This window comes from Eumetopias jubatus, unplaced genomic scaffold (assembly GCF_037043125.1).
Source record: "Eumetopias jubatus isolate StellerSeaLion01/CBP00866 unplaced genomic scaffold, mEumJub1_p1.0 scaffold_11, whole genome shotgun sequence".
Classification (NCBI taxonomy): Eukaryota; Metazoa; Chordata; class Mammalia; order Carnivora; family Otariidae; genus Eumetopias; species Eumetopias jubatus.
Genome location: NW_028274817.1, coordinates 34,343,233 through 34,415,321, shown reverse-complemented (window position 1 = coordinate 34,415,321; position 72,089 = coordinate 34,343,233). Strand labels below are relative to the sequence as shown.

Below are 72,089 nucleotides of genomic sequence, written 5' to 3'. Positions count from 1 at the left end.
AAGTTTTAGGATTATTTGTTCCATTTCTTTGAAAAAAGTTGATGGTATTTTGATAGGGATTGCATTGAACGTGTAGACTGCTCTGGATAACATGATAGTCTATGTTGAAAACCCAAAAGACCACCTCAAAATTGCTAGAACTATTACAGGAATTGAGCAAAGTGGCAGGATATAAAATCAATACACAGAAATCAGTTGCATATCTATACACTAACAATGAGATAGAAGAAAGAGAAATTAAGGAATCGGTCCCATTTACAATTGCACCGGAAACCATAAGACACCTAGGAATAAACCTAACCGAAGAGGTAAAGGATCTGTACTCTGAAAACTATAGAATACTTATGAAAGAAATCGAGGAAGACACAAAGAAGTGGAAAAACATTCCATGCTCATGGCCTAGAAGAACAAATATTGTTAAAATGTGTGGAACACTTTCTGAAGGGAACAAGAAACTGGCTAAGGGCAAATACAGAAGTTCCCAGCTGAAATTGAAGCCTCTGAAGGTGTAGTGGCACCAATTTATTCATCTTTCTCTAGGAACCACAACAGCTTAGATACAGGAGTGGAGAATGTAGTTTGCTGGTTTGAAAAAAAAAAAAAGTTAGTGAGCAATTACATTTTTTGTTTTTAAGTAGGCTTCACAGCCAATGCAGTGGTGGGTGTGGGGTTCAAACTCACAACCTTGAGATCAAGAGTCAAATGCTCAACCAACTGAGCTACCCAGGCACCCCAGTGAGCACCTACTTTTTAATCAGGCACTATTCTAGGCTCTAAGGGTATAATAATGAGCAAAAATAGGGTCATTTACAATATTAAAATAGGGCGTGTAAGCATGTTCTCATTCACTCCCTGGGAAATCATGCAAAGGTAACAAGGAGAACAAAAGAAACCTTACAAGCTTCATCTATCCACTAAGACAGATATATACGGGCTCAGAAATAAAATTACAGCTTCCAAAAGTATCTGAGATAGGAGAGGCATAGGAAGAAGGGATGGGAAGTGAAGAACTGAGCATGTAGCAAGCATATAGCAGATCTTAGGAAGCTTCAACAAAAATATACTTCCTGTAACTGACTGGTACAATCCTGAGTTGTAAAAGCTGTGTCCCTAGTTTGCCGCAACAGGTCCAGGCACTGGGATGAGTAGAGCCGGGGCAGATGTCTTCCTGAACTAGGTTTGGCTCAGAGAGACTGATGACCTGGGACAAGCCAAAGAACCACACAGAGGAGCCACATTTGCAGTAAGATATCTGCCTCTCTGCCTGCAGGGGATAGAGCTTTTGGATAGTGAAGCATGGAAGGCCACTTTGGCCCATTTTCCATAGTCGGAATCTTCTGCAAATAGCTGAGACCAGATAATCCACATCATTCAAGGATGGGTAATAAAAAAGGAACTGACACAGTATTGACAAAAGTATACTATCTTTTAAAAAGTGGAAAAGTGCGACAAAAACAAAACACCATAAAAAATTATACCACCGAGTAGATGAAAATTGTATGCAAACGTTCCTCCATAAAATTAAATAGTGAGGTAGTCAACCCGTTGACAATACAAAGCAGACATGAAGAAATTGGAAGAGATGGTGATACAACAGAAGGCTAAACCAGCAGAACTCAGTGGGATCATCAGATTCTGGATATACTTTGAAGGTGGAACTGATGAGATTTGCTGATGGATTGGCTATGGGATGTGAATTGCATGGGCCCATTCCAATGCCGTGGGAGGCTCTCTGCTGTGATCGTTAACTCTGTGTGCCAAGTTCACTAGGCTATGGTGCCCAATTGTTTGGCAAATGCCACTGGAGGTGTTGTTATGAAGATATTTTTTAGATGCAATTAACATTTAAATCAGTAGACTGTACAAAGCAGATTACCCTTCATAATATGGATGGGCCCCATCCAGTTAGTTGAATGCTTTAACAGCAAAGACTGAGGTTTCCCAGAGTAAAAGCAATTCTGCCTCAATATTTTGGACTTACCAGTTTCTCTCTCTCTCTCTCTCTCTACATATACATTTACATATACATATATATATACATATACATATACATATACATATATGTATACTGTTGTCATTTCTCTGGAGAACCCCAATATAACTGCTGTCTCTTTCCACCTGATTTCCATCCATTACATTCTCTCTCATCTTTGAGATCTAACAAAGGGGAAGTTCAGTTGGAGATAGATTTAGTTTGTGTTCAGTGACATGTATTTATGTAGTTTGCAGTCAGTCCTGTGTAGAGATATATCATTGCTAAACCATCCTGGTAAAAGAATAGCATCCAGAAATACCCACAACTGCTCATTCTGCTGACCTATCCAGCATGGTAATACAAAGGTGCAAAACCAGAGGTCTTATCACTATATGAATGTGTCTTATGGTCCTTGACACTGAAAATATGTGGGCACTGAAGTAAGGTTTGAAATGTATGGATTCAGAATCTGATCCATGGAAAATGCCTTTGATCACAAGGGATGCAGGGTATTCAGGTCTCGCTAATGTATAAAGACAGAGGGAGTTTTCTTCTGTTAGGAATATACTCAATAATGTATTGTATACAGCTATGCATAGTACTTTTATTCATTCTGTGATGGGAATTGCGTACAATACAAATTATGGAAACAGCCAAAGTGTCCATCAACCAATGAATAGATAAAGAAGAGGGGGTATATATACACAGTGGAACATTACTCAGCTGTCAAAAGAATGAAACGATGCAAGGATGTGGATGCAACCAGAGGTTATTATGCTAAATGAAGTAAGTCAGTCAGAGAAAGACAAATACCATATGATTTCACTTATATGTGGAATTTAAGAAACAGAACAAACGACCATAGGGGGAAAGACAGACAAACCAAGAAACAGACTCTTAACTCTAGGGAACAAACTGATGGTCACCGGAGGGGAGGTAGGAGGGGGTATGGGTGAAACAGGTGGTGAGGATGAAGGAGGGCGCTTATTGTGATGACCACTGGGTGTTGTATGGAAGTGTTGAATCGCGAAATTCTACACCTGAAACGAATATCACACTCTGTTAACTAACTGGAATTTAAATAAAAACTTTTAAAAAATGTGTGGTTTTTCTTATTTATTATCATGTTTGTGATATTTGCCAGCCTTTAAAAATTATAATTAGCTGTGATTTCTCTTCCTAAATAAATACTTTAGTATCTAGTGTATGCATAACTTTTTAAGGTCCTTTTTTATGAAGAGGGTCTTCCAAATTGTCTAAACTTCAAGAATCACAAGATTAGATCTCACCCCTGGGCATGAGAGAAAGAAAAGAGTTTTAAAAAATACATGCTTTTAATTTTTTGGATCTTTTAACTTTGCTCATTGGAAAGAATACATGTTTCTTTTAGATTTTTTAAATTTATTTATTTGAGAGAGAGAGAGATAGCGAGAGAGGGCACAAATGGCGGGGCAGAGGGAGAAGCAGACTCCCCGCTGAGCAGAGAGCCCAATGTGGGGCTCGATCCCAGGACCCTGAGATCATGACCTGAGCCTAAGGCAGACACTCATCCACTGAGCCACCCAGGTGCCCCAGAAGAATGCATATTTTATGTGTTTGTTGTGCAGCTAGTTTCTAACACCCAACGGGTTACAAAAAAAGCTATTTCCCTTTCCCCTTTCCCTAGCCCCACTTAGTCCTACGGGTGTAATGGTGGCTCAGCAACTGTCATTGTTTTCTTGGCCATCTATTGCAACATGACACACGCCTTGATTACTTCCCTTCTACCCTCCCTTGCTTGTGCCACCCAGTCTCCTACAACTGGATAAATGCAAATTACCATTGACTCATGGCTTAAAAGAAATGTAAACCACCCTGCTTTCCACCTGTTTTGATCTCAGATTTTCCTGGGAAATTTATTCTTGTGGACATGTCTTCTTTGGAAAATGAGAGGCCTAGTATGAGAATGGAGTAGGTATAGCCAAGACTGAATAAAATGTCAAGCGTGGGCACAACCAGTGGGGGAAAAAATCGAAGCTTGGTGAATAGACCTTAGGCCTGTAGAATATTTTCAGTATATTCAGATTTTAAAATGTCTTTTATCTGTGCCGCACAGCCAATTTTGGATGCATGTGAAAGAATTTATGACCTCAGAGGTAGTATTTAGTCTCATGGAATCAGGAATGTAAGAGCCAGAAGGGACATTAGAGATCATAATCCTGTGACCTCATATTACAGAACAGTCATTGGGGCTAAATGAGCTGGCCAAGATGACAAATATGGTCGTGGTTGTTTCAAAGACTATACACCATGTAAACCCATAACAAAAGTAACCAACAACATGTCTTGTCTGATCAGAGCAGTAAATCCACCTACTAAGAGTCATATCTGGGGAGAAAAGACAGCCATTTTGCCATCAGTATTAAGGGTGAATGAAGAAAATAAAATGGCTGCCGATTAAAGTAAGGTTATGTGTGATAGTTAATGTCCAAGCTGGACTTACTCATTTAACTATGTGCAGTTGGGTGTCAATTATGTAGCAGGGGGACTGAAGAGGGGAAGGGAAGTAAGATATGCCAGGAAATTCTCAGCCAGTGTTTGTCCAAGTATGTAGTCTCTGGATGAGCTACGTCAAAATCTCCCAGGAAGCTTGTTACAATGTAAATTCCAGGGGCTTATCCTAGAACTACAGGGTAAACTGCTCTGGGGGTAAGACCACGGGGTGTGCAGTGAATAAACACTTGACGTGAGTCCAATACAGATGGTTTGGAGATGGCTTCAAGAAGTACTGTTTTAGGTTAACATCAGAGAAAATAATGACATCACGACAGTAGTGTCCTGTAAGCATGAGAACAGAAGATACTCAGAACAAAGCATGATGATGATCCTGCTGGAATAAGAGTCCAAGATACCTGGGTTTTAGTTTTAAATCCGTCAACAGTGAAACTTTGGGTTAGTTGTTTTACCTTTTGCGGCCCCATTTTATTCACTTTGCAATGAGAAACTTTCAAAAGATTTTAAGCAGGAGAATGACATGATATGAATATTTGCTGCTGAATAAATATAAACACAAATACAAGTATAAATATAAATATTTGTTGCTAAATAAATATAATAAAGTAGTAGAACAAAAGTGGACATGGCAAATAAGTTAGTATGCTACTAAAATAGGCTAGGTGTGGGATGCCTGGGTGGCCCAGTCAGTTAAGTGTCTGCCTTTGGCTCAGGTCATGATCTCAGGGTCCTGGGATCAAACCCCACATCCCACATCGGGCCTCCTGCTCAGCGGGGAGTCTGCTTCTCCCTCTACCTTTGCCCCTCCCCTGGCCCATTGTCTCTCTCTCTCTCAAATAAATAAATGAATCGATCTTAAAAAAAAAAAAGAAAGAAAGAAAAGAGGGCGCCTGGGTGGCTCAGTTGGTTGAGCAACTGCCTTCGGCTCAGGTCATGATCCTGGAGTCCCGGGATCGAGTCCCGCATCGGGCTCCCCGCTCAGCGGGGAGTCTGCTTCTCCCCCTGAACCTCCCCCGCTCTCATGCTCTCTCTCTATCTCATTCTCTCTCTCAAATAAATAAATAAAATCTTTAAAAAAAAGAAAAGAAATAGGCTAGGTAAAAGATGATGGTAGCTTAAAATAGATTGTTGACTATAATTGGCTAGTGGATGGATTTTGTTCATTTTGTTAGGATTAGTGATAGATTGGATATCAGCCATGAGGAAGAGAGAGGAGTCAAGGATGACCCATGAGGTTCTGGCTTGCAGTGAATGGTTGAGATTCTAAGGGCTACGTATGAATTGAGGGTTCAGGTGATTGAACATGAAGTCCAGATTAAGGTTGGGGCCAAAAGCCTGGGAAGAGATGGGGACATCAAATGATTTCAGATCTCTTGGAAGTGAAAGGGCAGATAGAGTCAGAATAGGAGAGCCGGGAGGAGAGGAGCCAGTGGACAGAGAGTGGGGTACTGGTGTATGTAATTTCCATGGTGGATCAGTTCTACTTGATGACCAGGTCTGGGTTAGGCCTGAGCACAGCAGGCTGAGGTGGAGGAGATGTGGAGGTCAGTGGAGTTGGAAAAGACAGTGAGCTAATAGGGCCAGGATGCTCATTGGGGAGTTTGGACCTGGAGAGGACAACTATGACTTAGGGGCCAAAATCATCAGTGAGCTTGGGATAGTGACCAAATCAGTAGATGATGATAAATAAGGAACAGGTGGATGACAGGGACTTTAACGAAGCTGGAGCTTTTTATATGAGTGGAGGAAAAATAATAGCTTAGAACCTGCACTGGGGAGCCTTTAAAAAATCTATATTCCCCTTTGATATTTGGACTGTGGGAGAATGAACCCCTCCATTTTTAAGAAAGTAGGTTTTGGGGTAAGGCAGGAGTTGTGAGATCAAACAAAGAAGTTTTCTCAGTGCCAAAACACAAGTGTGCTATCGTCTTGTTTGGTTATATATTTTGGTTCCAGGAGTAGCACTTTACACTTTTCATCATCAAAAATTTCATTTTTATGCATCCTGAAATATTTATGGATGCAACGCTATGTCGTCTGGGATGTGCTTCAAAATAATACAGGGCTGATGGGCACGGGTGATAAATGAAGCAAGTTTCACCATGCATTGATAACGCTAAAGCCCAGTAATGGACACATGGAGCTGCCTTGTCCTATCTGTTTTGTGTATGTTTGAATTTTTCTTTAATAAAAAGTTACAGAAACCTCATCCTTATAGATTCGGCCCATTGTTTTTGACTGGCACTTTTATGTTCTCATTTTATGAAGCTCTCTTATTCCTTCTCCATGAGGTCCACAAGGACAGATAACTTATCCCCATTTTACTGATAACCCTCTCTGATCCTGTTAAGGGACTTATCCAAAGGTAAATAACTGTTTAGCTGCAGATTTAGGACTAGAACTCCCATGTTATTTTTGACTACTGGACCAGTACATTCTACCACCTAATCGAGGGAGCTTGTAAGTTTCCATCAAGAGGTGTTAAAATTCGGAGAAATTCCCTCGGGCCTTTGATCTTGGAAACAGTGGTCTTCATTTGATTGCAGGTCCACCAAAGGGACATTGCCTTTGCACATGCCATTCCTTCTGCATGGAATATTCATCCCCATCCCCTAGTTCACCAGGTTAACGCCAATACATCCCTCAAAGCTCAACTTAGTCCTCCCCGCCCCCCACACATATACTCTGTGCCATCCCATCAATCATTCTGTACATCATGTACAACTCGTACATGCCTGAAACCACTGGTAGAGGCATTCAGGAAACGAAAAAAAACACGGGAGACTGAATAAATACTCTGAATTTGGCCAGCTCGCGCATCTGAGGAGTATTTGTGACCTGGTATGAAATTTTGGTGTCATTTTCTTTTGGGAAACTAAGTCCTGTCCCCCGGGGGTCTTCACTCAAGTATCAGGGTGATTGCCAAGCAAGGTAGAAAGTATTCTAAAACTAAATCACACACTTTTTTCCTCCCATAAAGACCTCCCTGCAGGAGAAGAGGGAGATGAAGAAGGTGGGAAGCAGCAGGTGGTTTTTTTTTTTTTTTCTGCAACTGTGTAACTCATATAGACTGTGAATAGAGTCACAGTAGGGGAGGCCCACAGCAAGGGGAGATGAAGTGCTCACACAGATGATCAGATCGGTTATAATACCCGCTAATAGCTACAAAGCTCCTATAAGGCAATCTCAATCACTTTTGAAGGAACACTGTTTTTTTTCTCCCTATAAATGACTGTTCTATTAAGAACTGGGCACAATACACAATATACTTCTGAAAGAAATGCTTCGCAGAGCTTTGTAAGGTGTGGTTGAGGGCGCCTGGGTGGCTCAGTCGGTTAAGCGTCTGCCTTCGGCTCAGGTCGTGATCCCAGGGTCCTGGGATGGAGCCCCGCATCGGGCTCCCTGCTCGGCGGGGAGCCTGCTTCTCCCTCTCCCCCCGCCCCTCTCTCTCAAATAAATAAATAAATAAAATCTTAAGAAAAGCTGTGGTTGACTTAATACCATCTTCGTCCTGAAAAAGAGAGGAGTGGGCTTTCATACCTAGTGTGAGTTTCCAACACACTCATCATACATATGGAGGGAATGTAGGTCGACTTCATCATAACAAATCAAACTTAGAGTTTAATGAATTCTATCTCTTCTTCCTGTCCATTTTGCAACACCCATCCAGCCAATTTCACTGTAAAAAGTGTCATTTCAAAGCCCGTGGGGGGCTCTTACCCTCCCCAGTTAGGGTGGGACCCAGTGGTAAACGGGAGGTGCAGGGAGGGCAGTGTAAAGGCAGCTTTAACATTTTCGGTGAAAAAAAGCCAACTTGTTTGCGGTTTTGATTTGCTTTTAATAACAAGCTCCTTCAACCAAAACTGATGAATTGGCATAAGAACAAGGGTACAAAAGAAACATCAAGGGGGCCTTCCAAATTGCTAACTAAAAGATGAATTCTCTGCTTTGGGTGGCCATCATTTTATCCCTCGGAAACAGGAGATAAAAAGATGCAAAGCTTTTAATATATGCTGCCTGAATATAGAAAGGAACCAATTAGAGCATGTGGCCTGTGGTGTTGTCTTAATACTTTATAATCACATTCCATACTTGAAGCAAATGCAAATTGTGTTGCGCGCGCTGCCCTTGAAAGGCAATTTCACTGCCTACTAAATTCGAAGTAATCACCGATACAGTGTAAATAAAGCCTCTGTTGGGTAAACACCAAAGCATTTTCCACGCGGCACTGCATTTTAAAATAGCTAACTTTATTGTCAGTGAAAAGATAGGCACAAAGTGGATTCAAACCTGCTTAACTTTATTGGAACTAGCTCAGTCGATTACAGAATGGGGTCTCAATCATTACGGAGCCACATACATTCCAAACCGAAGGTGCTTCTTCTCTAGCCATCTGCCAACGCCAGCTATCCGTTTTATAAACACATGCCATTAATCACAAGGGAGGCCAGAAGGAGGTTTGATGATTGCATGTAACCCATAGATGCTACTGGGAAAAAATAAACAAACCCCCACCACTTGTCCTACTGATGATGACTGAACTTGGGAGATCTCTTTCCAAGAATCATGGCGGGCTGAAATGGATGGCAATTAGCCCATAGCTGATGCCTTCCTTTGAAAATATGTTCAGGAAGAATGCACACATTTGAAGTAACCCATTCCATATGTGAAATGAGCAACTGAGATAACAGGAGATTGTATGGCTAACAGACATGAGAATATCATTTATAAATGTTAGTCCATATGTATGCACTTTAAGCTGCCGCATTATGAGCGTTTAGGCTGTTCATAGAAAGTAGTCTGCACAGTCAGTTTGTTCGTTTTCCAATTGTTGTACCCACCCAACTGCGTAACAAGAGAACACTTGGTGTTTCCTATGGCAGATGATGGCAGATATTTCAGGTTCCCGCTATCCTGTCATCCTGAAGCTCGAAAGCAGCATGGAAAATAAATCCTTCATCGAAACAACAATCCAGATACATGATTTTAAAAGAATAATCAAGCTACTTTTATTTAATAAAAAAATCGTTAATAGGAGTTTTATATCAAGTAAAGTTCGTTCTAATGAAGTTTTTCTGTACATGGGACATTGGGCTACAACGGACTTAAAAGGTCCCCAGAAACCACCAGGCAGTACATGTTTAAGACAACAAGGTCACCCTCCTGTCCTGAGGTGCTGGTAAAATGCATAGATAAGTGGGAGTCCAGAAAGATCCCCCAAATGTTACATATCCACACAACTGTGGGAAGGTGACTAACTTGACGTTCCTCCTATAAACCTGAAATTTTAAAAGGACACCTAGTAGAGATTTTCTGAAAAGGCTGAATCTACCTTCTTCGTAAACATAATACACTGACATGGACTTCTTCCATCCCTTAGATGTACGATGTTACTTTAGCAAATTACCTGGGAGTAAAAACTGAGCCAAAAAGGACTGCCTCTGGTGTGAGGGGGCAGAGATGCGGCAGAAAAGTTCAAGGTAGCACTCAGCCAAGAACTTCCTCCTTTCCCAAAAATACATGAGTCTAAAGAGATGGCTGCCACACAGTGTGGAATGTATGACATTTGTCACCTTACAGAATGTGATGAAAATCATGGCTCCCAGAGCTAGTAAAAATTCTGGCAATGTGTTATAACCACAAAAGGAGTAGATGAAAGGTTTAAATTTATTTGGATTTATTTATTTGGCTAGAAAGTAGCAGTCCCGAAGTTCGCTACTTGTGGCTCCTACTAGTTCAGGACTTTCCCCCTTATGACTAAACGGTAGTATGAATGAGGATTAACACAACTGCGCTTTTAATTTCTATTTGGGATTCACTTGACGACCAAGGACTAATGCATAGGATGATCACTTCATTACTGAAATGGCAAGACTGGCTGAAAATCACATCACTCTCCCTCTTGTCTCTCCCTCTGCCACACAGAATGATTCCTCTGGAAGAGAATTAGGAATGGCGCAAAAATACTGTTAAATAGGCCGCCATTCCTGTGGTCACAGAGGAACCCTGTAAGGTGATCTGAGGCAGCCAATCCCATAGCAACACAAGAAGAGAGGTTGATTTCTTCGGGGGGGGGGGGGTTTCATGTGACTCAGTGTTGAAATGAGGACCAGGACAGGGAAGACCTTGCAAAAGGCACTGCAGGAGAGGCAAGGTAGGAAATCAGAACCCTGGACAAACTATTACTCAAGCCAGGGACATTTTAGGAAATACGTATGCCCTGGTCCTTGAAGATGCTTTTCCTTAAAATGAGGTTTCCTGAAAGAAGCATGGTAATTCGGCAAAATGGAAAGCTGTGTTCTGTGATCTTGAAAAAGTCCTGTAACCTCTCCGGGTCTCAGACGCCTCATCACTCAACTGAGGGGGTAGGGCTCTACTGCTACAGTTCCTTCCAGCCACTATGCCTCACGACGTAATATAGCAGGCCTACTCTTCTATTAATCTGGTTTCTAACTAACACATCCCCAAACTTCTACCCCCCACCCTTACCTAACACCCCCCCCACTCCCCTCACCCTCCCATACCCCTGAAACCTGATCTTAATGACATTGTCTGTGGATCTGTCACCTTAATGAAGGGCAGAGAGGTGACACAGAGCAGGGACCCGTGGCAAAAAGCAGTCCTTTTGTGTCCCTGGAGGCAGCCCCATGGCAAAGCTTGGAGCCTTGGCCTCCTTGGTCCCTGTCCACATGCACATTTCCTGCTGCTCTCCAAAGGTATTCCGAGATGGAGTCACTGGCAGCGAGAAGGGGTAGCTAAGGGTACACCTGCAGCCCACCTCTCCCCCCGCCCCCCGCTGCAGCATAGTACTTTGGGCTTCTGATGCTATTCCCTTGGAGGTGATAGTCAACGATGCCTTTTAAGACGTATGCTAAGAATTGGGGAAAACAAAAGGAGTTATTTCCAAGTAGCCACCAGAAAGTCAAAGCATTCGGCCCATCACCGAAAATGCTTCCTCGTTTTGCCAACGGTTGGAAATTTGAGGCTGGTGACACAGCCAGTGAGTTTGTGCTGGAGAAGAAATAAGCACTAAGCAGATTGGTCTCAGGAAAGGCAAGCGAGCTGTGTTCATGGCCACACACAGCACCTCATGCAACTCTCCGTCAAGGCCTCTGATGGTCTAACTCCCTAAGAAAGAGGAAGTTGTCCATCACACAGCTAATTTACTCTCCTAGCATCTGAAAGCAATATATTAATTATCCAAATGCATAAATTACTCCAGAGTATATATATGAATGTATGAACCTCCACGAGGGAACCAAAAGAATCCACTTCCAAAGCACCACTGAAATGAAGATAAACACAATCTCCTGGCACAGGGCAGCTGGGAAATTGGGAAGGAAAATTAGCTCCAGCACCCTTCCACACCCCAATATTCCCCGCCTTTTCTCCAGCTTACACAGCTCCCGAAACTATTCCCTTTCGCGAGCCCGAGACGAGAGCTCTCTCTCTCTGGACGCTGTCTAGATGGTAAGTATACAAAACTGCACACGTGCAAATTCTCTCGGGCCTCCCACTTCTGAACTACATGTTACACACTGTCTACCAAACGTACTGTGCTCTTCAATCAAAATGATCTGGAATATGGAAATGCGAAATAGAATTACGCACGTTGAAAACATTCATGTATATCCAGCTATCGACAGTCCAAGGATTTGTATAAATCCACACAATAAACTTTAGAGCACATTCTGATTAAGCGGTCTTTAGAGGTACTCTCTAAGTGTGTACCAGAGTAGACTGGAGTTTGTATGGTATTACTTAAGTACTACATCATTTCAATAAAAAGTCCCTTTAAAAAACATCCCCCCCAACCCTTGTCCTCACCCTCAAAATAAGAACAAACAAAAGGGAAAAATGATTAAAAGCACTCTCGCTGATAAACTGCAGCTCTCGAACACGCCATTTAGATGAGATATTCCACCATCTCTGCATCAGGCTCTTGTCCCAGGATCTGAATGGGAGCTTTTCTTTCCAGAGTATTGGAGTGGAAAACAGGGCCATCTAAATGGAAACAGGGGGTTAGAAAAGACTCAGGCACAAGGTAAAGACGCAGATTCCTAGAAATCGACAGCTTGGGAGCCATGAGGCCAATGGCGGATCGAGACTTGCCCGCCCGCCACCCCCTCCCCTTGTTCACCTGAGCATTTACTTCTACTGGAAGAATGGCCTTGGCTCATCCCTGTTCCCATCCTGGTGTCCCAAGAAGCCATTGACAGACTCTGCCCTTGTGTCTTGTGATGGCTCCCCTTTAGCACACGGACAACTCTGGCCAAATGACCAACAGTGTCTACGCAGCAGGGTGCCAACAAACAACCTGTAATTGAGGGCAGAGCCCAAAGCTGCCCCGGCATGGAGACTCATTACCTGTCTTATCCGGACTGCAGGTCAAACTTGGTACAGACAAACGACGCGACCCAGAACCGGCAGCTGGACTTGCAGAAGCCTCAGCCGGAGCTGGAGCCGGAGCCGGAGCCAGAGCCGGAGCCGGAGCTGGAGCTGGAGGAGCAGCCACAGCCGGAGCTGGACTTGGCGCTTGAGTCTGAGCCGGAGCAGAAGCCTGAGACGCTGTCGGAGCCGGAGCCGGAGCCGGAGCCGGAGCCGGAGCCGGAGCAGCTGGAGCAACCTGAACAGCCGCGGCGGGAGCAACAGCAGCCGCCGCCGCGGCAACGGCAGAGGCGGCGGCTGGAAGCTGAGCAGTGGCGGCTGGGGAGACGGCAGCCGCGAGAGCAGCAGCAGCAGCAGCAGTTGCCGGAGATGGGGCGGCGGCGGCGGCGGCGGCTGGAGCGGCGGCTCCCATGGTGGTGCTGTTGGTGGCAGCGGCGGCGCTGCTGGCGGCAGCGTTGGCAGTGATGGCGGCGGCAGCGGCCGGCGCGGGAACCGAGACTGGAGCGACAGCTGCGGTTTTGTTCGGTTCGGTTCCCCGGTCCGTCTGGGTGCTGCAGTCTCGGCTGCCTGTCTTGGAGTGAGCCGAGAGCAGGGGAGTGGACGGCGGCACCGGCGACGGTGTGGAAGGGACAGACTCAGCGCGGTAGTCTCCACCCAGGAGAATACCTACGAGGGAAAGCGGGAAAAGAGGTCAGAGAGGTGCAGGCTCTTCAAACGCAGACCTCTGGTTGCCTCTTCTTCCTTGCAGGAGGTTCGGGAGAAACTTCCCCTGTGCCTCCAGAGAGCCCAGGAATCGGTTGGGCAGGCACCGTCCCTCCTGGTGCTCGTTCTCTACCCCAGCACAAGGTATGAAACCTTGAAGTGTCCTGCGAATCTCTTGTGACTCCTGCTTCCGATGGTGACTGACCTCCAAGGAGCTTTCAGAATGCTTCTACTCAGTTCCACTTATTGCCAACATCATCCGCTACCGGATGGCTGGAAAGGATTGGGGGAAGAAGTCTGTGGTCACCGATGAGTGTCATGGTAATTGTGCAACCTAAGGTTCTAATCAGGACCGTGATCCCCAGAATACCTCCTCTACCCAAAGGACGCTGCAAGTCTCAGAGGGCCAAGAAAGGTATTCGAAGCAACAAAAAGACCTAAAATTAAAATACAAAGGGGGCTCTCGTAGGCTCTAAAAAGGTGCCTCGGGATAGCCACGATATTTCTGGGCTTTTGATCCGAGGGGAAGGAATGCACAGGAATGGAATGAAAAAGTACACTCAGTTCTCATCTCAGAACACTCTGGTAACAAAACCCTGCCACCCAGCTCCATTCAGCTCAACTAGAACTCTGAGTCCTCCTATTCTGTGGGGGCAAAGAACAGAGAAAAATCTGGAAGTCTGACATTTTGACCGACGTGGAGGTCACGTGGGCTCTGGACAAAGACAAAAGGTCTCACGTGGCAAGGCCAGATCTGAGAATTTTTTTAAAGGAAACTGAAGTTGTCTTCCTTCCCACCCAAACAGAACTCAGAATTCTTATCTTCTGAGGCCTTGGCTTCAACCGGTGTTCTCTCAGTGAGACGTCAAGAGTGTGGAGGAGCTCCTCTCAGGAGGACAGAAACCCAACCTGGTATATCATCCTCTCTCTAGATTCCGGACCCTCACTCCTTTTCCTTGCTGAGTGGGCACATATCTAAGTCGGGGCTCCCTTTAAACACGTCACTTGCGTTTTCTATTTACCGTCACTTGCATTCTTTATTTACTGTCATTACCTAGGCTCCCCTTCCAGTTCTTGTCATCTCGCTTCTCCTCCATGATGGGGGTGCCGGTCAGGGTGGAAGAATGTGAGAGCAAGCCTGACCCGGCGTTGGAAATGGACATCAGAGACTTTGCGGGTCGCATGGATGACAGCTGCTCTGTCTTACTCGGCTCCTTCCGGGAACGCTGCTGGAGTACTTTGATCATGGCATCCTTCTCAATGATCTGGGCATGGAGGGTCTTAATCCTAGGAGCCAAAGACAGAGAGCGTATAAAAACATTGTCGCCACCTCCATGTTCTGGTCTCACGGCCTGCTTGGACTTGAGCTTCCAGTATCTTTTTGACTGAGGAGTGGTTTAGTTATTTCTGGGGTGTAAAGCAAGGGGCAGTGTGCTACGTTTCTTAAAATGCCTTTCTCCACGCCCAAATGAGTAGAGCAGAGCATCCAGGAGTTGTTGCTTAAACCTCAGGAGGCCAAAGGTAGGTCATGGTGGAAAAGAAGGCTGTAGATGAGAGAGTAGACTGATGTAGTGGGTGCCGAAGTGAGGAATCAGAGTCAATGGAACGATGTATTTAGTGAGAAGATGAGAACTGCGAATGGGCCACAACTGCAGCTAATAAGTAAATAATCATGAGTTTATAAGAGGTATCAGGGGCCCTACATCCAAGTTGGAATGGATATTCTCTTACTGTGTACTCTGCTGTATCACAGGGTTGAAGTCCAATGCTAGAAAGAATACCCCAGAGTGCAAATGCCAGCAATACAGTTCTGGCAGAGGGAAGATGGAAAGCAATTACCAAGGCCAATGGGGAAAGCAAGGTAAAGGTCATTGCATTTCAAATCCCAAGTAACAGGCTGGTAGGGGTGCAGGGGTCGGGGGAAGCTGCATTATCGGGTTTCCCGGTTGTGAATGAAGATGCCGCCTGTCCTTCCCTTCTGACCTATCTGGTCTCGATACCTTCTTCTCAGATCTACCAGGGTCCAGATCAGTATTTTACCTGCCCTCCATGTCGAGGCAGCGCTTGTTGGCCATCAAGATTTCTTCCTCCTCTTTCTGGATGCGAGCTTCCAGGGCCGTGTCATAGCTGGTGTTGGGAGAGTGGCTGATAACTGTTGTGTCCCTGGAAGGAAGATGGCAGTGATGATGACAAGGCAGTCAAACCAACGAATCCTATCGTCTCCCTCCCAAGTCAAAGGTATTGCTGGAAAACAGTCAAACTCATTAGGAATGGTTGGTTTCTGGACAACTTATTGAAAAGAACCTCCAAGAGGTGCCTGGTTGGCTCAGTCGTTAGGCGTCTGCCTTCGGCTCCGGTCATGATCCCAGGGTCCTGGGATCGAGCCCCGCATCGGGCTCCCTGCTCAGCCGGAAACCTGCTTCTCCCTCTCCCCCTGCTTGTGTTCCCTCTCTCATTGTCTCTGTCTCTGTCAAATAAATAAATGAAATCTTAAAAAAAAAAAAAGAACCTCCAAGATGGGAAGGTGCAGCTTTCAGAGCTAGAAGAGGTTTTTGGCATGAGTACAATTGCAAAAGTCAACAAGGCATTCTACGAGATGTGCACAGGCTTGCCTTCAGAACTAGACAGACGGCCTCCCAAAGCCTTCCGGCAGAGTCCCTTCAAGGTTTTCAATCATGGCAAGGTAATAGGAAGATATTTATATTTCCACTTTATATTATTATTTATATTACACATAAGATAGTATCGATTTCCACTTTATTCTCATGACAGTTATAAATGGGAAAAGGCTAGACTTTGCTGAAAGACAGAGAATGTACTACTAGACAGCTCTTGCTATAGATGTGGAACAACAACTACCCTGAGTGCTAGAAACAAACTATAGACACGTCAACAGCGAAGGTCAGCTAGAGCATGCGAGCTGAGTGAGAAGCAGGGCCTTTGAATCAGTGCCACTTCATTCCTACCTGACCTACATCAGAAACATTCTAGTGCCAAATCGAGAAGTCTCTTCCCCAACTACACGACTGTTCTCTTGCCAGAGTCCCAACTGCACGAGGCACCATCCTGTTTCATTTGAAAGTGTCTCAGGCCATTGACTCAAAGACTAATTAATAAGTGGTAAAGTGTGTGTGTGTGTGTGTGTGAGAGAGAGAGAGAGAGAGAGAGAGAGAGAGAGAGCGAGAAGGAGGACGTGGTGCTGGGGAGAGGGTCTAGCCCATGGGTGGCTGATGTCTAAACAGCACAAGTCAAAGATATATGGGAATCCTATATTGTCCTGATAAATGAGGTCACGCATCTTTCTTTAGTTTATTTAGAACTAGTGGTAGAAGAAAAGAAGGAAAGGAATGAAGAAAACTGGATCTTCTTTGAATCACTTGGAGGGAAAAAAAAGGGATTGGGAAGAATATTGATGTAATTATATGGGTCTTCAAGGAAAGCCAACAATAGACCAAGAAAACAATGAACTGGCACAGCTTCCTTATACTTCCTTTGAGAACGAGGATCTGTGGGAGAATTTTCTGCTGGCAGCTAGCTGTGTTCTCTTAGCTTAGAGATTGTGACCAGTGCAGATGGGAAGGAAAGGGCAGGGGAACGAAGAGGCAGAGAATTGGTATTAAAGTTAGGGACTTTGGGTGAGGTTCTACAAAACTACTGTCTCCCCAAATGTTTGTACTTTTATATGCAAGGCTGAACCGATGTATTTGAGTGGCGAAATAACTGGGAGAGGAAGAAGGATGAGGAGCACTACAGTGGCTCGCATCCGTTGCTAAATTCGAAATATTTTAGCATCTCAGAATTCCACACTTGGCTCTGGTGAGTTCACCCGCTTCCGGTCCTACCAGGAATGGCTCTTGCGTTCCAAGGTACCCAAGGGGAAATGGCATTGTGTAATGTGGGGAGCACAGGCTCTGACGATAGACCACACCAGGGTCAAATCCCACTTTCCCAAGTACTCTGCCACTAACAAATGCTATGAGCTCAGGAAATCAGTTAACTCCTCTAAAGCTCAGTCTCCTCATATGCAAGATAGAAATCATCATCATAACCTGTATCTCGTGGCATTCTGGGGGGATGACGTCAAAGTATGCACGTAAAAGACACAGTGCCAGGCACTGGCACTGTAAAAACACTCAACAAAGTTACCTCTTATTTAAGAGAGAAAAGTACCTAGGTAGGAGGAGGGTAATAAACAAGAGAGGATGACTTTAGAGAATTCCAGCTCCGGGATTATATCGTGGAGCCAATTCCTGCAGCACACAGTTCCAATCGGATGGCTGCTTCAGAGCCAGGCCTCTCTAAATAGAGTGCACAGTGTCTATGGACACTGGGGACATGAGCGTACCGTTTGTCACTGGGGGAGCCAGGCCACTTTCGTTGCATAAAAGACCATTTCGGGGACTCAGAGCCCTGCCAGCTAATTGATATGGACACTGTGAGCTCCTAAGGAATGGAGCCTGAAAATGTGGGGCACTTAGTGAATTCCAACAGAGCTGCCAGGACGGCCTTTAACATCAATCTTCCTTCTAGAAGACTGGGGCTACTAAGCCAATGGCTCAGGCAAAAGCAAGCAAGCACAGTGTTGGAAGGAGCAGCTCGACCTAACTTCCAATACTCCGAGATGACCCTTAGGCACATCGGGAGTGAGCTGCTGGCTTGAAAACACCACCTGTATACTCCAAAATGTAGATCCCTGAATTTGACATCCTACATCTAAATTCTTAAGTAAAGGGGTTTCTGACAACTCTCCCCCTCTGGTCATCTCTCTCCTTCCTTTGTCTGATGAAGTTATCCCCATCATGTTGCTTACGTTGTTTTCTCGAATGTCACCCCTGATTTCCTCATTAAAACATCTAGTGTTTTAAACTTTTAAACTTCAAATCCATCTTTTCCTATCGGTAGCATCTGTTTGTTTATTTAATATGTGAACTCGACCGTTGAGTGGAGCACTGTGTTTGAAGTTACTGTGATGCTAAAAAGTGGCTAGACATGCATAAAACTAGTCCCTGACGGCAGGAGACTTGCAAGGCGAGGCAAAAAAAAAAAAAAAAAAAAGTAAATAATTAATTATTACAGAAGCGAGTCTGAATTTTATTCCAATAGGCACTGAAAATCATTAGAGCTTTTTGAGGGGAGTGAAATGATCCAAGTTGTGCTTTAGAAAGACAGCATTATCTCTGGCCGAAATACGATGGGGGGGTGCAGGGAGAATACACTGGACTTGGGCAAACCAGTCAGAATGGTTATTGTAATAATCCCAGCCAGAGATACTGAAATCATGAACCGATGCAACAGCAGGGGGAATGGAACAGGCCATAGGAGGCATAGTTGCTACAACTTGGAGACTGTTTAAACGTGGCTGTTGGAGAGAGGGGAGAATGCATGAGAACTTTGTTGTTTCTAAGTCAAATGACTAGAAAAGATGGCACACCACTCATTTTCTGTGCTAGGAAAGTAAGGAGAGATCTTTGGGAAAGCATTATAATGGGTCTTGATTTTAGTTACATCGGAGTTAACATGTCTTATGAATAGCCATATGACAATATCCAACAAGTTGTTGACAAGTCTAACTTTAATCTAAGGGATGCCAGACTTACTATTTGAAGCTGTAACAGAGAACAAGATAACTAAGACAGAGGGTAGAACGAAGAGACAGCTGAGGATGGAAACTGAGGAAAGCCTACCGAGAAGGAACAGGTAGGCATGTATAATGTGTGTGAGCAGCTTCTTACTTCTGCTTTCCCCTTCCTTCCTTCTTTCCCAGATTTACATCACGTTTGAAGAAGACGTGAAGAAGAGGTGTCAAAATGTCATTTTCAATCCCAGTTCTTCTTAGACTACAAAACATTGCACGTTTGAAGAAGGTTAACAACCTACTTCGGGAAATGCAAACTTGTAAATGGCATGGCTGATCGGGTTTGTTATCTTTTTATATCCTTTTGCTGCTATTCAGAAATATATTCACCATTTGTGAACTTCAATCTGCATTGACAAATCCGTTCTGCTAGGATGAACTACTCGGTAATAATTTCCCTCATCTATATTAAGCATCTAGAGAATCTCTAGGAGCACAGCACCATGGAGTTATAATCTGGGCCATATTATTGTGATTATTTATAGTATTTTTTATTTTTATTTATTTATTTGAGAAAGAGAGAGACAGAGAGAATGAGAGAGAGAGAGAGAGAGAGCATGAGAGAGGGGAGGGTCAGAGGGAGAAGCAGACTCCCCGAGGAGCAGGAAGCCCGATGTGGGACTCGATCCCAGGACTCCAGGATCATGACCTGAGCTGAAGGCAGTCGCTTAACCAATTGAGCCACCCAGGCACCCCTATTTATAGTATGTTTAAGTGACTAAATAATAAGCCTCAAATAGTAACTCTTGAACAGTTCACAATCCCTATATTGCACCATCTTGAAATCTTCATATCTGGGAAGCAGCAGATAAGCAGTGGTGGAGGTGTCAAAATGTCATTTTCAATCCCAGTTCTTCTTAGTAACTGTGTGTGATCTTGGACAAATTATTTAACCTGTCTTTGCTTCAGTTTCCTCATCTGTACAATAGATAATAATACTTATCTCAAAGAATTATTGTGAGGATAAGCAATAATTGTAAAGTACTTAGCACAGCACCTTATATAGAAAAGACTACATGTGGGCACCTGGGTGGCTCAGTTGGTTAAGCGACTGCCCTCGGCTCAGGTCATGATCGCGGAGTCCCGGGATCGAGTCCTGCATCGGGATCCCTGCTCGGTGGGGACTCCACTTCTCCCTCTGACCCTACCCCCTCTTGTGCTCTCTCTCTCAAATAAATAAATAAAATCTTTAAAAAAAAAAAAAGACTACATGCGATTTCTTGCACTGACCACTTTCCCTTTGACAAGGGGTGCTTTGTAGAATCCAAGTGCTAACAGGGGTATAAATTGATCACCTAATAGGTTTTCTCACCTGAGAAAAGACAGTTGTCTGTTATTATATTCAAATCTGTATTTTATTATTCATAATGGCCAAAAAAGGGAAACAATCCAAATATCCATCATCAAGTGAATGGATAAGCACCTGTGTGGTATGACCCAAACTATGGAACACTACTCAGCAGCGAAAAGAAATAAAATACTGATACATGCATCTGCTTATACGAATCTCAAAATAATGATGCCAGGTGAAGGAAATCAAACATAAAGAGTATACACTATATGAGTCCTCTTATACAACATTCTAGAAAAGGTAAAACTATAATGACCAAAAAACAGATGAACTGTTGTCTGGGGCCAGGTTGGGGAGGAAGGGATCAAGTTGAAGGGGCGCAAGAGCACTTTAGAATGTGTCCTCTATCTTGACCGCGGTGGCGGCTCCATTACTGTATACACCTGCCAACGTGCATCAAACCATACACTTGAACTAGGCGTTTTCTTGATATGTAAATAATACCTTAATTGAAAGGATTCTACAACTACCACTGATTCCACCCAAGCAACATCTCCTAAATGTGCAACCTATTATCTCCCTATGAGCTATTACACTGGGAATATATTAAAGTTTGAGATACTAGTGGAATACACAGGGAACCAAGCAGGTCATTAAAATGTGGCACTAGATTCAGGGACTTTGTTATAGAGTAAGCAATCACTTCCCTCTCTTTCACTTCTTCTTTTCTCCTTCCTTCCTTTTTACTTCTTTCTCTCCTTCCTTACTCAAATACATGTTCCTTCCTTTCTACTTCTTTCTCTCCTTCCTTACTCAAATACATGTTGAGCACATTCTATCTGCAGCCAATACCCTAGGCCCTTAAAAATTATTTAGAAAGAAAACAATGTAAAGCTTCTACCACAGAAAGGGGCAAAGAGCAGAACCTTGGTCAAAGTTTTAGGGCTGAGAGGAGACAGAATGGACAGAAAAGGAATGGCAGGACATGTTGGAAGGGAAGGTGGAAGAGCTCACAGGTTCTGAAAGAAAGTTTTCTGAATGCTCCCTTCCAAATTTGAAATCTCACTGAGGAAGGAGGAGAAGGAAACTAGTCTCTGTGGCCAAGCATAAGAGGCATTATCTTCGAAAAAAAAATAGTATAATCCTGGAAATAGAAGGTTCTGGAAGAATTGCCTAGTCCAATTTTCTCATTTTGCAGGAATTTGAACACAATCTCTCAGTTTCTCCTGTGGGTTGGATTAATAGGCATGCAAAAAGTATACAGTCCAGATACACGATGCTTGCCTGAGGAACTAACATAAGGTATTTCTACTAGATGGAAACTGGCTGCTTTTTATCAAATGAAATGATAAGCACGCACATTTTACTAAAAACAGTGATTCCATGGAAACTTTCTACCTGGTGATTTAAAAGAATTTGACTTAAATCTACCTTACAGAAGGCAACAGATGCTGGAAAGAAATCTGTCTGAAAGGGGTTTTCTCCCAATACTCAAAACTTTCCAAGGGGGAGGGAAGGGGGGGCTGTTTCTCTATACAAGGACCCTGGGGACAATGTTCTAGCTTTCCTGCCTTTCCTGACCTGAAGTCTATTCTGGAGTCAGTTTTAGCATCGAACGTCCCAGCACCGAGAACCTTGGCTGTCCAACATTTTCTCACACGGCACACCTTCACGAGTGGTATCTGTCTCGGCTTCTGTGCAATGATAATAGAAATCATCCTGCATCTCCTTTACAGATTTAGGGTTGCCTGAATAACCTTTGTGAAATAAGCACAGGCCACAGGTGTTTTTCTTGGGAGGTAGCAGCCAAAATGACACTTAATTGTGCTTCTAATCTGCCTACAAACTTCCCGACCATCTGCACACTCTGCTACCGCCCTGGCATGTACTGAGCACACCGTTTGTAGAAAACAAAGACAGGTAAGCTTAAGCCCATGAGGACCTCAAAATCGGGGCAGAGGCGATTCCAATCCATTTAAGGTTTATAGAGGATACCTGGAGACAGGTGGAGTGTGTTAGAGAAACGTAAGATGTCTTCCTGGAGAACTGGGAGTAGGTTTTCAAACCACCAGCCCAGCTCTTCAGCACTGCCTTCCCTCTGATTTGGCATGAGAAGGAATCACAGATAAAATGTATTCGCCACCCCCTCCGCACAGCACACACATCCCAGCCTGAACTCTGGCAAGCGTTTCCAGATTCCTCCAGCTTACCATGTTTAGGAGAACATTAAAAACAGCACCGTGGTTCTTAATAACTTTCTGGGTAGAGACTCTATGGGTGCAATGCACTCTGGCCTCTCTCAGATACCCAACTGCAGACCCAGGCTCTGTCCATCTCTCCAACGAGCCAGGCCATCTCCTGATTCAAATTTAGTTTTTGCTGTTGTTTCTTTCTTTCTTTTCCAACTCGCGATTCTGAACAGCAGCAAGACAGCCAGACAAGGTAAGAGCACAGTTTCCTCCAAAGACCAGTGTTTAATGTTTTCATGTGAAAGGGGCAAAGAAAAGAGGTAAAAAAATAAAAAAATAAAAAAAATCCTCCTGCCACTTTCTCTCCCTGACCAAATGGAATGTGACTGTTTCCATGTGATGCACTCATGGCCGCAGAGAACGTGTCCTTCAAATATAGACCTGCTCAAAGGGCAGGGATGGATCCATGTTGAGCACAGCCTTTGGCACACCTGGGGCGAGCCAGAGCTATCGAATGGTGGCACCACTCCTGAGTGACATTTAATTTCTGAGTGGCATTTCTCTGGCGAGGCCTCCACTCCAGTCCTGGGGCTCAACAAAGAAAGCTAGACACGTGGCTGCAAGAAGCCGTGGCTCTGGTGGAAAGAGGTATGCGAACATTCGTTGATCCCACCTGCAATGTTTCTGGCTCCCGAGGAAAGCCGAGCTAGGATTCCGGTAAGTTCATAAGTCAACATTAATTTTCAAATTTGTGACCCTCTGCCCTCACAGTCCCTGCTTCACCAGATGAAAGAAAACACATTTAAGCAGAAATTGGGGAGCAGGGGGGGCGGGGAAGAGCATTACAGGAAAAACAAGAAAAAACACTGAAAAATCCTTTCATCAGTCACCTTTCTGTTCTGCCCCCCCCGCGCCCCTCCCCCACCCCCTGGGCCCTTCAAGCAGTGACTCTGGCCGCCAGCTCCTTACCTCTGAGCAGCTACGGTTGCGGCAGCATCTAGAGCGAAATGTCTCATCACGTTCTCCTCCAAATACTTCTGCTCCCACTTAGTCATATCGGCTTCCAGGGCCAGGATCCTCTCCTCCTTCTCACGGAGGAGCTCCATCAACGCCGTGGCATTGTATTCGGAAACGTTGGTGGGTTGAGAGTTGCCCTGGCGCTGGTTGGGGAGATGGGGGAGACCCCTCAGGTTAGTGCAAAAAGCGTGGTGGCCGAGTCCCATTCGAAGAGCCCCCCATTCTTGGAGAGGATTACTGCCCCAGCCACTTCAGTTTGGATTCTGATTCAGAAGCAAAGGAAATTCAGATTTCCTCCTAAGGCCCAGGACTCTCAACTTTGGGCTCGCATAGGAGACTCCTTTGATCAGGAAAGAAGCTTGTCATGTCCAACGGTCATGCTGCTCAGAAAGCGGATTGGTGGCTGAAAAAAAAATTGCTATCCCTGTCTGCCAGCATGGTACACAACAGAAAGGGACATTAAAAATCTAGGATTTGGGCCCTACCTTGCTCCTAACTTGTTGTGTAGCCTTAAGTGAGTCATGCAACCTTCTCTGCGTCTTGATTTTCTCCCATCTAAAAATGAGGAGGGGTACGGGGCACCTGGGTGGCTCAGTCAGTTAAGTGGCTACCTTCAGATCAGGTCATGATCCCAGGGTCCTGGGATCGAGCCCCACGTCAGGCTCCCTGCTCAGCGGGGAGTCTGCTTCTCCCTCTCCCTCTGCCTGCTGCTCCCCCTGCTTGTGCTCTCTCTGTCAAATAGATAAATAAAATCTTTAAACAAATAAATAAATAAAAATGAGGACAGGCATGGTCGGATGATTCTAAAGACCACATCCAATTCTAAAATGTCTAAGAGTCTATTTACACAGCATCTTCACTTCTTACAGGGTCTACTGCTCATCTGAAGATAAAAGGCATGAGATAATAGGCATTAAGGATTTTTCTGGGACAGGAAGCTAAGGATACCGACTTTGTCTTTATCGTGAGAAGGCAGTCTGGAAGCAAGGTCAGGTGGGACGGGAAGACCAAAAAGATGAGCCAAAGTGTGGTTTTTGTCTTCACGTCAGACACCAAATGAAGCATAACCAAACCAGGAATGATCTCATTTTCTCTAAGTTCTCCATACCTGCTGAATCCTGAGGGACTCCAGTTCCCTCTCTAGCCGTGTCCGGAGACGATGCTCCAACTGCTCGCGTTTTTCACATGCTGCCTGGAGCTGTACGAGGGCTTGCTGCATCTTCTCCACCTTATCCACATACACTTGCTTCTTTTTCAGCTGAAATTCCAGGGTGGGAGAGTTGCAAGATGGAATAAAAGAGAACAACGGGGTCAGTTATGCAGCCCCCAAATCCAGCCTTGTGTTTGGATCTCTTTCTGTCCAGCTCCAAAAAAAAAAAAAAAGAAGAATGAATGGCAAGAAGGTCCTTCATGATGAGTGGTATGCTGCCTTGTATTTAGCATACAGAGAATGTGACGAGGAAGAGGAATTAGGAGCTCCCTTTTATTTTTGCTTCTTTCCCCACCTCTCTGTCTTCCCCAGACCTATTTCAATCAGCGGAGTCTGTTTTAGATGGCAAGCTTTTAATATTATTAAAACAATAATCCTGATGGGAAGGTCCTCACCTCTGCTCTTCTTCACTCTAAACTGGAATACTCTGGGGGCAGCGATATCTTATTTTGGCCATGAGAGAAATTCTAAAAAAATAAAATGGGGGCTCTCCAGGGAGAAAACCTTAATTTGGTATGGAAAGGAACCCCGCCCCCCCCGCCCCCTGCCATATAGGTGTCTCCTCTCCAAGCGACAGAGAATGGGTGCTGAAGGTACAAGGAAGCCAGAATTGTCTTTTTGAAGCCTGTGGTCCTTGTAATTACCCACTATGGTCATCGTTGCTCTCTTGGACAGTTTCTGCTTCTCAAAAGTGAAGCTACCATACAATGGTTTTAGAGTTTTTAATCTCCTCATTGACTAGCACTGCCTCACTAGATATTTATTAAAAGGACACAGGTTATTTGCAACTTCGGCCTCAGTCATGAGCCTGAGTGGGTAACAGTGGGCCATAATTTCTCAACTTTATTCTGGGACCTTTAAAGATATCTAAAGACTCGAACTAATGAATCGAATCTAAGACAAAATGAGTCAAACATGATTCTTCCTCTTTCCAAGCCTATGAGCCATAACTAAAAGCAAAGGGGGAAGCAGGTGGGGACGAAGAAACTGAGTTCTTTGTACCCTTGTAATTCATAAGCTAAATCCTCGCTCCCCTGGAACGGAGGAATGAGGAGGATCTCGGGGCTCTTTGCAGAAGGTGTACACCTCCCCAACACTTAAGAAGACAGGTTTAAGTGCAGCCTTCCCAGCTTGTTAGTCAACGAAGAGGTTCTGCTTTTCACCATATTTGTGGGGTGTCTCTCGCTAACAAAATCAACCCATGGAGTCTTTCTCAAGCAGAAATTCCTCCAAGCCAGTCACATCTCTCACTATCATTTTCATGGAAGCTGAGGTTAGGGATACTTTCACTATTAAGATCCAAATTAAAATATTATTGATAACCTTGTCAAAAGGAAATTGAAGAATTCAGCTCAACTCTAACTTTTCAACAAATTCCCAAGCCCTTGAGCTACCTAGGCAGAGAGTTGCAATGTTAGACGTTACCCAACGTTCCCGCCTTGCCCACCCCCATTTAGCTGGGACCAAGCCAGCAGGACCAACCCGCGACTCCCCCCATTGCAGAAACCAGGTAACTTCTTAATGGTAATGATTCCAAATCACTGCTGTCTAGAAGGTCCAGTCAGACAGCAAAAGCCTGTGCTGAACTGTCCTTGTTTCATATCTGTCTTCTCCCCAAATCAGAATTGCTAAACTTTATCTAGGTTGCAGAAAACCTATCTTATATTTTCCCACCAGACCTGTGGTATGCTTTGCCTAGGTGACTGAGGAAAAGAAAACTTAAAAATTTTTTTGCCTATACTTTCTTTCATTCCAAGACCTCGTTCAATTTAGCCTTGTAAACTGGTTGAGGTGAGTTGGAAGTCTACATGTTTTTATCTACTCGACCTTTCCCTAGGAAATAAAACAAACAGAAATCACCATTCTCTTTGTCTCAGTAAGCTTACACTTTTCTTTCCTGGGATGGGTGACAATTTGTAACAACAGTGACCAGGGCAATGAATATTGTTAGGCCATGGATGTCTCTGCCTTCCTATTTGCTAAGCTTTGAAAAACTGGAGAGCAGAGAATATTCTCTATCCTCACCTTTTGGGTTCTATAATCCTCATGAGCTATTTAAAGGTGAATGCATTTATTTGTGAATCACTCTGAAAATCCTAAGAGAGCAGTGCAATGTTAATGCAGAGGATGTTAACTATAATTACTCAGGCGTACAGCAGTTATACTTAAAGGCAATTAAAGTGAGCATGCAGTTCTTGCCTTAATGGTAAAGTACTCTGGTGTAAGCACAGAGAACTGAAAAAGCAGCAGTCCAGGGCTAGGTTGCTATCTCCATGTCTTCCCTTTCTTGAGAAAGGAAACCTTAACATCTTAGCAAAAGCATCTCCAGCGGCAGGAGTCACTGAGCCAACTCTCTGGAAGGGAAAAGCAACAAACGGCCAGGGACTTTTCTGAGTTGGCTGAAGAGAGGCATGCAGGTCAGACGACATCCACAAAGCAGGCCGAGAGAAGTCCAATTATGCTTTGTCACCAGGATGATTGTACATAAGGTACCAGGACCACTGCTGCTGGCATAATTCTCTTCCTACGTCTTTTACAAGAAGAACGAGGATAGCTCACCCATAAATACCAGGGTCACCTAGTAAATGCTTAATCCCTAGATAACTTGTGACAGGAAAGGACAACTCTAGGATGCTACCAATGCGAGACCCTATAGATGAAATCAACAGGTTAGCTATATTCTAAGTTACGTACTCTGTGTTTTCTAGAGCTCATCTTTCTTTCTTTCTTTCTTTCTTTTTCTTTCTTTCTCTTTCTTTCTTTCTTTCTTTCTTTTTTTCTTTCTTTCTTTCTTTCTTTCTTTCTTTCTTTCTTTCTTTCTTTCTTTCTCTCTCTCTCTCTCTCTCTCTCTCTCTCTCTTTCTTTCAGAGAGGGAGGAGGAGGGGCAGAGGGAGAAAGAGAATGTTAAGCAGGATCCATGCCCAGCGAGGAGCCCGACACAGGGCTCGATCTAATGACCCTGAGATCATGACCTGAGCCAAAATCAAGAGTCAGATGCTCAACTGACTGAGCCACCCAGATGCCCCTAGATCTCATCTATATTTAGAAAGGACCAAAGGTCTATATGGTTTATTAATTCCTCTGCTATCATTATATGCTTCACTTTTACCTTCCTCATGATAAATCCCCTTTTCTTTTCTGACTCTCCTCTGTATAGTTATCTCCTGTGCTAAGTTCCTCAAATGTTAGATCGGTAATGAGGACATTCTGAGTCCCCAGCTTCACCTTCCAATGTCATCAGAAATGTCAGTGGTTCCTTCTTAGGTAAAGAGAGAGGCCACATAGTAAAGTGGTTATGGCTATGAGCTTTGGCCTCAGACTGATTTCAAATCCTGGTTTTCCCACTCACTAGTTATGCAACCTTAGGTAAGACACTTAATCTCTCTGAGCTTACATTTATTCATTCATCAACAACATGGAGATGATGATGATGTGATATATCTCTGTAAGAATCAAATGAGATAACACATGAAGTGCTTAGTAGACCACCCAGGACAAAAAGTACTGTTCTTTTTTCTAAAGAAAAAGTTAATGCCAAATCACACATGCTCTAATCCTTTCAACTTGGAACATTCATGCCAGATAGCCTTGATATGGTTTTCATTGTTTCAATAACTCTCATTATCACATTAGTGTCTAATTAAGACAAACCAAACAGACAGATAACAACAAAGAGAGAAACAGATTGATAAATACAGAGAACTGGCGGTTGCCAAAGGGGGGAGGAGTGGGGGAATGGGCAAAATGGGTGAAGGGGATTAAGAGGTACAAACTTCCAGGTATAAAATAAGTAAGTCATGGGGATGAAAAGCATGGCATAAAGAATGTAGCCAATAATATTGTAATACACTTATCATGGTGAGCATTTTATCATGTACATAATTGTTGAATCACTGTGTTGTACACCTCCAACTAACATTATATGTCAACTATACTTAAAGATAAAAACACTTAAAGACATTAAAAATACAGCCATTTTCCCCTAGGAAGACGTATAAAACTAAGCCTTGGGGCAGTTGGGTGGCTCAGTCGGTTAAGCATCTGACTGTTGATTTCAGCTGGGGTCATGATCTCATGGTCGTGAGATCAAGCCCCACGTTGGGCTCCACACTGGGCGCTGAGCCTAATTAAGATTCTCTCTCTCTCCCTTTGCCTCCCCCCAACAAAAAACAACTAAGCCTCAAACACTTCATATGACAGAGCTTCAGATATTTTCATCTTCAGATATCTTTATAGGACAAGGCCATTCATTGGCAGTACAATTAAAAGCAAGCACTAAGTAGCTGCAAGGACACCATATTTTCTCCAAATGACCTGATTTTGGGGGCACCTCCACTTTATGAGAAATAAATACTTTACTCATGGTCAACGGTACTGTTGAAAAGGCAGAGCACATTCCCCACCACACGCATGCAAGCACACCATGAGATATTTCTACTTGACAACAAATGAAAGGTAAAGGAACAAAGCGGTAATCAGGATACTTGGATTCTAGTCCTAGCTCTGCTACTGATGGTAATTTGCTTCCCTGTTTTCGGCCTCAGAGTCCCCATTTGTTAAAAATGAGGAGAGGGCACAGTCTGCGTGGAGCACTGGGTGTTATGCACAAACAATGAATCATGGAACACTACATCAAGAACTAATGATGTAATGTACGGTGATTAACATAACAATAAAAAATTTTTAAAAAATGAGGAGGGTTTTAGGAGTCAGCCAAGCAAACTGGTCAGCAGCAGGCCAAATCCATTCATCCCCATCCACGTACATACTGGTTATAGATGCCTTCTGGCTAGATTGGCAGAGCTGAGCAGGCCTATGGTCTACAAAGCTGAAACTATTTACTATCTGGTCCTTTGTAGATAAAATGCCAGACCCTGGAGTGATTTTCAAACTATTCTGTGGAGTGCTTCAGAGGCCGCTATGGTGGGTACATTGTATCAGATGGCTTCTCTTTTATGTGTTTCATATATTAGAGTTCTGTGTAAAATTTAATTTCCAAAAAAGATTACTACATATATACTATATTACCTCACTCCATCATCTTTCATATTTAACTCTTCAGCATGGTTAAATAATTTAAGGTTCTGAGGACCCCATGGCATTTCATGCCTCATTGCCTTTGGGTGTGGCATTCTCTCTCTTAGGAGAGGACCACTGACCAGTAGGTTTTAAGAAGTTAAAAAAAAAAGCTACATAGGCTAGATAGATGGTCTCAGATGATCTCTGATAGTCTTTCAATTCACAGGTACTTTATGGATCTGCTCTTCCCCTTTTCACCTCCAACACGGACCAATAACTAAGAAAGGAGGCAAAATGAAATCCTTGAATTCTGTATGGGCACATTCTTGGAGGTAAAAACAAAATAGAAGTTGTGCCTCAGTTTGTGTGTATGCACATGTAAAAGGCAGAACATATAACGTGTGTACTCTCCATAGGATCCTAGATGATTTGTTTTTCTATGTCTTCAGTATTCATGGAAGTGAAAGTTCACTTGAAAAGTTTCTAAAGCCAAGGTGGTGACTCAGGTCTAGAGACGAGTACCCATGCACCTCTAGAAGAAGCCAAGTAAATCCATCATTTAAACCCAGTTCCCTCCGGATATTCAGTGAATAGGGGAAATCATTCTATCCATTCAAGTTTTCTTACCAAAGGTCAATTTTCAAAAGCTTGTCAAAGCTTCCCTTCCCCTGCTTTTTTTTAAATTCTATGTTCTCCTAACGTGGTTCCTTTAAATCACTCTTACTTTCTGTCTTGATACTTTAGACCCACCTTCCCTTCCAACCCCATCCCTACCTCTTGCTATACCACAAAGGTCTAATCTACGATAGTTTATTCTTTTGCCTCTATACCAATGGTTCTTAACCGGGAGCTATTTCTCCCCCAGGGACCATGCAGCAATGTGTGGCGACGTTTTTGGCTGTTACAGCTAGGGGTAGGTTGCTACCGGCTTCCTGTAGGTAGAAACCAGGTAGACTGCTAAACATCCCACAGTGCACAAGACAGCCTCCTCTATTACTACCAGTGAAGAACTATCTGGACCCAAATGCCAATAATATTGAGATCAAGAATCCTTGATCTAGGGCGCCTGGGTGGCTCAGTTGGTTAAGCAACTGCCTTCGGCTCAGGTCATGATCCTGGAGTCGTGGGATCGAGTCCCACATTGGGCTCCCTGCTCAGCGGGGAGTCTGCTTCTCCCTCTGACCCTCTTCCCTCTTGTGCTACCTCTCATTCTCTCTCTCTCTCTCAAATAAATAAATAAAATCTTTAAAAAAAAAAAGAGTCCTTGATCTACACTTCAGGACTACTGGAGATCTCATTCATGCCACACTTTCAACAACTGCTTATATTCACATTTTAATGTTATCATGCTCTCTTTAGTCACAGACCTCTAGCTGAGTGCAAGACTTCTCACTCTGACACTTAATGTGTCCCAGACTGCTGTCATCATTCTCCAAAAGGCTATCCTTTTGATAGTTCAGTCATTATCATTACTTACTCTATTTTTCAGTCTCAAAATCTTGAAATTATTGTTCTTCCCTCCTTCCTCTGTCCACCATACCCAATCTGTCACTATTACTATGTGTTACTTTTAACACATCTCATATTCTTTTGTTTCCTTATATTTTCATGGCCTACATAGTTTTTTTCTTTAAAGATTTATTTATTTACTTTAGAGAGAGAGAGCACGAGGGAGGGGCAGAGGGAGAGGGAGAGAGAATCTCATGCAGACTCCACGCTGACCATGGAGCCCGACGCCGGGCTTCATGCTATGGCCCTGGGACCATGACCCAGGCCGCAACCAAGAGTCAGATGCTCGACCGACTGTGCCACCCAGGTGCCCCTTTGGCCTACAGAGTTTCACAACTAAGTTACTATAATAATAACCTAATTTCACAACTAAGTTATTATAATAATAACCTAACAGATCTCCTTACTTTCAGTTGCCCTCTCCCATAAGCACATGTACACAACAGACACACACGCACAATCAGTCCATCCTATATACTGTGGCTGTAACAGACTTCCTCAAGTAGTACATGATGGCACTGCTTTATTTAAGAACAAAGCAATCTGCTGCTAGCATATCCATTCCAGTAGTATTGATTAGGTACCTACTATACCCAAGGCACCTGTATACCTCCTCTCTCACTTTGTTAGGTCAGAGCTCTTCTCTCTCATCCGTATCTCAAGCTACTTGATGCTTTTCATTTCATCTCCCGTCTGCTCTCACACTGTCCCCTGTCCAGTCTAGATATGACTCTTAAAAATGCTTTTATCAAAATGTGGCTGCCTCCCTACTGCCTTAAAATTCAACCAGGCCTACCTCGCAAATACTCAATCTTTGTAGTAATCTGATCACTTCTTCCTCTTTCTTTCTTTCTTTCGTCTGATCATTTTTTCATCCCTCCTCACCATATCACTAATCTCTCCAGGAGTTTTTCCTTTACTAATCTTATCTGATCCTGATTGCTGCTTTTCTCAAAAACCTCTCATAATGTGTACTCTACTAGCAGTCATCGTAAAAGATTTTATTCATGTGTGGATTCATTCATTCAACAAATATTTACTGAATGCTTATCATATGTCAGACCCTATTCTACATCGGAGAGCAGTAGTGATATAATGGGAAGCAAGACAAAGTCCCTGCCCCATTGGAGAGCAGTATCCCATAAGCCCCATAAGGGCAGGGACCTTCTACTCCTTTGCATCTCTGAGATTCTAGTTCTAGTTCACTGTTCACTACCCTCTTGGTAACCAGTTAATATTAATTAGCTGTCAAACAGAAGAATAAAAATGAGCATAGCATAGTTTAGCTGTAACACTACAAATATATGAACAATAAACACATACATTCATCAATGTATTTACTTTGGCAAGTCAAGGGTTTCAAGTCATTGTGATTCAGAGAGAAATTTTTAGAGGGGAATCATAAAGTGGGAAGAACAGCAGAAAGGCAATCCAATGAAGAATAAGGCAAATATTCTTGAGCTCAATCAATCATATTTTTCCATTGCTCTTCTGCAATAATTTGAACCCATTCCCAAGCATTTGGCAGATCTCTTAACCCCCTTCTGACTCAGGAAAATCTGATCCCTGCAAATGAATACCACGTGATGGCATCCCTTCCCCTTCCTCCAACAACTGTGGACGTCTTTCAAATTTATTTTTTAAAAGATGGCTATATACAAAATTACTTCTAGGGCCCCTAAAGCTACCCATTTACCTCAGCCATTTGCAAGGAAGTCATTTAATCATTGACCTTTTCCATGTATGCACAGGAAAAACTGAGAGAATCAAGCTCTGAGAAGTCGCTCCATCTCTTTTTGGGGTGGGGACACAATTTCTTAACATATTGGGTGGAGCAACACCTACTTCAAAAAAAATATGTTGCCAGGGCGCCTCGGTGGCTCAGTAGGTTAAGGGCCCAGCGTGGAGCCTGCTTAAGTGGACAAAGCATAGGGTAGGATATTTTGGAATTAAGAGATCTGGGTTTTGTCCTAGATTTATCACTAACTGTATAATCTGTCTGCACTTTAATTTCCTAATCTGTTAAAAGAAGACAAAACTTGCAAGGTTCATGGTGGGAGATATAATAATAGATGTGGAAATGTTTTCAAAAAGTTAAAAAAATTACATAGGGGGTAGGGATGAATAAGCAGAACACAGAATTTTTAGGGAGTGAAAATACTCTACATGATACCATAATGGTAGATACATGTCATTATACATTTATCCAAACCCACAGAGGGTAGAACACCAAGAGTGAACCCTAATATAAACTATGGACTTCGGATCACTGATGTGTGAACATAAGCTCATCAGTTGTAACAAATATGACCTCTCTGGTGGGGGGTGTTGATAACGGTGGAGGCTATGCAGGTGTGGGAGCAGGGGGTAGATGGAAAATGTCTATACCTTACCTTTTATTTTCCTGGAAACCTCAAACTGCTCTGAAAAAGTAAAGTCTTAATAGATAAAAAATACACAGATGGCTAGGTAGAGGGGGGGTAGGCTAGTATTACTGGCTGGACGAACACCATCATAGGAACACACTTCATTGGCTACGAGACACTAAAACTAGTTATACAGAGCTAAGTCCAGTGCCATAGAGGACATCCTTCACTGTGTTTGATTTTCATCTTCCCTTCCATTGCCACAACTCCACTCACTATGTCACAGATGTCACAGTTCCAGTGTACTTTCTTTGGTCCTCTCCTTCGTACAACTAGTTCATATGTTGCTCCATGACCCTTCAGTGATTTCTGTGTGATCTGAGTTAGTCTTACTCAGGAGCCCCTGGCTCCAAGTAAGAGTTCCCTCTGAAGCAATTTGGTAACACTACCCTGGTATTAGCAAGCTGCCTCTGTCCATTGCCAAGAGGCTGTGGTCCACTGGTGGATATTAAAAGAACTGAAGAGTAGAAACCACCTCTAGAAACTTGCTACCAAGACAACAGAGTTCATTCTGTTAAGGAGGCTAAAGAAATTATACAAGGCTTCCAACTTGGGAATTGAAAAAGTGAAAATCACAGGAAAAACTGAGAAAATCAAGCTCTGAGAGGTCGCTCCATCTCTTTTTGGGGTGGGGACACAATTTCTTAACATATTGGGTGGAGCAACACCTACTTCAAAAAAAATGTGTTGCCAGGGCGCCTCGGTGGCTCAGTAGGTTAAGGGCCCAGCGTGGAGCCTGCTTAAGATTCTCTCTTAAGATTCTCTCTCTCTCTCTCTCTCTCTCTCTCTCTCTCTCTCTCTCTACCCCCCTCAGGCTCTCTCTAAAAAAAAAAAAATGCTGCCATAAATATGGGGAATGTTATCCTTAGATGAAATGCCCTTCAAATAAGCCAATAATCCATCAGCAGAACACCTTGGAAGATTCCTGGGTAGATAACGTACTTTATCTGAATTCCTATCAACACTCTAAATGCGCACATAATTAGTACCCTCAGACCTTCCATCCACATTTATAATCCATCATAACTATTGTGTGAGTTTTACCTACTCACACAATATGCTATTGTGTGGAGATGATTTTGGATGAGACATAAATGTCTATGCCTAGCACATCTCCCTCTAATACTGGGAAAGGAGACTAGTTATGGTACTGTGTGGGTAAGTGTGACAGCAGAAAACTGTCCATCTCCAAAAGCAAAATGACAAATCAAGTAAGCGGCAAGGGAATTAGAAATAAGAAAAACTATCAGCCGTAAAAGATTAATGGTGGAAATGGAAGGAAAGCATACGAATTTTGTTTTGAAGAACCGAGTGGAGTGGCAAAAGGACACTGGAAAACTCACTGCCTTCAAGAGTTTATCACTGTGATGTCTAAATCATCGCCAGCCACTGCAGTTCAGAAAAGGTTAACACTTGGGCCTCTTTTCCCTGAATCTCCGTGGCTGTCATTCTAGCCTAAAGCCAAAGAACGAGGCTCACTGGCTTTTTTTTGTCAGCCCTCCCACATTCCGCTCTCTCCCGTCCAGTGCACTCTGCTCAGTAAGCAGCCCACCCGCAGCATCTTCCCTCTTTGATCCTGCCAGGGCCTTTTTCCCACCATGCCTGAAACAATTACCCAAGCAGTGGCTCAGCTCTGGATCATGATAAGACAGTAGCCAGCCAGAAGCCTGGGCTGCCTTGAGCCTTGTGAGTGGATATGCCAGGCATCTGTCGAAACTCTCCAGTGAGGTCAAATTAGTGGTAGTGGGTGGGGGAGATTGGGGGAGGTCCTTTGCACGGGAGAATGCCACGGTTGCTGTGGGACACAGAGTTCTTTTGACTTGGAGTTTAATGAGCTTCCACTTCAACACGACCTACGTGTCCCGAAAGATAAGGGCAAGGATGGAAAGGCCCAATTTACCTTGGCTGCTACTTGCTGCATCGGCTGCAGACTGGTGGCAAGACCTGGATTACAGTGTATCACCAAAAAACCAGGTCTCTCCTTTAGTAAAAGTGCTAGCCCTTTCCAGCAAGATACCTCCCCAGATGTCAACAGAGCAGGGTCCCTCAGAGAATCTCTGCTGGGCTTGGAAGAGGAAGAAGTTGTGATTGCGGGAGAAAGTTCTCTGTAAGCCTGAGGCACATTTCTGTATAGAGCTCAGAGCACAGTGAAGAGTATCATGGGCAAGAGCCTTAATGGGATTAGAAAAATGAAATGAATTTCAGAAGAGCATCTAAATGAGGACTTTGTGCAGAGAAAGACATAAATACATGCAAGGGTCCTCGGACTATTAAACTAGTCATAATATTTCCCTGGCCATCTTCTTTTTAATTGAGATATATTTGACATATAACATTATATCAGTTTCAGGTAAACGACATAATAACTCAATATAGGTATTGACCTGACATTGCACTTAGTAGGCTAAGAAAATACTCCCTAGACCAACGACTTAATTTGGGAAAGTTTCCCTAATTCTCATTTGCTAAGTAGACTACAGAGGTTTCCCTTGGAAGAACTTCTAAGGAAAATTCATGGTACCATTTGTAAGCCATAACTAAATTCTCTGTTTATAATGCGACATAGCAAATGTCTGACATATCCCTCTGTCTTCAAAAATGATTTTATGTGAGTTATCTCCAACAGATAGAGGACTACATTTTCTATTCATGAATACCCTTCTCGATTTGGAGATGTTCACTAACTTTGTGAACACTGAAGACTCCTTAGTTCCAGAGCTACCTTCCGTAATGTTCCATACTTAAAAATTTTACCCCAGATAGAAGGAGCTTAATGGGGGTTGAGTTGCAGCAGATGAGGAAAACTTCAATAACCTGTTCCTGTATTGGGGACTAAGGAAAAGGAATGTTTTCCTTTGAATATTATAAAGGAGATAAGGCAAACACCACCCAGGAGCAAACCCAGGTCTGATCGGCTGCTAGGACAGAAAAGAAAAGAAGAATTAGTGGATTTTTCCTGAGACACGGTTTCGAGCCCCTACGTGGGCTTGAGAGTCTGGGAGACATTACATGACCTCTGTCTTTCAACGCCATTGGGTAGAAGGCTTCCAGCCCGCTCTCTCCATCAAATGTCCCACCGCCTTTAGCAACAGCAACTCAAGTCTCCCAACAACTAGACTCTGAGCAGAGGTACAAGTGGGAGGAGGACTAAAAAATTAACAATAATTGATGAACTCATTTAAGATACCTGGACACTAGATGCCATGACTGGATCCTCGCCCAATTTTCAGAACTTCTTTTTTAAATTGTAAATCTATGTGTTTCGGGGGCAGGGCCCTGGAAAATGACTAAAATTCTCCGGAACGAATGCCCAGAAAAGCCTCAGAAGCCAGAAATATATTTCAGGCAACTGTTGCAGTGAGGGCTGCCCAGGGGGAACTACAAATTAACATCCTCTCCTTAGATGTATATTGTATATTATTTTCATGATTAACAACCAGTTACCACTGAGCCCTAGGACACAGCAAACCAAGACAGTTGCAGAGTCTTTGTCCCCATTTATCTCCTACCGGATGGGCACCCTTCCTGGAGGAGCAGTAGGGTTGTGTCTATACTCCAATCTCAAATCACTCTGGACAAGCTTCTCTTGGTCTTGTTGAAAAAGAGGGGCCCAATGGGTGAAGCATTTTTTTTTTAAATGAAAAGATGCAGAAGTTACTAAATTTGAAAAAGCGCCCACATTTTCTCTTTGGGAATGGAACCAAAGGATGATTCAGACAGGGAGACAGGCAGCAAGGTCTAGGGAATGAAGAGTCATGAGATTCCAGTTTTATTCCTGGCTTTACCCAAGACTTGCCATGTGACCACCAGCAAGCTACTTCTCAGCCAGTCTCTCAGTTTTCCCTTCTCTAAATGAACACAGTCTTATCCTTGCCCTGTAATTTACTCTGTGATTTCCTCACAAAAAGGGGAAGGAAAAACATAGATGAGGTGTAGCAAAAGGTTAAAGGGTGTGCTCCCTCGGTCTGGATACCAGACATATACAAGTATTCCTCATGTTCAATAAAGCAACTTAGCAGTATTTCTGATGTAGACAGCTGACGAAGCAGGACATTAGCTTGATTTTATGCAACCTGAAGTTTAACGATTAAGCAAATCAGGTCAAGGACATCATAGGTCAGGTGACATTACCTACTGGAAATGTATGAACCCATAAGCATTTTTTTTAAAGATTTATTTATTTGAGAGACAGCAAGCAGGAGGAGGGCCAGAGGGAGAGGGAGATGGAGAGAATCTCAAGCAGACTCCCCGCTGAGCGTGGAGCCCACTCAGGGCTCGATCTCACAACCCCTGAGGATCATGACCTGAGCCAAAATCAGGAGTCGGATGCTTAGCCGACTGAACCACCTAGGCGCCCCTCCAACAAGCATTTTAATCCCCACCCCAAAAAGCAAAGGATATCTGTAAGTCAAGAGATCTCTAGGAAATAGAACCATTCTTACTGAGGGAGAAGAAGCAGGCAATGAATGAAGGTAGGAAAGACAGCTCATACATACAAGAGCCACAATGCTGAGGGCTTGGTCGCTAAACACTTTTTTTTTTTTTTTTGGTCTCAAGTTTATAAAGCTTCCAATGTTACAGTGGAGGCTATTTCTTCTCTTAAAACAATTCAAATTTTAGAATAGCTAGTGAGATGTGAAATTTTCTTCACCAAGTTACACTTTGGCATCAATTTTTGCTGGAACACACCCATTCCCTGAAGTACAAAACATTGAAGAGTTAGTAGTACTTCAATACAATGACAACTGGTATGCAAGATTAATTAATGACAGGCCAGGAGCAATATTCCCTCTATTTCACATGAACACAGTTCAGTGTTGCAATCTAGTAACATCTACATCAAGACTAATCAGATACATATTTATCATACACTTAGTAGTTTGGGGGCCCCTGTATTTGTCAAAGAAATACTCTATACTCACACACACAAAAAAGTGACCATGTCACCCCACCACGTACCTACATTCCACAACCCAGCCAGGAAGAGCCGGGGCACAGCTCCTGGCCTGCCACAAACTGTAAATTGTCCCTGGGTCCCATTCTGTTCAAGATTGCTTCTATTTGAGGGGCGCCTGGGTGGCTCAGTCGTTAAGCGTCTGCCGTCGGCTCAGGTCATGATCCCAGGGTCCTGGGATCGAGCCCTGCATCGGACTCCCTGCTTCTCCCTCTCCCACTCCCCCTGCTTGTGTTCCCTCTCTTGCTGTGTCTCTCTGTCAAATAAATAAATAGTCTTTAAAAAAAAAAAAAAGACTGCTTCTATCTGAAAACCAATCTGCAAAATAAATCCTAGAATAAGGGGCACGGCCATCAAGATTCATTTATTTTACTTTAGTTTTTTACCTAAGGGGACCAACTTCCCACTGAGTATGGGGAGACAAGGACCATTTTGATGTTAAGATCCTTGGAGTACTTTAAAAATATCTGGAATCATTTTTTTTAGCCCTTCTAAAAAAAATGCTTTAAAGCCCTATAACGGCAAAAATTAAAAAGTATATATCTGTCACAGGCTTAAGGCAGGGCTAGGTCCACAGTAAGAACTTAGAGGGGGGTGGCTAGCTTATTACATGAACGAGCAAATGGAAATTGCTCCTTGACCTTGGTGATTTTCTATTCGGGAGCCAAAGGAAGGAACTTGCAGAGAAGAGAAAAGAAATCAAAGTGCACTCACATCAGCGCAGCTATGACTAGAAGTAGCCGATGGCGGGGCTCAGTCACTCAAGTGTCCGACTCATGATTTTGGCTCGGGTAGTGAGATGAATCCCCGAGTCAGGCTGTGTGCCCCGTGGGGAGCCTGCTTGGGATTCTCTCTCTCCCCCTGCCCCTCCCTCCGCTTGTGTTCTCACTCTTGCGCTCTCAAATAAATAAATAAATCTTTAAAAAAAAAAAAGAAGTAGCAGATGGTACCTTCCTATTGGGGGATTGTGTAGCTGCCAGTTCACCAAACTGGGGAGTCCCCAGTGCCCTTGATCCCTTGATTTCCCAGCCCTTCCCCACCTCAGGCTCATATGATACCTAAGGAAACTACACATACCTCTTCTTCCAGCTTGACCACCTTGGCCTGGGCATTGCTCAGGGCCTGGTCTCGGATTTCAATGTGTCGCCGTTGGTCCTCATTGGTAGAACGGGCAGTGGCCAGCTCGGCCTCCAGCTTCTCCTTCTCCCTCTGGCTTTCCTTATCTATCAAGACATGAATTATCATTACTGCCATTCTGGGGCTGGCTCAAAACCTTACCTGGGTAAAACTGACAATCATACCCATTATTAAACATTGTCTAACACATAGCCAAAAGAACCAGCACACCCAAGATCTGGACTCTCTCGCTGGCTCTGCCACCAACTTGCTATGTAAATTCAGAAAAGTCACTTAACAATGGTTGTCGTGCAGAAGCAACGTGAAAGTAGATGTAAAGAGTGTGATGAAAAGTATGATGCAAAGAATACACACACATCAGAAGAACAGGCAGGCTTGTCTCTTCAATTTTATTTCTTCAAGTGGTTTTGTATTTGCAAAAGAGCCACTGAGTCCCCCAGAGTTTTCCCTATTATCTCGTGACAGTATACTAAATCAGTCTAAAAATGGTATTTCACAGAATGTATAAAACTCCAAATCCCACTCTTTACTAACATTATTTTCCAACTGAAGTAAGTCCAGGATTGCATCGTAGGTACAGAAGAACAAGACACGTGTAATCATCCCCTCGGCCTTTCTAGGACCCTCCCCTTTTACCTAGGACAGGCCTCATGCCAGAGACTCAAAGGAGCAGTTTTGATTCTCATTTGGAGGTAGAGTGCCCTTCCTCTGGAGACCATGATACTTAAGTTTGTAAGAGAAACTTTAATAGGGCAGGCTCGCCTTCCTTCCCACTCTGGTGTTACTTACCTATTCAGCTGTACCTTGGAAAGAAATGAGCAGTTGTCAAATACTAAATGCCTACCAAGTATCGTGCTAACTTAGTCCTCAGAAGGACTCCCCTGCAAGGAAAAGTGTTATTCTCTTCTCCATTTTGTATATGAAAAGACAGAGACCCTGAGGGCCTGAGTAACTTGTGCGCGGTCTCCCAATTAGTAAATGAGCACACAGCGGAGCCCATACTTAAGGCCAGGCTGTTCTAAACTCTTTCTAACCAGACTGCCTTCTCCTAGGGTTGTGTTGGTTTGGCCTCTCGAGGGTAAGTGGAACACATTCCCCAGGGAGGCTTTTCAAGTCCATTTTTCCCTTCTAGAACCATGCGGCAGCCTTTGCCCCTGCCGTTAATACACTTTTTATCTATTAAGTTCCCGCATTTTATAAACCAGTAGCTGAGCTCCCAGGACCCCTGAAATACCGTTGCCACACAGGGAGGAAGGAGGATGAACTAGCAGATCCGGGGCAAGACTCCATACATTTTCTCTTTTGTTTTGTTTTGTCCTGGGGGGCCACCACGTTCTCCACCAGGGAACCCGCTTCCAGGGTCACCGCGACACCCCAAGAGCAACAATTTACACCAGGTACTGAGGACACCGGAAAAACTGCATTCTTCCCTCTGAGACAGACTGACAAAGGAACAGGAGGCTCGGGGAAATGAGGAAGAAAAAAAGCCCCACTTCTAAGGCCAGTGCACAACAGAGCAACCCAGGGAGGGAGGGGGATATTGTAAGTGAAGATCAAACAAACTTGTAAAAGCTGACTGGAAGCTGCGTGGAATGACTTGAAAGAGGCATGTGGAGGCCCCGCGAAGATGGGGCCTGACAAGTCCCCACCGTGCGCTACTCCAGCTGGGAGCCACAGGGAGGCGGGGGCAGGGGGTAGGCAGCACCAATCACGGGCATCTGCAGAGTGAGGGTAGTTCGTCTGTTTCCCCCTATGGGCTCAACCCACTGCAGAGTTTTTATTGCTGGTTTTATTGTGGCAATTGGAAAGAATGAGGCATTGTCTAGCTGGGTGGAGTCTATTAGGGACCGATAAAGAAGAGGATTAGTTCATTGTCACGGTCCTCGGAGCATTTCCAGACAAAGGAAACACTATTATGAGGAAGATGTACTTCTGCCCTCCCCCACATCCTCCAACTCTGTGACCAGAGTCAGTAGCTCAGGCCATGGCAGTGAAGGAAATTCACTAAGGCCCGGGACTCTCAACTTTGGGCTCGAATAGGAGACTCCTTTGATCAATATGGAACCATATGATGTAATACGGGGTGTTTAACTAAGGGAGCCGCAGGTGCCGATTAGGTATTCCAAACGCTCATCATCGATGGCGCATGTTAATCCTGTCTCTACCACAGCCAGCCCAGGGAGCCTTCAACAATAAATCCCTCCAACATGCAGAGACCCCATGTTCACTAAAGGTCCCTTTCAGCTAGCTTGTGACAAAAGCAGGGATTTCAAGGGGCTTCTCTGGTCTAATACAGAAGGAGCCATGTTGATGTGGCTAAATGTGGCAAGCAGCCTTCTTGGCCTTGGAGGAAAAAAGAACAGGAATCCCAGCTTTATGCTTGAACAGGAAGAAGAACCCCTAGATGGCATTCGTTCTGTCCCGGCTGTTCTAGAAGGATATGCAGAACTGTGTGACCTTTTTACACATCTGGCTCCCAATCACACATTAATACCTGCTGCCAGAGCTTTCAAACTTACTTTTTGCAAAGAGCTGAGAGATGGTTTTTCTGGTATCTTCTGATCCCTCATATTCCTTCTCCGCAAGCTGCTTGTTGGCAGTCTCTAGACGCTCTGTGGAATTCAGAGACAATCAACAGGGCCTCATACACAAACTTCCAAGCACATGGCGTGTGCCCTCTAAGTACTGATCTTGGGCAAAATAAGCCTGCTTCTTCTTGTTACCCAAGAATAGGTGACACAGACATAGATTTACAAATGTGGAGCCCCAAACAACACTAAACCGTGGTTGGGAAGGAGGAGGTGAGCACTTAACACTTTCACCCCTCCCTGACAAAACCGAAGTGCCGAATTCTTAATTCCGATGAAGGAATCTATCCCTGAATATATGACATCTTTCATTTGCCAGGAAAAAGAGCATCAAAGTTATTATGAAGTCTTTAAAATCATGGAACATCAAAGCTAGAAGGGGGCCATGGGCAGTGTCTAGTTCAGTTGTCTCATTTTATCAGTAAGACAATCTTAAGTCCAAAGACAGAAAATAATATCCCCAAGGTCATCAGTTTTGAAGGTGGTCATTTCTCCCCATCTTCAGTATCATCGTGTTAAGGTAAAAATAAAAGGAGGGAGTCCCAGAAACAATGGAGGACATCACTATTTCAAGCTTGCACAGCCCAAAGACAGACAGACCTCTGCAAAACCTCTCAAGGAGAAAGGCAGCATGGATTGTGGGGCAGGCCAGGCGGGTCCAGGAGTCCCGGCGGGGGGCCGGGGGGATACTGTCTAATTAACACCTCGGCTCATCCCACTCTGGTTAAGCAAGCTTGGGACCAAGTTCTGCTGCAGTCGCCAAAACCTAGCTCGGTCTATGCCCTGCAACTTACTGGCCATACTAGTGGGCTGGACAAGCCCTGAGAGCCTCAATGTATACTCCTCAGCCCTTCCCTTCGCCATCTTGGCCAATGCTTCAGAAGTGACCCTCTCACCTCTCAGATCCCTGTTGAAGTCATGCATCCTTCGAATTTCACCCTCAAGCTTGTTTCTCATGGCTTTCTCCAGGGCCTCTCTTTTGGAGGATGATTTTACAAGGTTCTCATACGCCTCCGAGACACGCTGGATTTCTGTCTCCACCTGAAAAAAAAAGGAAAGATAGTGGGGATGGTAGGAGCTTAATGGGATAGATGGTCTGAAAGCATATATGCAAATCCTTAACGACAGCTTCTCCCAGGGCTTTACAGGTGGCTAGGAGGCCAGCATAACACAGTCAGATAAGAAAAGTTTCCCAGAAGGATTTCTTAAAAAAAAAAAAAAAAAAAAAAAAAAAAAAAGATTTATTTATTTGAGAGCGAGATCTGTAGTGCATGGGCAGGGTCGGGGGAGGGGCAGAGGGAGAGGGAGAATAAATCTCAAGGAGACCCTGCACTGAGCACGGAGCCCTACATGGGGCTCAATCCCAGAACCCTGAGATCACGACCTGAGCCGAAACCAAGAGTTGGACGCTTAACTGACTGAGCCCCCCAGATGCCCCCCAGAAGGATTTCTAAAGTCAACATTCAGCTCAGGAACTAATTCACAGGGTCATGAGATTCCCTCACGTTAAAAACAAATACGCTTTCTGCCTTCAGAGAAGACGATAGGAGAGAATAAATTTCATAAGTATAGTTATAAATGATTTTCATTTCTGCGTAAGAATTTTCTTAATTTTGGCACGCCTGGGTGGCTCAGTCATTGGGCATCTGCCTTCGGCTCAGGTCATGATCCTAGAGTCCTGGGATGGAGCCCTGCATCAGGTTCCCTGCTCTGCGGGAGGCCTGCTTCTCCCTCTCCCACTCCCCTGCCTGTATTCCCTCTCTTGCTGTGTCTCTCTCTGTGTCAAATGGATAAATAAAATCTTTTTTTAAAAAAAGAATTTTCTTAATTTTGAAAATACTACTGACACTATATAGTATGTAGATAACATTATTTCCGAGTGTCCAAAGGGCTTTCACATGTTTATTTCTATGTGCCCTGCTATCCACCTTTACAAGGACACCTTCTCCCCTGTTGTAGCAGAGGGAAAAGTGAAATTGACCTTTCTGAGATCAAGTCAGTGGCAGAGTCGAATCCTAAAAACGCTTAAGCCTCAGCCCTTATGCAGTAGTTCAATTCACTCTAACAAACCTTCACCATGGGCCAAAGAGTTACAGAGCTCTTTAAAATGTCCACAATAGCCAAACTATGGAAAGAGCCTAGATGTCCATCAACAGATGAATGGATAAAGAAGATGTGGTAGATATATGTACGATGGAATATTATGCAGCCATCAAGAAATGAAATCTGGCCATTTGCACGGATGTGGATGGAACTAGAGGGTATTATGCTAAGCGAAATAAGTCAATCAGAGAAAGACAAGTATCCTATGATCTCACTGATATGAGGAATTAGAGAAGTAAGACAGAGGATCATAGAGGAAGGGAGGGAAAAATGAAACAAGACGAAACCAGAGACGGAGACAAACCATAAGAGACTTAATCTCAGGAAACAAGCTGAGGGTTGCTGGAGTAGAGGCGGGTGGGAGGGATGGGGTGGCTGGGTGATGGACATTGGGGAGGGTATGTGCTATGGTGAGTGCTGTGAACTGTGTAAGACTGATGAATCACAGACCTGTACCCCTGAAACAGATAATACATTATACGTTCATAAAAGAATTTTAAAAAAAGATAATCAGAAAAAAAATAAAGGAAAATAAAAGTAAAAAATAAAATACCCGTGGGGTGTGTAGGTATGAATGAGGACATTATTTCCCTTCAAGGAGCTTTCGATGTAATCAAATAAAAGAATAAAGAGAAGGATGCCTTACTCAGAGCGGTAGAAGTAAGTGCTACAAAAGTGCAGGGGAGGAAAAGATTATTCCTGGTTGGGGTGAAGGGAGAGGAGACCACTTTCGGGCGGCGGTGGCATTTCCAGTCAGATCCTAAAAGCTAGGTCAGATTTCAATGAGCAGAGGTGAGGGGAAGGGTGTTCTATTCTGAGTGAGTGAATGCATTCCCAGAATGACCCGTAGTCTCATTTGGCTGGACACTGTGGGGTACACGGAGGGAAGCTGGTGAGGTCTGGCTGTAAAGATAGACTGGAGTCAGATCATAAAAGGGCTTTCATGCCAGGTATTTGGACTTTATCCCGTAGTCAGTGGGAAACCAGTACAGATTTTTTTTTTTAAAGATTCTATTTATTTATTTGAGAGAGAGAATGAGATAGAGAGAGAGCACGAGAGGGGAGAGGGTCAGAGGGAGAAGCAGACTCCCTGCCGAGCAGGGAGCCCGATGCGGGACCCGATCCCGGGACTCCGGGATCATGACCTGAGCCGAAGGCAGTCGCTTAACCAACTGAGCCACCCAGGCGCCCACCAGTACAGATTTTTGAACAGAAATTCATGATCAGAGTTATGTTTTATGACACCACTGCAAATCTTGTAAAATGGGGGGAAAAAAGAAACCATACACACAAAACCTCAAAGAGAAAGGGTCTTGCCTCAAATCAGCGCAAATCGGGAAGAAACTAAGAAATTAGACTCCAGAGTCTTTCTGTAACCAGTAGAGCTTCACTGCACATGAAATAACCACAGAGATATTTGCATATAATTTGTATAAGATAAATAAACCCCGTGGCCTATGAGGCAATTTGCAAAATAAATTTGACTCCTGCAACCCCATTTTGCATTCCTTCTCAGTTTCCCACTATCCTCCTTAACAAAGCTCAGGGTATTTTATGGGGAGAAATATCAGGCCCCCAGTGGGATACTGGGGGAAAGGTGGGGTTACCAAACAACTCAGATTCCACTTGCCCCGGCTCCAAAATTATGCCCGAGGCAGGACTGCCTGCAAACAAATGAGGCTTACACCACAGAAAAGAGCAGGCTCCAGAATGTTTTTCTCCTTGCAGATGGCACCAAGATAGCAGCACAGAAGGTGAAAACTGGTGGTGAATGGCATTTAGAGACAAGATCTGCAAGGCCTGGGCCTGATCAAGCTTTTGCACGAAATTCAAGTGCGGGGTACAGAAAACAAACATTTCCATTTGAAAGAGCAGGCTTGGTCTTAGTCTGCACTGGGCAGCCTTTAGAGGGCAAGGCTTTCCAGTTCCCCACAGAATGCCACACCTGGAAGGCAGGCCGTTTACTCACGTTGTTCAGAGTACTATTTCGAGATCTGGTACCAATCTTTCTCCCCCCTCCCCCACCCTGCCCCGTGTAGATACTCCAAATGGGCGAGTTTTACATCCCTCAACAGGACCTTCCAGGAAAAGAAGTCACAGAAGGGCAGACACACTGGTTTGGTCGGGGATGGTGGGGGCAAGGAAGAGGGAGGTGGTGGTGGGTTTCTGTCTCATTTATTCCCCTCATGAGCCTCGGGCCTCTGTATTTTTTTCTAGCACCAGCTGATACCTACCATACTCTTCCCACTTTCCTTTTCCTTTCCTACCTCACTTAGGCCTCTAATCCACTGCAGCCTCGGGTCAGCCTTCACTTCCCCCAGCACTCAATTACACCTGGTTGAGGCATCTTGCCCCTCGCTGGGGAACAAGCAAACAACAATGCCACAAATCCTATTCGGCTCCTCTTCCCCGTCACCCATCTTCCGGATCACTGCATCAAAGGTGGGGCCGGGGCCACCCTGAACAGAGAGTTTGGGGAGGGGTGTCAACAGTTAAACCCAATCAGCCAAACCGGGCCAGTCTGCTTTTAGTGCGTGAATAGGATTAATTTGTTGCACCGATATGATCTGGGGGGGTGGGGGTTGGCGTATAGTTAAATGAGAGGAGGCAGACAGTGGAAAATTGGGGGCAAAGCCAGGGAGAAACAGTTCTCACTGAACCCTAACAAACCCCACCCAGATTTTGGGACCCTGTGTGGGGGGGGGTGTTTCTGTTACATAAGAATACTCGGCTGACAGTAAGCCCTCCTCTACTTTAGGACCCAGATCTGGTGTTTACAAATTCTCAGTTTCATTCAGGCCCCTGAAATTTCCACTCCTGAGTGTCTCCTAAGGACAGAGTTGCTGAACAAAACCGGGCAATGTCCCCTCCCTCCCACACCTTCACCCTCACCTCCCCAAACAGTTCACATTGTCGGGAGATCAAACCACATGAGCTCCACAATGACAAAAGCTGCAAAGAAGCTGCCAAAGGTATCACCCTATTCACCGACAGCCACTGGAAGGCAAGAGCTAAGGTTCTTAGCTTAGGGCACTCGAGAGCTAAAGTCCCAGCTGGAGGAGACAGGAGGGGCCCAGGGAAGAATGTGAACTCTATGGGACATACACTGCTTTTTCTACTTCCTCAGCCTAGGACTGTCACCTGTCACCCAGCTGTGGTGCTAAGCCCCTCCTGCCACCCCCCCCCCCACCACACACACACCAGAGAAAGCCCGCAGATGTTGAATGTGAGCTGCAGGGAAAAGCCAAAGCAAAGAGAAGGCAAAGGACGAGGTGTTGAAAAAGAGTTCCTATGAGAACTCCCACTTGGAAAAGTGTTCTAAGCCCCTTCCAGAACGAGGCAGGGCATGATCTAACTTCAGTGGTGAGATGTTTGTGGGAGTTTATGGTTTTACATTTAAGATCCAAATCCAGTTATTTGGGAAAATATAACCAAGACACAAGGTCTTTAGGCTGGCAGGACCTTCACCTATACAGACATCGCCAGTGTTCTTGACCTTCTGAGGAAGTTTCTCGGCCCTCCAGAATTCGAAAACAATCCATTCAGTTTTCATTAGGGCTACGGTAGCTGGGAAAACTACGAATATGTTCTTTTCTCCCCACATGAGTGTAAAATGCGACTCCTCCTAGAAAGACAGGCAGAGGGCTTTTTGCAAAGTTGGGTCCATATCTAACCTTCGGATACGAGAATCTAGAAGGCCCGCGCCTAACACACGAGGAGATCGAAGGAAGACTCGGCTACCCTGAAACGGAGGCCTCACCTTCTGCAGTCTCGCCACCTTCTCGTAGCATCCTTCCAGTTCCTGTCGCAAGTTCCGGTTCTCATCCGACAGGATCTCAACCATCTGCTGGGCTCTGGAAACAATGGCAAACGGGTCCGCTGGCATTGGCTGATAGGAGGCGGAGGACTGCTGAGCCCGGGGCATAGCTGGATAGGCTTCACCCGGCTGGGGCTGCTGGTGGTGGTGGTGGTGGTGCGGCTGCGGCGGGCTCAGGCCGGGCTGAGGCGGCCGGTAATGATCGCTCTGGTGAGCCGGGGTCGGGAGGAAATGCTGCTGTGGCCTAGGCAGGTGAGCTGAGTGGTCTCCTTGGCTTGGCACCAAGGGGTGTTGGGCAGGAGACAATCTCGTGGCTGGCGGAGACTGCAGCAAGGACAAGGAACCCCCAGACGTGAGGGAAGAAGTAGGGCTGTGAGGCCGTGAGCTCCGGGCCGACAGTGGCAATGAGATGTCCTGCGCCGGCCTGGAAAACATGGTTTACACGCTCAGGTTAAGCTTTCACCCACGGCACTGGGGCACAAGGGTGCGAGGAAGTGAGATGAGGGGGCTTCCGGTGCCCCCTCCCTCAAGGAGACCCGCAAGCTGAGCAGCAGGCAGGGTTAGACTCAGAAATCTCGGCACAGAGCTCCACAGCCCTTTCCAGGCCTGACCTGTGAGTGCCTGACAGAGGTGTGATCCCTTGGAGGATGGAACCACGTGACCTCCAGGATCACTTGGTGAAAATCTAAGTGACGCGCACCTGTGCTCTTGTTGCTCAAATGTAAGCATCTTAAGTGAGTCTTCCAGAAGGTAATTTTCATGTCATTATTTTAAACGAAACCTTCTCTGACATTCTCTATGTGGTCAGCACATGTAAAGAGTCAAATTCAGAAAATGTGTTCCACTTGCCCACAAGGAAATGGCAAACTGTAGTCAAAATCAGTCCTCTTCTCGCTATTGGCAGCTCTCTTTCTTAATTCCTATATTCACAAAACATTACTGAAGGATGTGTAGATCCTTATTATGCTAGAGACACCAAAGCAGTATTGTTGATTATAGTTAATAACTGAGTGAGGCCCATTAGCAGCGATGATACCAAGGTTTGGAGGGGATGACGGGCAACACTGTCATACTATTTTTGATGAACTGAATCACAAAATGTAAGGAATGGAAAAGCTTTCAAGAAATAATTTAATCCACTCTGTCACTGGACAGACGGGGAAACTGAAGTCCAAGAGAAAGGAAGCAATCTGTCAGATATCACAGAATGACTTATTGGTAGTGCCAGGGTAGAACCCCTATGTCCAAATTCCCTTTTTCTGCTCCTTCTACTACCATAATACATTGACTTCCACACAATGATGTTCAGATCCCAGATTGATTTCTTATAGAAAGTGCCACAAAGAGAACTTCTGTACATGGTTTAATGTGGCTCTCCCATTTTTGTACCTACTACCGGACTGTTTGCCATTAAGGGAAATAAGGACAGTATGTAAATGGATCACTTCCACCATCAGCACTACCAGCAAGAATATCTGTAAGTATACACTGAAGACGAAAAGCCTGTTCATCCCCCAGCCCATGCCCAACTAACCTCATATACTCCCACATCCTGTGGATGCTTGTCCTACAGTTGATATTTCCCCATTCAGGGAAGACAGATGGCTAAGAGCATGGGATTTGGATCCCAACAGAATCTGGAGACCTTTTCTGCTGCCGACTGGCTGTGTAACCTTGCTCATGGTACTTAATCTGCATGAGCCTGTTTTGTTCCTGAGGTCACAAATGAATTACAAAAAGACTGGGCTCTTCTCATTTTTGAGCTGGACAGGAATTACAAAGAGTCTCTTATCTACCTCCCAGTGAGATAGGTTGACCCTGTTAGGGATTTTACTTATGGGATATCCATTTAATCTTTGCACTAAATTGCATAAAATTCATGGTGGAACTGGGACAAATCACTAGAAGCAATTAACTTTTAACTCGCATTCCAGATGCTAAAGCACATCCCTCCCACATACATTTCAGTTATCATTATTGTTCACGTATCTATCCCTACAAGAGATCCTCGCTGTAAGGGCTTTTTTATGGCTGCAAAGTCATTCCAAACACTTGCTAATGGATACCCAATAACCCAGATGCTTGCCAGAGCCCTCAAACCTGCTCAAGCCCTGGGTTCTGTATCTCAGCCCCATCGATGCCTCTGTTGTACTGACGTTCTTCCAATTCCATACATACGGCACTATCAGTAATTGCTGAATACTGAAGAGGGAATGCGACCTATTGGTGGACAGAAGAATTTACACGGTTCCCATTATTATACCTGGAAAGTTGCTACCGTATATTATCTTTCTTTGGAAGTGCTCAAAACACTCATCCAATCAAAAGCCTGGGAGCTATTTATAAATTTATTTGGGAAAGAGTCTTTCCCCATTTTCTGCACCATGGATCTTCGGGGTCCTTAGGGGTAAAACGGGCTCTGTGCGCTCCCTCCTCTTTGAGTAAGAGCTATTATAATTTTTATATATCCCTAGAGTTAAAATATTATGTATTGGGATTTGTTAGGGCTTTTGGATCTCCTGGGCAGAAGAGAGGGGCTTAAATTTCATGTTCTCCAATCCAGCTCTTGTAATTTAAGGGAAAAGTGACCAAATTAATCTTCATCCTTATTGCCAGGATTTGGAAACCCCGGGCCTGGGAGGCATTCTCTTTTAAAGACTGAATGCCCAGTTCTGAAGTGGGCTTCCTCCCCCCAGCTCCTCTGGGCCCCATCGGCAGTCCAGGCCTCTCTCTCAAACAGACCAGCCACTGGCCTCCCTCCTGCCTGGAGGCTGAAAGGCCCCTCCATGCCCTGGACAGTACATGGCCTCCCAGGGGCCTCGGGAAGGAGGAGACCACAAGGTCTCCAGAAAGAGGTCTCTGGAGCCAGATAAGCCCAGGACAGCAATAGCTCTGGCCTTGACTCTGAGCTCTACTTAGAAATAAACGGAGACAAGGTAGCTGCCCCTCTCGGGCTCCCCAGGCTGGAAAAGGAAGCAGATTTCAGTGCACCATGATGTTGGGAAAACCAAGGCAGTCCGTCCCTGGCAGGTTTGCAAACATGAAGCAAGGCTTGGGCAGTCACAAAAGGAGAGAAAGCCCTCCAGCCAACGAACTCCATCTGGGCTCCAGCATCCACCCACCACAAAAAAAAAGCAGGACTGTATTAACACTCGGGTGAAGTTCCCCCTGAGAGAAGGGGACCGAGGCATGACAGGGATGGGGAAGAGGCTGGGGGAGGGGGGGGATGTCAGAGGAAGCAAAAGTACATTGAGGATGAAATAACAAGAGTAATAGTAAGGACTGTAATAATACAGGTGGCAGCTGGGCCAGTGGCACACTCCCCAAGTGCTTCTAAGGCACAGCAGTGTGAATGGCTTCCCGCTGACATATTAGCCAGGAACAACAAGTTGCCGGCAGACAATAGAATCACCTGATCCCGTGGAAGCCCTGACCTGCCTCCCTACCCCTTCCCTCCCTTCATCCAGCTCCCTCCCAAGACAACTTGGGCCCCTGGGGCTCCGTGGAAAAGGGGAGGACGAGGCATACACACAGGGCAGAGACCAATGACCAAAATCAGCATCCTTCCCCAAAGCCGGGGTGGGGGGGGTACTCCTTCCCAAAGACGGCTTGTGATGACACAAAGGGAAAGCAAAAGCCTGTCCATGGAGCTGACACAGCACCTTCCACTCTGCCACCTCACTGGGAGCCCCCGCCCTCCTCAGTCACATACACACACACACACACACACACACACACACATGCCTCCTCCCCACACACCCACACACCACACACTCCTGGCCCACACGTGTGCAAACCCACACATGCACACTCTCACCAGAGCAGGTGCCACCAACAGCCTGGAACCCAATTTATTCTCCCCACAGAAACTGCCTTTCCCAGGCTCTGTGACGGTGGATCTGTGAATCCTGGAGGGGCCTGCAGATTCTCGATTGTTTCTCTTGCACAACCAGCTCTGCTCTGAACTACAGCGTTAGGTCACACTTAGATTCCACTAAACAAGGATTTCAAGAAACCTCAGATCTGGGCATGATTTCAACAATTGAAAGGAGGTGGCTGCTTCACAAACAGAAAGGTTTTCATTTTCAAAAAGCACTTGATAAATGTGTAAACCCCAGATGCAGAAAAGGCTCAGCGCTTAGAAAGACAAAGATTCAGAAATTTTTTAATTCTTCAGATGGCTTGGCCTTGTTTCCCATCTGGAGTTCTGGGCATTCGGGATATTTATTTTTCAAGTGGGGAGGAGGGCACAGGGAAGATGAAGTAATAAAAAAAATTGTTTATAACATTTTGTTAATTTGAACAGCCAATCTCTAGCCTTTCACTGCACCTCTAAAAGCAAACGAAGGTTTTCTGAACAGCAATTTGTTCAAAGACCTTGCTGTTCATTCTTGATCTGTAATTTATGGATTAAGAACTAAGAATTTTGTCATCTAATTGGTTGCTAGCAGCAGTTACTTGGAAAGGTACTCACAAACTGTCTAGCAAGTTGGTTCAAGGAAATAAAAGAGGAAAAATGTGTCACCACCTAAAAGCAGTCCATTTCTGGAAAGCGGTTCAACTACCTCCCCCTGCCAGTAATTTGTCAACAGGTGCCACTCCCTCACCCCAGGCCCTGAAGAAATTTTATTGCCAGAATTTGTCTAATGCAGACCCAAACTTCACACAGAGCATCTTCCGATGAGGACCGTTTTAGGTTTGATTATTCACCGAGCATATCAAGTACCCTGTTCCTCTCCCATAGAGGGGAAGAAAAAAAAAAAAAAACCTATAGAGCTAACCTGTGTATTAAAATTCTGCTCAAGAGAGGGGGATCAGCATGGGCTCTACAGCTTCTGGGGATAGGGAGAGAGCTCCACAGATAACGTAGGAGGAAAGAGAAACTACAAGTATCTTCCTGTAAAATATATGCAGCTAAATTTCTCTGGTGGCTTAATCAGTATGGGAGGAAAAAAAAAATCCCTCTTTGGGCTCCTTATTATTTATTTAGGCAGATCAAAGGGCTTTTCCATCTAGCTTCAAACACTGTGGGAGTCATTTCAGATCACAAACAATACTGGTGAATGAGTTCTGAAAATAGCTTTCCTGGGAAGGCGGGCCTTGTGCTAAGCGGGGCTTTGGATTCTGCTCCACACCCCAGCCAACATGCTCCCCTCCCACAAAGCAACAGACGTCAATCCATCCACATAAGGGACAGAGTCCCACAGACTCTTCCATGCTGATGGCAAGCGCAAAACAAAAATCCCCAGCTTCATTGATATTTTGCTGGCTTGGATGGGTTTCCACTAAGCTAAGCAGTCCGACTGACCAACCCCTCCCTGGGTCTTCCGTTTCATTGGGCAGATGGGAATCAGGTTCTTGCTCATTTAAACCGGAAGGGCCCTGTCCATTACCCCATATCCTGTTCTAAGGCACTTATCAGAACTTAGGCTCCTGCCCTTTGAGAACTGCACAGAAGAGGTTGAAAAAGGTTAGGAAATCAACTTGGTTAAGGGGAAAAAAAATCCTAAACGGGCCAAGTTACGGGTGGAGCTCAAAGTGAATTGCTTCTGGCTATAAAACAGGACCTGGAGGGGAGGGGAAACCAACGAAATACCAGGAAATGCCAGGTGCATTCTCTTACCTTCACCCTAATCCACCCCCTGACTGCCTTCTCTCCTGAGTCACCCAATGAACTTCAAGCCAAGCGGTTCTTTCCCGAATAAGTGAGAAGGAGACAGGAGGTGAAGAGTTAGACATCGAAGAGATCACAGGCCTAATCTGGGAAAAGGACCGCCCCCCTCCAGGTCCAGGGACTTCAAACCTCATGGTCACCCATAATTACCCATGGTAACAGGGCAGGAGTGCCACACAAAACTGCCATCGTTGTTGGCCATGGTCAAAACCTTCCCCTCTGCCCCATATGCTGAACTCCCACCGATCAGAGACATGGCCCCAACAGTAACAATAGGAACAACAAAGAGAATCATGGCATCATAAGGTCCGGTTGATATAGCAATGGGACAACGGGCCTCTGAATAATGCAAAAGTACATTTAGGAGTAATCGGACAATATGAAATAGTCCTCCTGAACTAATGACACGTGGTAAAGGAGTCGTGGGGCTATGATTCTTTCTGCATTTTAGCATCTGACCAAAAGTTCTATGTGACATGACGTGAGTTTAACTTAGATGGTTCAAAAACGTGACAGGCAACTAACAAACACTCTGCAGAAGAAAGATGAAGCAGTGCAGAGTTCATGAACTGCCAGGACATCCAAGGCAAGTGACATTCTGAACCTGCACATATTCCCCACCCCCCACAGTAATATCTAGGTGTCTAATTCTTAGTGTCCGAAAGAATCATAGGAATTCTGCAGGAAGATTCGTTCCTAAAAAAGTGATGAGAGTTCTGTGGAAGGGAGCAACTGAAAGTGACAGGCTACTCCAGATTAAAGTCCAGGAAAACTTGCTTCTGCTCCTCCAGGAAGGGCTTAATAACTCACAAGAAGAGGCACACTGACCCTTCCTTCACAATCCCAGGAGACAGGACAGCGTGTAGCTGTAGAAATCAAGACTTGCGTTCCTGTTCATCCACTAGGCATTTGGGGCCATGCTCAACCTATAAAGTCAAGGGAATATTAATACAGCACTAATGGCTGAAGAGGCTAGAAATTCAGGTTGGCAGGAAATTTACTAAGCCAGGGGCCAGCCATGCATTGCAGAGTTTGTCATACCAAACACCTGCCCATTCCTTCCCTTCAGATTCCCAACACACAGCAGAAGCTGGTTGGGGATGAGGCCAGGAAATGACAGAAAGGGAACTCTCTTACCTGGCTGCTCCATACTCAGGGGGATGCTGATACCTCATCAGTTGCCCCTCTGTTCTCCCTGGCTGGTTCAGACGATGCTCACTATAGAAGTGCCCTGGCTCTTGGGGCTTGCACACTACAGACTGGGGTGGCATGCCCTTGAAGGGATACTCTGGTGGGGGGCCTCGGTGTTCCATGCCCTTCAGGCTATGCTGGCTGGGAGGTGGCCCCTGGACCTTGTAGAATTCACTGGAACTTGTGGGAGTCTTGTAGAGGTCACTGGGTTGTGGTGGGGAGAGGGGAGCGCTGGTGACAGGTGGATGGGCCTTAACTCCACTGGTGGCCAGTGACATCTGCATTAGTCGTTCACTTAAGGAGCGGACATGTCCTTGCTTAAGGTCTCTGAGTCCTTCATCCTGGTGCATCTTCCCAGGATTGAGCCGCTGCACCGATGGGCGTCCCTCGGTCCTCATCTTCTGGTTGGTGACTCCAGTGACATAGAAGGCAGCTCCAACACTGGCATGCTGTTGGCCCCGAAAGTACTGGGACTGGACCTTGGCTTCTTCATAGGTTGGGAGTTCTTCATTATTCTGCATTCTAGGGGAGAGCTGCTTCTCCATGATGATGTTTTCTGCCTGGATTTCCTGCCCCTGGGGTTCTTGTCGAGCAGCATGAGCCACAAGCTGTTGGTGGTGGTCTTGGGGACTCAACACATCATTCTGAGGGCCTGGGTTCCCACTGCTACTGGGGAAAGGAGGGCCATTCCCTGTGGCTTGCTGGTGTATGGCAAGCAGGTTGCGATTCTCATTAGGATTGCCATAGCGAAGCTGCTCTTGTAGCAGACGCTGCAACACTGTGGTTCCTCCACTTGGCTGTTCTTCAGAATTTCTCATCTCTATTGCTGGTGGTGCCTTGTGAAGAGAGAGAGAAATTGGGCACCTGGGCTGCCCTTGACCTGGGAAGGGGAAACAGGAAGCTTAACACCCAGTTGATGGATAAATCATTCCTCTAAAGGGGAAGAAAATGGGTAGTTGGGGGTGAGGATTCCACTCCAGAGACAAAGGAGAGAATTGAATCTAGAATTAATAGGTTAATTGTTGGTGACTCCTGGCTCTAGCATTGATATGATGAGGAACTTGGGGGCATAAGAGCTCACTGCTTCCTCTTTCGCTTTTGGCATGGGTTAAATATCCAATCTTGACTTAACTTCTAAGAGAACTGGGGAGACCTGGAACAGTCAGGTAGGATGACCAGAGGGGGCAATTCTCCTAGGTCCTTACTCAGAAGGTTCATCTCTCTGTATTCTATTTAAATGAAAAATCCAATTCTTATGGTCGTGACACTGGGGGCAGGCCACTAGGGAGAATTTACCCCACAGGCAGGATCTGTAAAGCAGGTCATCGTGTGAAGGGAGCTACAAAAAGCCAAATAATAACTAAAATAAATAAGAGGTGAAGAGAGCTTGGCTTGCACTGAGTAGAAATGATCCCCGCTTGACGCAAATCATTTTCTCTGATCTCATAAAACTCTAAAACATAGCTTTTTTTAAAAAAAAAAAATCCTTTTTGTATTGTCCATTTTGGATTCTCCTTGGCTTAATAAGAGAAGGGCTTGAGATAACTGCTATTGACAAAGTTTCTCTTTCAGCCATCCAGGAATAGTCACTGAGATTTTTTTTTTTTTTTTTTTTTTTTTTTTTGCTGTTGTTGTTGGCTAGGAGGAGCTTAAATGGGAAGCCCTCTTTCATTTGAAGTGTGCATCTGACAGCATTTAGAAATTGAAAAAGAAAAAAGGTCATCCTTCTAGAAAGGGTACGAATACCGTATCCCTCCCCCTCCACCACCACCACCACTAATTCTTCTTAAGGAAGAAATACGGGTTGAGCGAAACAGGTATTGGTAGTAAGACACCTCAAGATTCAAATTCTAATCATGATAATGGATTTATAGGGTAACCTAAGCAACTGATTCCTCTTTTCTTGTCTTCTGTTTTCCCACCCGAGAAACTAGTAGTAGGTGACATCTCTATTTCTCTCTCTCTCTCTCTCTCTCTCTCTCTCTCTGCAGGGTATAGGACACACAAATTCATCAGAGGCTCATAAACTCTTTGGACAGAATCTATCATGTGAAGTACTGCAATTCAATACTCATGTTCAGTAGTGAAAGTTTTACTCTAAGGATCTTAAGTGGTGTTGGAGCATGGGCATGATGTCACAGAAAAAGTCACAGTAAAGGTCAACCTAACCGGCCTCGGGTTCTTAGATGAGAACTCTGTAATCCTGGCTCCCAGGCTCTGATTTCTATGATATCAAACAGCCTCCAATCTCTCTGGAAACATGATCCCTTTCCTTTAGTCATGCAGGGAATGGCCAGAAGATGTGTATGGTAGATAGAAAATGGTCATCTTCTCTTCTTTTTTGCACTTCTTGCATGATTACTGCTACCTGGTTTCCAATTGTTCTAAGGAGCAGTTTGACCCCACAGTTAACCTTCCAAAGGCCCCTTTTAAATCCCTTTCATCATATTCTCTGGGGAAAGGGTGCACCAAAGGGCCGAGCAGCCTGCCCTTTCCCTCCCTCCCTCCCAGTGACCATCTGGGACTCCGGGATTTAAACTGTCAGACTGGGATTTTCTGATAGGCTGACAAACATAACATGTAAATCTCTTTTGGTGCCTTTAAACTGGGAAGATGACTACCAAGCTACCTTTCCTCTCTCAGAAAATGGAAACGGGAGCATGTATGGTTAAACAAAATCACTTGCAAACCCATCCTAGAAGGCAGGGAAACCCAGACATTGAGCGGCCCCGGACCCTGAAAGAACACCACCCCCTCCCAGTCCACACCCGCCCCACCCTGCACACACACACACATGCTCACACACACACACACACAGGCGTGCACGTGTGTGTGTGCACGCGCGTGCACACACACACACACACACACACAGATGGTGCATACCTATTTCTGCTTTCTTTTAGGCTTAAAGCCTTGATCAGGATAGGGAATTCTTGCTTATGAGCAGCTCCAGAAACCGCAACGGCAGATTCCCTCTCCCCTAACACTCAGGTTCAGGGTAAGCGCCGCCAAGAGTCCAACCACTGGTCACTCTGAAATGTTCAGGAGGGGGAGGGAGGAAGAAATAAAAACGTCGTTTCTATTTTGCCACCAATGGCCAAAAGTTCACCAAACCAGTCCTTCCAAGGGAATGACTTCTCCTCCCTTATGTTTGCCTTTTATATGAGTGGCAGAATCCATTTCCATTAGGACAAAAAGAAACCTCACTACCAGCAGCTGTGTTCAGGAGGTCAGCCAGTTTCCAGAGGATGGAAATGTTCAGGTCTGGGACTGGAAAAGATTGCTCTGTTCTAGCCTCATGGCCCCCAAAAGCTGCTGCTTCCACTCTGAGTTGGAATGGTGGCTGAGGACAAAAGACAGACCCAACGTCACCTGTAGGGTGTGACCTTGAAACTGCTATCAGCAGGGGGGCACATGAGTGAGGCTCATGGCCCCACATCCCAGGAGGGAAGGCCGTCATCAGAAGGCAGGTTTTTGATTTAGAAAAAGGGGGGGGGGATACTCTGTGAAGCTCCCAATTTAATTGCCACAGCCTCAGATGGGCAGAGGAAAACCAAAACTTCTTTTCCACCAAATCATTAAGTACTTATTGCATGCTGGCTATTCCACACGTTCGCCAGCCTCGTGCGAGACATAAGGAAGGATACAAAAGACACACATCTGGTTCCTGCCCTCACAGAGCTTACAATCTGATTGCCGGCCCGTCCATTCTTACTGGAGTAGCAAAGGTGATCACTCTTCTCAACACACAGCAGCAACTCTTCTCCAAGGACAAGATGCCTCCCTCCACTTGCTTTCTCAGCACTTCCATGGCCCCGGCATCTCCCCAGAAGTAAACTCCTAGGCTCACATTATAAGGGCTAGATGCAAATGCACACCACGTATGGATCTGCAATAGTCCTCATTTCTAATTACTGCGCTGGCCCTCTGATAAGCCCTGCAGGGCCAACCAAAATGATTATGAAACTGAGGAGTTTGTGTTTAGGTGAGATGCACATGATCCACATTCCTATTTTCTGTCCCAGCCTAGCCATGACTCACTCATGTCACTTAAAGGAAAGGCTTTAATCCACATCAGAGATGCCATTTGAAGAGCAAGGCAATGCAAAGGAAGCGCACAGCGTCTCTGTATTTTGGGAGCCTGTCCAAAACATCCAAGTTAAAAAAAAAAATCCACAAAACCACACAGTGATTAATTTAACATTATTTCCTTGCAATGTTGCCAAAAATAAAGTGAAGAGATACAGAGTGAGCAAACACGAAATTTGTCTTTCAATCTTGTTTGGGCCCAACATATAATCACAATCAAAAGCAAAATCATCTCCAATCTGCAAGGTAATTATTTTAGGGGGTCTTCCTTAATTTCAAAGCAGAGGAACAACTTCTAGTTGGAATCAAAGCTGAACTATTAACAGAGTGTGGTAAATAACCACCGTGCTTCTATTGTGCGATTCTGAACAAAACAGTTGTCTTTTTTTTTTTTCAACCAAAACATGCAGAAAACAGCCTGAGGCCTTTAAACTTGAGCCCCTGGCGAGAAAGCACCATACAATTATTTTCCAGGACGATTTCGATTCTTCATGCCGATTTTGACTGGCTTGCTCCTCATACCTAGCTTCTCACAAAGAAAACTTTCCTTGTCCAAAATCTTACTCTCTTCCCTTAATTTTGTCCCCTCTCGTCCATATCCTTTTCAAAACCCAAATCACTTTATGTCAACCGGACACAGATTGTCCCTCCCCACCACCCCGCCCCCTGGCCTTTTTTGTTTCTGTCTAAAAGAGGAAAAGAAATCAGCCTAAGAAAAAAAGCGGTGCTGATTCCTCTCCAGTGTACTGATTTTTTTTTTCCTTCAAGAACTTATGTTCGTCTACATGTTAAGAGTCACATAAGAAGGAAAACACTACTCCATTTATTTATTAGAGAAAGGAAGGGAAAAGGTTCCTTGTCTCATGCGCAAGAACTAAAATAGTATGAACTCTGCAACCTTCAATCTGCCCGCAGCTTTAATCACGCCACTGCCAGGGTTCTGACGTCATCTTCAATCAATAAAATAACCTTGTTTCTCCTGGACAAACAGACTGTCCCCGAGGATATTTGATACGGGAAGAAAGGCTTTCCAATGGTTCTCTCTTTAAAAATACAATTTGAATCTATATATTCAACTCTGCTGTAACAACAGGGCAGCAAGGCCAAGCTAAATTCTTACTGTATCTGCAGTCATCGGCCTCTCCCAGTATACCTCGGTCAAACCCAGTTCTGGTTGAACCAAAACACATGAGTGAGAGCCCAGATGTTTCTCAAGCCACGTCCCAGAAAAAGCAACATTACAAGGTGGCCAGGGCAGACCGAATTCCTACCCTTCAAATAAATTTTGAAATACGCCTGTAAGATTTTCTTTCTAGCCCTTCTATCTCCTCTCCCTATTCTTCCCCCAACCCTCACTCCACCAACCAAGATGAAGAACCTAAGTCTAGGAAACCTGTTTCTCTGCTAAATCTCAGTCAACTTGTTCTGGACAGTTTTACTTTGAGCTAAATGGAAAGGAGCCAGTTCAAAGTTTCCCCTATGTCTATATATCTACGTGCATATATTTGTGCAGAAAACACACACACACACACACACACACACACACACACGCAAAACCTCCCACACAAAGAGCGAGGCAAAAAAGCCCTCTGAATTCTCTCGTGTCTTCTCAGGTTGGTCCAGGTTTTGGCCTGAAGTGTCCTAGAGAACACCTTGCCCAACAGTCTTGCAACCCAGGATACTAATTCATTTCCTCTGGGAGGTAAGAAATAATAATCCCTTTGCAGGTTATCTCTAACCTTTCAATGCATGACGGGCAGAGAGTATAAATGCTATGGTTAAGGGCCTGGGCCTAGATTCACACTGCTTAAGTTCAAATCCTGGATCTATGGCTTATTGGCTGGCCTCGTACATTTCTTTTGACCTCCTTAAATCTCATTTCATCATTTTCAAGATAGGGATAGCAGGGCCCATACCTCACAATGTTGTTATAAAGATTAAGGGAGGTAATTCATGTAAAGTGCTAAGCACAGAGCCTGGCACAAAGTAAAGGCTCAATAAAATCTATTAATATTATTATTTCAAAGTGGCTTTTTTTTCCTAGAAGACTACAGCAATTTTATGAATTCGGGTTTTCTTTAAAACCTGTATTTGCAACTCAGTCTTTGTGCAGGGGTTCTCAGATCAGCGAAGACTAGAACTAGAAAGACTCTAAGGAGACCATCTAGTGGTCCAACCCCCTCTTTCTGTACATGAAGGTACAAGAGCTTAACAAGGGTCAGAGCCTGGGCCAGAATGCAGCTTTTATGACTCCCAGGGCAACAGTCCTTCTACTCTAATATATTATCTAGCATATTAGTGTGTACATAGAAGATGCTTAATAAACATTTATTGAATTGAACTGACTCTGGTTTTAATAGACTATAAACCTGGCTCAATGTTACCACCAATTTTCCAACTCCATCAGAAGTCAAATGTTAACAGCAGGAGGAAGAATTCAAAGAGGTAAGAGAGAGAGATGTGTGTAGGTAGAAGCATGGCAGAAGGCCCTTGCAAAATCTTTCTTCTTGAGGTCAAGATTTGTAGGTGGGACGGAGAGTAACATGAACCTCCACTGATCAATGTCTCCAGGCCCATGTTCTTGGTCTTGCCAACATCAAACCAACTTGGAACTTGCCCTTACGTAAGTCCAGCCCTAAGAAAAGGCTTTGAGTCGGTCCCACCTCTTTGCTTCTAGCTCTACCTCTACCTCTATCTAGATTATGTTGGAAGATTATTTTAAGAACCACAGCAAGGCCTTGGCATTTCCAAATCTTACTGACAATCAGTGTCAGATATCTGTTTCTGAGATGGTTAACTCAAAGGTGTGGCCGACTGGGTCCCAGTTGTACTTTTCTGTACTCTAAAGCAATTAACTCGAACATGTTAATAGGCAACAAAGGTGATTAACCCTGAAGTGTACATGAGCAGTGACATATTGAGTAACAAGAAAAATCCCGTTGCCACCACCTCACCATCCCCCTCCACACACACCCATTCCAAGGGAGGAAGAGGGCACGTCATGACATCCCAATTCTCCTTACCTCAGAAAAAGGAAAAGCAGTCCGTGAAATTAGACTGAGCATAACCTGAGAAAACTTTAGGAATATACCTAGAAGATGCCTGCTTTACCAGTTCCCTACCTTCAATGCCATACTACTCACTTTTATTTTTGTTTCTACTTTTACAAGTAATATAAACACAACATGCAAATATTTATAACGAAGAGGAAAAAAAAAATCGCTCAAGGTCCCAGCACCTCAACCTAAACATTGTTATCAATACAGAATATTTCCTTCAGTTGTTTCTATGTGTATTTGTGTTTTTACAAAGCCATGAAATATTGACATATGTACAATTTTGGATCCTACATTTCACTTCCTCATAAGCACTTTCTCCATGGTATAGACTTCATAACAAAACATTGCAATGACTGTGTAATAGTCCGTGACAGGAGTGTATCAAGACTCATTTACCCATTCTCCAATTATTAAGACATTTAAATTGCTTTCAGTTTTGTGCTAGTCTAAATAATGTTACAAAAACACGTTTAAGACTTAGCCCTTTTCGATATTTTGGATTGTTTCCTAATGATAGAATCCCACAAGTGAAATCAATGGGTCAAGGTGCATGAATGTTTTTAGACGGCCCACTAAAAAAATAAAAGTAGCAAAACACCAAAGCCCCATGACATCTCTCCTCCATTTAATGAAGAGTTCTTCTCTCCCATTTTTCCACCAAGGCAGAGCAGGACTCCTGGGAGGGAAAGAAGCCAAGAGAAGCAGTGTAGTATCCCAGCGACTTGTGAAATGGCAGAGTGGAATGTGGGCTCCCCTGTGAATCCAGCTTGCATGCACTTGCCCCAAATTGCCACCCGGCCAAGAAGCTAATTAGTAAAAGCATCAGGTGGGTGAGAACAGGTTCATGGCCTGTAATGGCTTATATCATGTTTCATTTTTGCCCTTGGAAAGATCTGACAGTCAGCTTGAAGACATTCAGTTCTAGTGACCCAGCATGCTACAGTCTGAGAATTAAATTTGTTAGTTTTCAGATACTAATCTTCCCTATATCTTAAAGGGTATCTTTCTGTAGAGAACTAAGCATACACGACCAGTGAGCCTCTGTTTTCGGCCACAGGTAAGGTGGCACATTTAAGGTCAGCCCTGTTTAATGTTATATGACTAAGTGGCACCTGTCTGAAATGGTCAGTGTGTTATAGACACAGGTTTATTTGCAGACCCAGCCGTAAAAGTCATCCAGTCCTAAGCAGAGAAGGCAACAGGCCAGAGATGCCCTGGCTTAGCAAGAGCAGACCCAACAGGCATTTCTTTCCTGGGCTGCTTAGTCAGAGCCCTCTGAAGAGGCCAGGTCCATATGCCACCTTCCCCTTGAAGGTTTTTCTCTAATCCTCCTCCATCTTCCCTCTGCCCCCAACTCGGCTCAATATGGAAAACTAATCCTCTCTCGTTGGTGTTGCCACTGGACTTTGTACACAGCTCGACTGCAGGACTATCACACACACGATGTAGTTTCCACAAACTTTTATTGAGCGTTTGCTGTAGCCAGGCACTGGCTAGGCCCTAGGGTGGATAAAAAAGAGAAATAAACCACAGTCCAGTCCTCACGAAGCTCCCAGTCGAGCAGAGGGGGGACAATCCAATGGGAAGCTCTGGCAATGCAGAGGACCCTGCCAAAACTCTGGGCCCCCTGAGCAAAGCTTCCCGGAGGAAAAGACCAATGAGCTGGATAGGAGACGTCTGATAACCAACTTGATGTTGGGGAAGTCGGAAAGGGAGGAGCCTACGATAGGATGAGACAGATCGTTGGGAGTCATTAGCATACAGATAACAGGTCAGGTCAAAGAGTGGGCTAGAACATATAGGGCGGGAGCAGAACAGAACCAAGGATGAAACTAAGGATGGACCCTCGGAAGAAACCATCATTCAAGGGTCAGGTACTTTGCAAATGTGCAAATGTGGTAGTGAGAGAGAAATTTCTTTATTTGCCCCAGTGCCTTGCCCACCCCGCCCCCCATACCTTCAATCTAGACGTTGGAATACATGCTCCAGGGACAGAAGTCCGCAGTTACAATGCAGAGGGGAAGACAGAGAGAGAGAGAGAGAGAGAGAGAGAGAGAGAGAGAGAGGTTAATTTTGTCTCCTAAGCTTCTAAGTACCTGAGCCAGAAATGGAAGATCTTAGAGATCACGGGCTGGGTGCATGATTTCCCCCTGTATCCTTCCCAACACCTATAACGTTAACTGGTACCTGAAATACCCAGAAGAAACTGCATATTGCATATTGAGTAAATCACAACTTCCCAAAGACCTTGCTGGAGGCAACAGAAAGAGAAGACAAGGGATGAAAGACATGGAATAGCAAGAACAATAATTCTGTTACCTTTAGTTTCTCAGCTTTTCTTCGAAGGAGACAAAACCTCTTTCACTTCTGTTATCTCACTTGTCCTTCTCCACCGCTCTGTGAGGAAATAAAGGCAGATGTGATTGATTCCATTTCACAACTGGAGACGCTTTAAGCCCAGAACAGATAGCTAATGATAACTCATTTGACCAAGGTTTCACCGTGGCTTCCTGGTGGGGCCAGGATCAGAAGCGAGGTCTGGTGACTTCCTGCCCTCTGCAGGGTTACCAGACACAAACCTCTGTGGACCTGACTCTCCATTGTTTAAGAGGACAGTTCACAGGAGAAACTTGTTAGGAACGCGAAATTCTCTCAGGACTCTAACAGTATCTTGAGCAAGCCAGTGCGCTGCACCCAGGAGAAAAAACCGAAGACGTTTTCCTGTATCGACACTGGAACGGTGAGATGTAATTTGCAGTGATGCTGCGCTAACATAATTGGGAGCTCCCTGTGCTGCTGTACCCCTTTTGAAGGGAGCCCCATCTGCCTTCAGTCTGGTTTTTGTGTCTGAGTGGGGCTCAGGTGCTGACTGCAGGTGTGGCATCCAGCAGGTGCATGGACGGGAGCCAGAGTTTCATATCTTCATACCAAAGGGCTTGAGTCACTCCCCAAAGGCAGCCCCTCCTCCTCACACTGACTTGCAAGGCCCAGGAACCTGTCTTGACCAAGTTGCCGTTGCAAAACTAAATCTAGACTCTGCCTTCCCAGGAAGGCCTAGGGTAAAATCAGTTAAAGTAGAAATCTTATAACCCAGCCAACCTTCCCACTCTCTGAAACTAGTGCAGGCATATGCTGCAGGCATAGCATCAGAGGATATATGTACAGAATGACTGTTCCCTACTAGCTATGGAGAAAAGGAGGACCACAGCAGGCCCATATTATATATTTAGCTAGAGAGTACTTATTTTATTGCAGATGGCCCTGAAACCTCATGTGTAAGTATTCATTCCTCTAAAAAACACAGAGTACAGTAGAAAGAATGCACTAGGAATCCTGGACTCCAGTTTCCATCATGACCAGTCTCCTCCAGGCTGCCAAGAGACAACCACTTAGCCTAGTCACAAAAAGTACCAGGTCAAAAAAGTCATCATTTTGCCCTCATGGAAGCCCAACTGAGAGCCTGGGGCAGAAAGAACGCTCTTGGGGGATAGAGGGGGTCATCCAAATTTCCTTAGCTGCAAAACTTGTTTGCTTTTAAAAAAACAATCTGCCCCCCACCAAAGACACACACACACACACACACACACACACACACACACACACACACACACGAGCAAAGAGAAACTAATTGCAGGAAAAAAAAAACCCAAATGTTACCTTAATAAAATGGCTTATTGTCATTTATCGTATTTCTCCAGTTCATATGGAAGACTCAAATTAATAAGCTTTGGTTTACAGCCGGTGATCCCAAAAGTAAAACTGGTTACTAAACTAAAATGTGATCACTGTATATAAATAGAGCGAAACAAAATTCTGAACTGAAAACCTAAATGTAATAAAGAGGAAATTAGACTTCTTCAAAATAGGCTATCTAAATAATTTTCCCCATCTGTGATTTTTATCTTAGTTTGCTGTCACATGGAAAGAAATGCCATTAAGTCAATGCAAATCCTGCCCCTTGAAAACAACCAAAATGAGTAAGTGATGTACTAATTAGCTTCCTAATGGGGAAGGTTTTAATTGAACTATTCTATAACAACCTTCATCAAAGTTTCCAGGGCAACTTCATAAAAGGATGTCAAACCTGGCCCATATTTTTATCCCCTTAAAAATAATTCTCGATGCACAGAAACACAGAAAGCTTATTTCTCTTCAATGCTGTTAACACTCAGGCCACTACATTTTCTGATGTCAGCAATCCCCTTCCCACAAATATTCCAAGTATGCACCACCGTCATTCTCCTTTCAATTATGTGGTTTCTCTGCTCCTTTGCTGATTGAGTCCAGGCCTCTCGGATAATGAGAAGCATGTGCAGGGAAAATATGCTCTTAAAAAACACATACATCAGTTTCATCTGCATTATTGGGGGGGGAGATCATTTGTCCATATCAAAAAGATCAAAATGTGAAGTTTGCTATGGGATATATAAAGGAAAAAAAAGATCGGCACCAATGCCTAAAGTTGGGGGGCAGTTATGGTGATCTGAAGCAACACCGGTGAGAATAAGGGAGACCCCCCAAAATCCACCCTTTCTAGCTTGGCCACATGTATATTTAATGTTATCTTAATGTTGCTTTGGGGGGTATTTGAGTTCTGACATACACATGGAAATGAGCCACGAATTGTACAGCAAGCATAAATATTCCATCATTAATAAAAACCAGCTGTGTATAAAACACTACAACGGCTGGGTTTCAGTGACTGGCTATCATCAGTATGTGTCACAAGCAAATATTACTCAAAACTTTCTCCCTTAAAACACACACACACACACATTCACATACACAGACACACGCAGAAATTTGTTGTCCTCTTTTTAATCTTTTGGAAGAGCTTTGAAGAACTCACTGATCTCTATGGCACATTTCAACTAATGTCTCTTTTTGAAGCAAATTTTCATTACCCTGGAAGATGCTAGAGTCCTCTTATTAGAACTTCAGCTTACCACATAGAATGAAAATGTTTAATTGTTTTCTAAGAGCCGAGAGGGTCAATAATACACATGTTGGGATGATCAGTTATAGTCAGTAAGGCAGTGGGGCACCAAAGGGTGCTGCAGGGCTATAAGAGAGCAAAGCTCATTAAAAGCAAACACCTGCTCAGGACCTTATAATAAACCTGCTCTGCCATCATGCAAACACCTTTCATCCAATGACCTCGAAGCATGTGTCCAATATGAAGCATGCCTAACCACCTCTGTGAAGTATTAATATCTCTGCTTCCCAGAAGGGTAACTGAAGCTCAGAGCAGCTAATTCATTTATGCTTGGTCACATGGCAAGTCAAAGAGGGTTGGGCACAGAAACCCAGATCCTGGCTTCAAGTCACACAGTCTAATGATATTTCATGGAGTTGGGGCAATAATGAAAGTGACTTTACAAACACCAAGAGCAGCCTATAGCGTTAAAAAAAAAAGAGAGAGAGAGAGAGAGATTTTCAAAAACTATCTTCGGAGGTATTAGCAAATATATCCATCTGCATTTTCCCCATGAATACATATCATTAAAAATGTACTTAACTTGGAGCTTTCTAAGGACTAAAAACCCATACTTCATTTTCCTATTCTGGTTAAAGAAATTTAATCTAATTTACGATGAGCCACTGGTTTCCAGGAATGAATTCATCCAAAATGGAGATCATATGTATATTATACCTTCTCTTTTTCAAAGGAAAATTAAAAGACCGGGTAACTGAGCTCCCACTGTACAGGGAAGGCCTCAAATGAAGAACCCATTACGTGTGGGTCATCCTGTCACACCTGTATCTTTTTAATTGTCTCAAATCCTTAGTTTCCCTACTATTTTTTAGTCTAATTTCAACATTATTTTCAAAGCCACGAAACAGAACATTTGTGCTTTCCCGCTTTTCCTTTCTCATTGGGGAAATTTTATAGTCTACTCAAATGTGTACTTTCTTGATGGGATATCATGATACAGTGATTTAAGAATCCACTGCTAACGGTTTAGACAAAGTAAACAGTGGAACCTAGTTTTCTTTTTTGCTTAAATAGAATGGGGGAGGGGTAACGGGAGGTCAAGGGAGCGGACTGAACAGCCTTGCTAGATACAGGAACACCCTTAAATCACAGAAAGGTTTAGGGATTACTTACTAAATCTAGAGACTAATTAAATATTAGTCTCTCTTGGCATTCGAGGAACATACATACATGATTCTTCATGCATACTCAGTCAGGTTCTCATTTCATTCTTCCCCACAGGTTTACAAACCTAAGTCTTGGGTGAGCACTTATTTTAAAAGAAACTTTGTAAATTTCTGTGACCCACCCCCAACTATGTAAAATTCATGTTAAGTACAGAAACAAAGACTTGAAAGGAACTAGGAAAAATGAAAGTGGGTGATCCCTTAGAACGATGGGATTCTTGATGAAGTTTTGGGCAGGATCCTAGCTTTTTAATTTGATATGTTGTTAAAACACAAAACACAATGCATTTATATTGACACATCCTTTTAGGCTTTTTTTTTTTTTTTTACATCCAGATTATTGCATGATTGTATTTCTAACAATTGTTGCACCTCATTCTAGTAGGAATCATTCACATTCACATCACAAGTAGAGGTCTAGGAAGGGAACCATAAACTTTTGAGAACTGGTTCTCAAAATCACCCTGTCCAACTTCTCACAATTTACAGAGGAGGACCTGCCAAGGGTGGTAAACTAAGTTAGAGGTGGGCCTAGAGCCCAGGTCCCATTCACCAATAGGCTCACTAGGAAAGCTTATTGTAGATTCTTCTACTAAAAGTGGCATTAGTTGCTGTTATTTACCAGAAACAATTTTCTGGATCCTGGGATTATTCAAAAACAATAACTAGAATTAAATTTTGTAAACTATGTGGGGTAGACAGTCCATACTTAGACTTATCAAAATGTGTGAAGTCTGATTTATTTCCAGAAAGTCATACTAGCTCCCTTCTACAAGTGGTTGTAGGCTGGAGCTAAACGTGGCCAGCATTATTACAAGCCAGAATGATTTAGACAATTAACTCCATCCCATATAACAAAAAGATTTCAAAGGCCAAATAATGGCCTCACTTAATTCAAGCTATAATCATTACAACAAAATTCAAATGTCTTCCTTTATGCAATAAATATGTTTCTGAGAAGCCCCAGTTATAGGGAATTTTTATGTATCAAGTCATAGCTCAAAGGCACGAACAAGGAAAGCTAGTTTTTTCAAAGAAACCTGTAGTGGGTTCTTTTAGAAAGCAAGTGGCCTCCTTATTTTCCTTTTTTTTTTTTTTTTTTCAGTTCAGATTTTGTGTGTTGTGTGAGGAAGGGGCAACTTCCCTCCTTTCTCTGGGTTCAAGGGGGTCAGAAGCCGACCATGGAGGAGAGTGGGGCAGGGTGGGCAGCCTGTTTTAATGCCCCCTTAGTTCCTGGGACCAAATTCTAACCTTTGACTTGGGGGTGGGACCCTAGATTTTGGACCAAAGTCCACAAAAGGCAGCAAGGAACGAAGAAGTAAGCAAGACTAAGGACAACACGTCACAGAAAACCACCAACAAAAATTCCTGGGGACAGGAAATCAATGGAGCACAATTCTGAACAAATTGGTTTAGTCCCAAGCTAATTAATTTGTCAAGCAGATCTCCAAACCCACTCAATCCATGGGGGAAAGAGGTGATGTAATAGGAGATTGGGGAACATTTACCCATTTACCATCCTAAAAGGCTCAGCCGCGACCACACACACCTCTCTCCACCCCTTTCAGTGGGTTTTAGCTGCACTTAATGGGTGCAAAGGACAATTTCTTCCAGACAGTCCCTAAGAATAGACTGTTCTCATGCATTCCAAATGCTCAGTCTCCATGGAGGAGGCTACCTGGTCACAAGCATTTCCCAAGAGGGAATATATCCTCTACTTCTCCTCTCTGGGTAACATCCTCTCCACCCCAACAAAACAAAACAACTTCTAACCATCCTGAGAACTTCGAGGGACTTTTTGGGGGTAAAGGAAAAGAAACCTTAAGAGGGGCGTAGAAGAGTGTGAGAAACTCCTCTTGTCTCCAAATGGAAGAAAGGCCTTAAAAAGCTGGATCAAAGGAAGAAAGGGGGATGGGGGAGACAGGCTGCTTAATTACAAAGACACCCTTTTAAAGAAGGCACAGGCCCTGGGAGAGGGCTCTTAGGATAGGCACAGAAGCAGATGTACCCACTTAGCATTCTGGCACTCAATGGGACCTCAAGGTCACAGCATCCATCCTTCTGCGTTCTCAATAGACGGTTTTTAAGGGCATTCTAGAAAGAGTCTCATTCGCTCTTTACAAAACTTCAGAAAAAGCAACTCCACAAAATGCCTTGGGTATGCGTCTGTCTAATAATTCCTACTTCACAAACCAGAAATGAGCTTTCCAATTTCCAAATCCAAAATAGTATTGAAAAATAATTCTAAAATTTCCTTCTAAAATCTTTTAAAATAGGTAAGCAGATCCACAACTTGCACGTAAAAGGTTACTCTACACACAAGCATGGCCAGAGGTTTTACTGCACATCTAGACTATGAAGTTAGAAAAAGCACTTTCAATTTTACGGAGCCACAGAGTTTTCCAAAGAAAGAAGTATCTTAAAATGAAGTATGATGTAGTGACAGAAAGTGTCTGTAAATGACACCGGATAAACCCATACAGAATAACTGGAACCTGAGTTATCATCTGTAAATAGATGCAACTATTCTACAACCACCTGGCTATTAAAATGTCCCAGGCCAGTTATAAAATGTAGTTTCGTCAGGCCAACTTTTCCCTCCCAGCTGATCTGAAAGATGATAGCCTTTAAAATTGTCGCCCTGGCCGGTTCCTTCTCTCCCTTCCTGCTTTCCTTTCCCCCGTTAAAATCAACCAACACAACTATTTAAAAACAAGTAAATAATTTGTTCCCAAATAAGCAACGGGTTGGTGACATCTTGATAACAGGTCTTTGAGTACCACCACCCTTCTCCTTTTGTCATGCTCGCCCGGTTGGAGATAGGTGGGAGATGGGTGAAAATTTATCCTGCATCCAAAATGGTATTGCAAAGTATTCTTAGCTACTAAATGAGGGTGCTGAAAGGTCTAACCGAGAGGGCTTCACAAAGGCTGGCCCGAGAAAGGGCCTTTCACAAAACCTAGTTCAAGGAGACTTAAATAACCTTAGCCCTCCATTATTGAAGATTATGGTGACTAATTATCTTCCTCTCTGAATAGAAGAGGGTTATATTCAAAAAAAGTTTTAAATGCCTCCCAACTTCTAGTCTTAATGTGGGGGTGGGGGACGGGAGGAGGTTAGGAGAACTACATCAGAAACAACTCTCCAGTTCTTTCTAAAATACATGCTAGAGATTGAAAATGCTGTTTCTCACAAATGTCCCCTTTCCTCTCTCATTTAATTGTATCTAGTCCCTTGCTGCAAATTATTATTACACTACTATTAGTGGCAATTTACCAGACTACAAAGACTGTCACTCTCCCTCTCACTTTTCCGTTTCTTTGTTTTCCTGTATCGATAAAATCCATCTTGCAGCTGAAGCACCAGTATACAGTGACCCAGGCTTGGGACCCTCAAGACACCTGCATGATCCTGCAAAACTGGTCACTAACATCTATAAAGCAGATACTGGGCAATCCCGT

General features: G+C 44.3%; 1 protein-coding gene across 1 annotated transcript; it reads right to left on the bottom strand.

Annotated features, from left to right (window-relative positions):
• Positions 1 to 12,374: 12,374 nt before the first annotated feature.
• On the bottom strand, positions 12,375 to 56,136 carry AMOT (angiomotin). Its single transcript, XM_028092283.2, has 11 exons — positions 55,265 to 56,136; positions 48,397 to 48,877; positions 43,430 to 43,574; positions 42,465 to 42,557; positions 39,886 to 40,031; positions 24,799 to 24,948; positions 23,643 to 23,833; positions 15,599 to 15,721; positions 14,613 to 14,845; positions 12,836 to 13,522; positions 12,375 to 12,472 (listed from the first exon to the last, which is right to left on the bottom strand). The coding sequence occupies exons 1-11, from the start codon at positions 56,134 to 56,136 to the stop codon at positions 12,375 to 12,377; spliced, it is 3,219 nt and encodes a 1,072-aa protein (XP_027948084.1).
• Positions 56,137 to 72,089: the final 15,953 nt, after the last annotated feature.

Excerpts from the sequence above, each read along its gene's own strand:
- AMOT (XM_028092283.2), bottom strand. The coding sequence starts at position 56,136 with ATGAGAAATTCTGAAGAACAGCCAAGTGGAGGAACCACAGTGTTGCAG. Across the intron at positions 42,558-43,429 it reads CTTCAACAGGGATCTGAGAG|AGCGTCTAGAGACTGCCAAC; the intron begins GTGAGAGGGTCA and ends TGAATTCCACAG. Across the intron at positions 40,032-42,464 it reads CTCTCAGCTCTTTGCAAAAA|ATAAGGAAAGCCAGAGGGAG; the intron begins GTAAGTTTGAAA and ends ATGTCTTGATAG.